Source organism: Oratosquilla oratoria, chromosome 18 (genome assembly GCF_046742065.1).
Source record: "Oratosquilla oratoria isolate Oo_2021 chromosome 18, ASM4674206v1, whole genome shotgun sequence".
In the NCBI taxonomy this organism is placed as follows: Eukaryota; Metazoa; Arthropoda; class Malacostraca; order Stomatopoda; family Squillidae; genus Oratosquilla; species Oratosquilla oratoria.
The window spans coordinates 3541069-3613157 of NC_134794.1; the positions used below are offsets into that span (position 1 = coordinate 3541069).

Sequence of the window (72089 nt, forward strand, 5' to 3'; positions counted from 1 at the left end):
TTACTACTTGACTGCCAATACAATAATGTGAAAATTATCCAAATTCGATCCCTTTTAAAAAGCCAAAAGGGTCAAAGGATAAGTGGTCAATATAATTAATGACCGTAATTAACAATTTTGACGAATGCAATTAGCTAAATTATTATCGAAGTGACAAGTAGTCACTGTAATTACATGTAATTACTAATTTCAACCAGACTAATGAAAAGACACAATTTCCATCAAATAGTTGATTAAAAATATCCTTAAAACTATATAACAACTTAAAATATATAAACTTAATATCATACTGTCCTCAATGAATCATAATTTTCGAATTTTCTTTCAAATTAAATTCGATTTGGATTAGTGTGTAAGCTGGGTAAGGCATTAACTGCTTGTGTTATTCTATTTAAGTACCTTTTTATTAGAAACACATATAGGCTTAAGTAAGCCTTTCTAATCTAAAAATAGTTAAATAGTAAACATGTTATTTGATTCTTTGAAATAAAAAAACAAATACAAATAAAATAAATTTATTGTAAGGTGAATTAATATAAAGGCACTAACTGCTTATGTTATTCTATTTAAGTATATTTTTTGTTAGAAACACATATAGGCCTAAGTAAACCTTTCTAATTTAAAAATAGTTAAATAGTAAACATGTACTTGGGATTCTTTGAAATAAAAAATAAAATTTACAAGTAAAATAAATTTATAAATTCGTTATTCTTCCATTATCCACTCAAAAGTATAAAATTAGTACATGTATTGTGTGTTATTGTATGTTTAGATCCAAAAGAATAATTAAGAAATTATTTTGCACTTTTATCATAAACACTTTGATGTTCACAACAATATATCTTGACCTATGTGCAAGATAATGCACATAGGTAAAAATAACAGTAAGTACGATTACAAGTTATTTGGAAATTCGTTAACAAAAGTGGATAGTGAAAAAGATCTCGGCGTAATTATCAGTACATACATACATACATATACCAAGGCTTTTTCCCCCTTCCAAGGGAGGTAGCCAAAAAGAAGAAGGCATAAAATCATTCCCACCCATTCCATCCTTGAATACACTCCACACCCCTCCACCCTCCCTCTCATCTTAGCACCTCCTGGATGACGGGTCATTCCTGCACCTTCTCCACTGCCCTGGGTCAGAAGCAGTGTCGCCAGACACAGCACATCCATAGCAAGGCCGCTTCATTAAATCGGCGACCCCCCCTCTCTGTCCCCCCATGCATAAAAGGAGAAGACGGGGAGAAATCCCTTCGGGCTGCGTTAAATTTTGCTCAAACATACTACCTCACAACCCATCCCCCCGCCCATTCCATCTCATGCATCACAACATCATCCATATACAACCATTCTCCATTCACCCCTGTCTTCTGTCCTCTCCCATCCTTCCTCAACAGACATTCCCCTCTTACCCAAAGCACCCTTCACCCCATCCATCCACCTCATCCTAGGACGTCCCCACATCTTCACTCCCTCAACATCTGCCTTCCATACCTCCTTTACTAGTCTTTCTTCACTCATTCTTTCCATGTGTCCAAACCATCCCAATACTCTTTCATCAACCCTATCTCCCAACTCTCTTTCCACCCCCGTCCTTCTCCTCACCTCCTCATTACTCACTCTATCTAGCCTAGTAACCCCCATCATACTTCTCAGACACCTCATCTCAAACACATTCAAACTCCTTCTCTCTTCCTCTCTTATGCTCCATGTTTCTGCCCCATACAGTGCTGTTGGCACAATCACTCCTTCATACAGTCTCCTCTTAGCATCCATTCCCAAATGTCTATTCCTCATTACACTCTTCAATCCACAAAGGCATTTACTCGCTTCTCTCAATCTACATTCTACCTCCACCTTCACTCCACCTTTTCCTGCCACATTTGCACCCAAGTATCTAAAACTATCCACTTCCTCCAGTCGCTCTCCCTTAATGCTCATTTCCAGTCTACTGCCACTTTCACCCCTTGTACATCTCATCACCTTACTTTTACCCACATTTATCTTTAGCTTTCTTCTATCACATACTCTCCCAAACTCTGTCACCAACTTCCTCAATCCCTCCTCCGATCCTGCCACAAGAGCAGTGTCGTCCGCAAACAACAGCTGGCTCACCTCCCACTTTTCTCCATTTTCTTTAACCATCTCCAATCCCTGACCCACTACCCTTGCATTTACCTCTTGCACTACCCCATTCAAGTATAAATTGAACAGCCAGGGCGACATAACACATCCTTGACGAAGTCCCACCTTTACCTCGAACCACTCACTCTCTCCATTTCTAATCCTGACACAAGCTCTACTACTCTCATAAAAACTCTTGACAGCTCCTAGAAGCTTTCCTCCTATCCCACATATCTGCATAACCTCTCACAGTGCCTTTCTGTCTACCCTATCGTAAGCCATTTCCAGATCCATAAAAGCTCAAAAAACATCCTTCCCCTTTCCTAGAGCTTTCTCACATATTTGTCTTACCACAAAGATCTGATCTACACAACCTCTACCCGTCCTAAATCCACACTGTTCCTCACCAATTACTCCCTCTCTTCCTCTCCTAATCCTCTCAATCAAGATCCTCCCATAACCCTTCCCAACTACACTTAACAAGCTAATCCCTCTGAAACTACTACATTCACACTTGTCCCCTTTTCCCTTGTAAAGTGGAACTATACAGGCACTCCTCCAGTCCTCCGGCACTCCACCAGTCCTCCGGCACTCTACCCTCTCTCCACCAAACATTAAATAACCTCACCAGCCACTCCACCATCACTGTACCTCCTTTCTTTAGACATTCTGTATGGCATCCATCCAGACCAGGTGCCTTACCTGCTTTCATCATCTTAACAACTGTCTTCACTTCATCCTTCCTTATTTCTCCTCCATTTTCCTCACTCATCAATCTCATTTTCTTAGCATTTCCCACTGCAACTATCTTTCCCTCCCTATCCTCCTTCACATTTAGCAACTCACTAAAATATTCTGCCCATCTTCCCCTTACTGCCTTCTCTTCCATTATCATCTCTCTATCTGCACCTTATACTTTTTCTTCTCTACTTGATTCGCCTCCTATTTCTCTCTTAATTTCTTTCCAAAACATCTTTTTATTACTTTCAAAATTTTCTGTCATACTCTTACCCCACTTCACATCTGCTCTCCTCTTTGCCTCCTTTACCTTTTGCTTTACTTCTCTTTTCTTTTCTTTGTACCTCTCATATGACTCCCTCGTCCTATTTTGTAACCAATCTGGGAAAGCTCGCTTCTTCTCTTCTACAACCTTCTTTGTTTCCTCATCCCACCATTCACTACCCTTCCTTCTATTTCCTCTTGTCCTTCTTGTTCCACACACCATCCTTGCACACTTTGTGACTCCCTCCTTGAACCATCCCCATTCCTCTTCCACACCTAGCTCTACTCTATCCTTCACTCCTCTTTCAGCTTCTTGTACTCCTTTTCCTTTTCATTTAAAGAATTCACTCTAAGCACCTCCCTACCTTTTGTCCCTTTCCTCTTTCTCCATCTATCCTCCACTCTCAACTTACCTTCCACCAAAAAATGATCTGATATTCCCCTACCCTCTCCCCTTAGCACATGTACATCCTTAACTCTTCCTATCATAGTCCTATTTACCACTACATAATCCATCAACGCTCTATCTACCACCCTCTCCCATGTGTACTTATGCTTGACTTTCTTCCGAAACACTATTTGCTATCATCAACTCTTTTTCTAGACACATTTCCACCATCAACTCTCCACTACGATTCTTTCCTGGAACTCCACATTTCCCAACCACCCCATCAAGTGGACCATTTCCTACCCTAGCATTAAGGTCTCCCAGTACTATTACGTTGACATTTCTCCCTAAATCCTCTATGCACTCATTTAAATTTATCCAAAAGACCTCCCTTTCTTCTACACTCTTCTCACTGCCAGGCCCATATGCACTTACAAAGACCCACATCTCCTTTCCCAGTTTCACCTTCATCCACATTATCCTTGAGGAAATCTCCTTCCACTCCACTACACGTTTACCTATCTCTTCACTTACTAGAATAGCCACCTCTCAAATAATCGAAGCAGTGTATTTCAGCCTCTGAGAAAGCAAATAAGATTCTAGGACTGATTGTGCGATCTCTTGATTTCAAAAGTTCATCACTCATTAACAAGCTATGTAAATCGTTAGTTCGTCCACATTTGGAATATGCTGTTTCCGGTCACTGAATCTCATTAAAGACATTGACAGACTGGAAAAAGTACAAAGGCGAGCCACAAAACTGATTCCAAATATCAAAAATAAATCATACGAAAATCGACTAAAACACATGAATCTGTTTCCCCTAAAAATGCGTAGACTCAAAGGTGACTTGATACAGGTCTTTAAAATTCTAAAGGGAATTGACAACATCAAAAGTGACAAAATTTTCAAATTGAATGGGAATCAGACAAGAATGGTCTCAAACTGTCCGGAAATAGATTAAATTTGGAAGTAGGTAGAAACAACTTTGCAAACCGTGTAGTTAATGAATGGAATAAACTTCCTGCACAGGTAGTGCAATGTAGTTCATTTCGAAGCTTTAAGAATCATTTAGATAAACACCTAAGCAAGACGCTGTAATTATTATAATTTATTTTACATTATTTTGTTTTGTTTTGTTATCATTTATGTTTGATTTTCAATTATTATTAGTTATGTCAATTTATTATCTAATATTTACCTGTTTGTTTATTATTTAACTATACCTATGCATTTATTTATGTATTTTATTTGTTATTTGCATCATTATAGTTTTTATTTATTAATTTATTATTATCATTATAGTTTTTATTTATCAATTTATTATTATCATTATGATTTTTTAGCATCCGACTTGGATATGGACCAAAAGGTCTCCTGTCGGCATGCTCCGCCTTTGTAAATCCTTTGTAATTAGGAAATTAGTTTGCCCTCATCATACTTTGATCTCCAGAACAATAATAAATAGTATTGCATCTTTACTTCAGCTCACATTTCTACTATGTATTGTGTGTTTAGATAAAGGATAATTAATCGATAAATTAGTTTGCCCTTACTTTGATGTTCAGAACAATATAAAGTAGTATTGCGTCTTGACTTCAGCTCCATTTCTAGTGTCTAGTATGTATTGTGTGTGTGTGTTTAGATTAATTATCACTCTTGACTATGTATCATATCACACACACCCCCTAGTATCACATCCAGAATATAGAATATCTAATAAATAAATTGATATATTTTTGAGAATCTGGGAAAATATCCTACAAGATGTTGGAAAATGGATGTGGGAAAATGTCATGTTGGAAAATGTCCATGCGGGAAAATGTCCGTATATCCACTGATCGACCACTTAGAAGTACATATGGTATTTTTTCGGAAATGCATACTTACGCGACATAGCATTACAAAATTTAATATTAAATTTGTAAATTATAATACATCAACGTAATGTACGTGTTTCTTGGCGGAAATCAATAAGAACTGCTAAAAGCAAATACACTACCGATCAAAGCTAAACCCATAGGATCGAGACGCCATGTTGTCAGCCCAGTCACGCTAAAAGCAAATATACTAACGAACGAAGCTTTACCCATAGGATCTGGAATACGCCATCAGTACTTCTGTCAGTACCTCGCACGGTACATGTTTTTAATACAAAGTTACGGAGCTGAGATTTATGCATTTCTTAAAAGCTATGCAACTCCTATACACATAGCAGGTTATGTTAGAATAGACGAATTTATCATACTTTAATTCCTTCGACCACCGCATCTATCAAAACAAAGACGGCGTCTCAAGCAGCCCTAGAGGCTGTGTTTCTAAGGTCCAGCGATCGAACACAGGACAGGAATTTCAGACTGAGTGCGGTACGATAGCTACCAGTATGGTGGCCTTATAGTTCTGTTAAATGTAGAATGTGAGGTCTCGACCAATGGTCCATAGCGGGAGCAGAGACGGACATGTTTATCAAACACTTAGTGAACAGTGACAACCTCTGCCTGCCTCCATAGGAAGCCTCGTGTGTCTGGCAACGACGTCACATCGCCGGCCACGGGCAATGTCTGGTGCTTTCGTTAAACAAGCAACACAGGCACTTTGCCCGTGTTTCAGGGGGCACAAGCACCGAACTTGGACAAACTGCTCGCTTGTGCACGTGATATACGCTTGATCGTCCGGACGGGCCAGTGTATCGCTTTTAGTAACCTTTTCTGTTATAAATTTCCGAAAAGAAAAGCGTATATTATGTGGATGTATTGCTGTATAATTTACCAAATAGTGTGCACTTCCGAAAAATTTACCCATATATCTATATAACATACATGTTTATGATAATGTGCATGCATATTTTTATAGAGAACATGGTTCACCTATTGCTAACAAATCATTAAAACATTCTTATGGCAGTCCGTTTGTTTTTGTTTTAATAATTTGCTAAGAGAATTTACATAATATAATTAGATTCCTACATCTTTCTTCCGGCTTGCATTTTCCCATTATCTGAAGCCATTCCTTCTGATACCAAATAATTGGTTTGCCTTACCTTCATGATGATCATGATGCCTTGCAGAAGAAAGAAACTATGTCCTTTTTAGTTATCTTACGTCTTGCACACTTTTGCTGCTATTACTGCGAAAATGTAATTCATTTTCCATTCGTTCACGCGCCATAATCTGATTGAGTTCCACCATTTCCAGATGATTGCTTGTCACTAAGTCATGCACATATACGTAATGAGAGATTTCATTAAATATTCTTAATATTTTCACTTCACCACTCGTTACTTAACACTTGCACCGAATATCAATCAATGATACCACTTAATTAAGTCATTATTGCGAATAAAATTCATACGGTACCGGTAACTCACACCTTCACTTGTCTGACAACACACTTTTAATAATTCACACATCTGGTATACGACTCTCATGCACAAAATGGCCAATATCAACAATGTTTTTGAAGTAACGAGTAATTTACTACGTTCTGATTGGCTATCCTTGCTGTGCCCACATTGTATGTAAAATAACCAGCCTACACTCAATATTGAATAATTGAACCTTCAACTAGGTTCCGTGTATTGAATTTCTATCATTCATTTACGAGTTTATTTATCGATTTTGTTGTTTAATTTATTATTTATCTAATTAATCTATCATTATTTATCATTTTGCAAATGACATTGGCGTTTTCTCTAGGTAAACCATTTGAATATCGATAACAATGTTGGCTGTGCGAGTCACGTAGTTTAAGATTAAGATTTTGGCCGTAGCAATTAGCCATTTTAAGTCCACTGCTAAACAATAGCCTTTCTAAAATACTTTAATTATTGCAATAACCTCTGCCTTATTATTCCTGCAAACTTTTGTTTCTTGTAGGAGGGATGGGTTTGTTGTAGGGATTATGGTGAACTAGAAGGTGAGGGAAGTTGTGGAAGAGGTTTCAGTGTTGCGTCTTGTTCCTTCTGGTGTAATTGGTCAAATGGGGAAATTGGAGGTGGGGGATATTGATGGATCTTAGTTCTTCTGCATGTAATTCCAGGCTCAGTTACCATTGATTTCGCTTATTCTCAAGTGTCTTGGAGGCTGATGTTCTCTATCCTGAATGCAGAGAATTTCTCATTGGGGTAGGGGGGTCTACTCTGTTTACAGAGAAGTGCCTAGTGGCAAGCTGGGAGTGCAAAGGAGGAAGCTTAGTTTAGGGGAAAACATTGCTCCTCCCTGTTGTTATTACTATTTATGCCACATTTAAGTGAAATTCCTGGGGATAGCTCCCTAGCCAGGTTGGGCTTTAGGAAGGCTTATTAGGGGAAAATACCTATTTTTTTTTATCCCCTTTCCCATGTGATGTGAGTAGAGTAGATCCTGAATAGAGCTACCCATTTGTGTAGGATGCACAAAGCTGTGTTGCTCCCTAAATCCTACTACAAGGTTACTAGGCCTACCTAACTGTTTTTGTTGTGACCAAGGTCGTCCAGAGATTTCCTGCCCCTTAGCATTGTCCACCATTACTGGGTGATTTTTGGTTGTTAGTTGAAATCAGGAATACAGTTATTGTTAGTGGTAGAGAAGTTTAACAATGATTATAATATCATTCTCAGTTGCTGCCTCGCTGTATGAGCTCCCAACTGGGAGTCAACCAGGGGCACAAGGTGGCACAAGATCAGTTTTCTTCCAGCCTGCTTAAAAATTTTGCCTCCCTCTACTTAAGCAAGAAATGAAGTGGTGAGGTTTGAAAGGCCTCAAAACTGTATTCATAACAGGTAGGGAAAACCTCACTACCCAGTTCATTTGTGAACTCAAGTATTTATTTATTTATGTATCCCCTGTGGTGGGGGAAAAGAATACTGCCACCAAGTATTTCCACTTGGATCGTAAGAGGTGAGAAGAAAGGGACGGGGAGTGGGACTAGGCATCCTTCTCCTTGTAGCCCCACAGGGGACATTCCTAAACGAAAAAGTAAAGGCATAAGAGGGTCTGGGAGTTTTCGGAACAGCACCCTAAGGTTTGGGTCTTTTAATGTGCGTGGATGTGGTACAGATGAGAGTAAAAGGGAAGAGATAGGTAGTATGTTTGTGAGAAAAAAGATGGATATGTTGGCTTTGAGTAAAACTAAGTTGAAAGGGAAGGGTGAGTGTAAGTTTGGGAGTGTAAGTGGGAGGTTATCAGGAGTGAAGAGAGTGCGAGGGAGAGAAGGGGTGGCTATTCTAGTAAGTGAAGAGATAGGTAAATGTGTAGTGGAGTGGAAGGAGGTTTCCTCAAGGATAATGTGGATGAAGGTGAAACTGGGAAAGGAGATGTGGGTCTTTGTAAGTGCATATGGGCCTGGCAGTGAGAAGAGTGTAGAAGAAAGGGAGGACTTTTGGATAGATTTAAATGAGTGCATAGAGGATTTAGGGAGAAATGTCAACGTAATAGTACTGGAAGACCTTAATGCTAGGGTAGGAAATGGTCCAATTGATGGAGTGGTTGGGAAATGTGGAGTTCCAGGAAAGAATCGTAGTGGAGAGTTGATGGTGGAAATGTGTCTAGAAAGAGAGTTGATGATAGCAAATAGAGTGTTTCGGAAGAAAGTCAAGCATAAGTACACATGGGAGAGGGTGGTGGATGGAAGGGTGGTAGATAGAGCGTTGATGGATTATGTAGTGGTAAATAGGACTATGATAGGAAGAGTTAAGGATGTACATGTGCTAAGGGGAGAGGGTGGGGGGATATCAGATCATTTTTTGGTGGAAAGTATGTTGAGAGTGGATAGATGGAGAAAGAGGAAAGGGACAAAAGATAGGGAGGTGCTTGGAGTGAACTCTTTAAATGAAAATGAAAAGGAGAAGGAGTACAAGAAGAAGCTGAAGGAGGAGTGGGAGGGTGTGAAGGATAGAGTAGAGCTAGGTGTGGAGGAGGAATGGGGATGGTTCAAGGAGGGAGTCACAAAGTGTGCAAGGATGGTGTGTGGAACAAGAAGGACAAGAGGAAATAGAAGGAAGGGTAGTGAATGGTGGGATGAGGAAACAAAGAAGGTTGTAGAAAAGAAGAAGCGAGCTTTCACATATTGGTTATAAAATAGGACGAGGGAGTCATATGAGAGGTACAAAGAAAAGAAAAGAGAAGTAAAGCAAAAGGTAAAGGAGGCAAAGAGGAGAGCAGATGTGAAGTGGGGTAAGAGCATGATAGAAAATTTTGAAAGTAATAAAAAGATGTTTTGGAAAGAAATTAAGAGAGGAAGAGGAGGCGAATCAAGTAGAGAAGAAAAGGTAAAAGGTGCAGATGGAGAGATGATAATGGAAGAGAAGGCAGTAAGGGGAAGATGGGCAGAATATTTTAGGGAGTTGCTAAATGTGAAGGAGGATAGGGAGGGAAAGATAGTTGCAGTGGGAAATGCTAAGAAAATGAGATTGATGAGTGAGGAAAATGGAGGAGAAATAAGGAAGGATGAAGTGAAGACAGTTGTTAAGATGATGAAAGCAGGTAAGGCACCTGGTCTGGATGGATGCCATGCAGAATGTCTAAAGAAAGGAGGTACAGTGATGGTGGACTGGCTGGTGAGGTTATTTAATGTTTGGTGGAGAGAGGGTAGAGTGCTGGAGGACTGCCTGTATAGTTCCACTTTACAAGGGAAAAGGGGACAAATGTGAATGTAAGTTTCAGAGGGATTAGCTTGTTAAGTGTAGTTGGGAAGGGTTATGGGAGGATCTTGATTGAGAGGATTAGGAGAGGAAGAGAGGGAGTAATTGGTGAGGAACAGTGTGGATTTAGGACGGGTAGAGGTTGTGTAGATCAGATCTTTGTGGTAAGACAAACATGTGAGAAAGCTATAGGAAAGGGGAAGGATTTTTTTTGGGCTTTTATGGATCTGGAAAAGGCTTACGATAGGGTAGACAGAAAGGCACTGTGGGAGGTTATGCAGATATGTGGGATAGGAGGAAAGCTTCTAGGAGCTGTCAAGAGTTTTTATGATAGTAGAGCTTCTGTCAGGATTAGAAATGGAGAGTGAGTGGTTCGAGGTAAAGGTGGGACTTCGTCCAGGATGCGTTATGTCGCCCTGGCTGTTCAACTTATACATGGATGGGGTAGTGCGAGAGGTAAATGCAAGGGTAGTGGGTCTGGGATTGGAGATGGTTAAAGAAAATGGAGAAAAGTGGGAGGTGAGCCAGCTGTTGTTTGCTGACGACACTGCGCTTGTGGCAGGATCGGAGGAGGGACTGAGGAAGTTGGTGACAGAGTTTGGGAGAGTATGTGATAGAAGAAAGCTAAAGATAAATGTGGGTAAAAGTAAGGTGATGAGATGTACAAGGGGTGAAAGTGGCAGTAGACTGGAAATGAGCATTAAGGGAGAGCGACTGGAGGAAGTGGATAGTTTTAGATACTTGGGTGCAAATGTGGCAGGAAAAGGTGGAGTGAAGGTGGAGGTAGAATGTAGATTGAGAGAAGCGAGTAAATGCCTTGGTGGATTAAAAAGTGTAATGAGGAATAGACATTTGGGAACGGATACTAAGAGGAGACTGTATGAAGGAGTGATTGTGCCAACAGCACTGTATGGGGCAGAAACATGGAACATAAGAGAAGAAGAGAGAAGGAGTTTGAATGTGTTTGAGATGAGGTGTCTGAGAAGTATGATGGGGGTTACTAGGCTAGATAGAGTGAGAAATGAGGAGGTGAGGAGGAGAACAGGGGTGAAAAGGGAGTTGGGAGATAGGGTTGATGAAAGAGTATTAGGATGGTTTGGACACATGGAAAGAATGAGTGAAGAAAGACTAGTAAAAGAGGTATGGAAGGCAGATGTTGAGGGAGTGAACATGAGGGGACGTCCTAGGATGAGGTGAAGGGGGCTTTGGGTAAGAGGGGAATGTCTGTTGAGGAAGGATGGGAGAGGACAGAAGATAGCGGTGAATGGAGAATGGTTGTATATGGATGATGTGATGCATGAGATGGAATGGGCGGGGGAATGGGTTGTGAGGTAGTATGTGCGAGCAAAATTTAACGCAGCCCGAAGGGATTTCTCCTTTTATGCATGGGGGGGACGCCGATTTAATGAAGCAGCCTTGCTGTGGATGTGCTGTGTCTGGCGACACTGCTTCTGACCCAGGGCAGTGGACAAGGTGCAGGGATGACCCGTCATCCAGGAGGTGCTAAGATAAGAGGGAAGGTGGAGGGGTGTGGAGTGTATTCAAGGATGGAATGGGTGGGAATGATTTTATGCCTTTTCCTTTTTGGCTACCCCCCTTGTAAGAGGGAAAAAGCCTTGGTATATGTGTTATTTACATTATCAGTTTTTATTCATTAAGATTTTTTTTACATCTGACCTGGATATGGACCAAAAGGTCTCCTGTCGGCATGCTCCGCCTTTGTAATCCTTTGTAATAAGTGGGATGGTGACCACTCTTACAGTTTTTTAATGTTGCATTTGGCATTTTTTGAGCCAGAGCATTGTCTATAAAGAAGATACACTGACTAAATAATTTACATTAAAAAGTTCAACACTAAAAGGAGATAAATAAAATCAACCTTAATGGATTCAACATTTATATATAAAATGATTAAATCAAAGCTATACATTATGTACAAAACAATGTCCACACTGCTTCAATAGTTCAAATATGCCAAAGCATAAACAGAAAAAGACAAGTTACGAGCTCTCTGATACACAACCACAGCTTGTGTATGTAGTGACCTAAGTGCCATGGCCTTCATGCAAAAAGAAATCCTGTTATTTATATATGTGGTAATACCACACTTTGTCATCAACCCATTCAGGAGTGTTAGCAAATTTAAGGGTTTCATGTTGGGTAATGCCAGATGATTTCCTGTGGCTCAGAAATACACCCATCAAAAGATCAATGACCATCTCAACCCATCGTGTTGTGGCCTTGGATTTGATTTTGGATTGTGCCAGGTAATCAAGCTAGGAAGAACCTCCATTTCCCACAGGTTTAAAGATTACCTCAATTCATCCACTGGGGAGTCTTGTTATCAAGGATTCCATTCAGCTGAGAGAAGCCTCTACTCCCCAAGGGGTTAAACCGTATCCAATACACTTGACCTAAGCTGGAGTTGCTCACCATGTGCATGAACCAGCCATACTGTTGCTTAATATATATATCAACAGTAGTGCTCATACATAGTACATGTACTACTGATAGCATTACATTATGTATGTTTACACCAAGTACAGTCTATGTGCATATTCTCAGCAGGGTTACACTCAACACTACTAAAAGTGCACAAACATTACTAGTTACCTTTAGTGTAACCTTTATCTCACACTGCAAATAGTATCAATGAAGTCCTGTATGATATCAATTTGTGGTATCATCTTAGGCATGATCTAAGTTATGAACTTAATTTCTGACATAATTACTGTTTCATTCTGCTCGTTTGCACTTGTAATTGTTACATGATTAACCTAGCAATGCTGTCATATGTAGTACATCTACTAACAGATTTGGTCCATTTTGTATACATATAGGTGACCTTCCAAGTAAATGTAATACATGTAGTCCCAAAGATTATGTATACTTAAATGATGTTACAATACATGTTACTACAGCAGTGCTAAATTATATACAAGTTCCTCGAATAGTTTCACAGTAAGTACATGTATTACCAGTAGTGGATAATATATACATGCACTTGCACTAGGATTACAGTACATACATGTACTATCTATAGCACCATGCTTATTATGGCACATAAAATACTGCCACACACACACATATATATATACATATATGTATATACATACACTCTGTAAACCCTCAATATAACAAACCCTGTTAAGAGTGAATTTTGGATATAATAAATGCCATATTCCCTCAGTACCACCCACTGATACATCAAACCTAATTAGTTATACAAGATGGAAGTTCCCAAATAATGATGCAGTCAGCTAGAGTAAAAGTCACATTCCTTCCGAACTGCCCACTGATATTGGTAGTGACAGGACCTAAATAACCTACAATAATTACAGCTTCATTTCCTGGCAATACTATAAAAACATCTTGTGGTATATCATTTTAATTTTCACTTTTGTTTTTATATTTACAACTTGTGTATCAATTGTTTGAAAATGTGATAATGAAAGACACCTTTGGATATATAGAACTTTGAGGTGTAAAGTTAGACCCCCCCCCCCCCTCCCTAAAATGGTTCATTATATTGAGGGGGTTACTGTACATACATGCTACCAACAGTACTAAGGTACATGCACAGGATTAATGCTTTAGTACATGCACAAGCATTAGTGCTAAAGTAAGTGCACGTGCAAATGTACCACTTGTAACACTCCAGTATATCCATGTACTCATAAATGCTACATGCTTGAGAAGCTTTGCCCAAGCAAGCTATACAGTAAACCCCTCAATCTTCTATGCCTTCCAATTTCCTACTACCACTAATCACAATTGGGCTCCTCAATACTGTCAAAGTCCAAGTCATCAGCCATCACCATACAAATCAAGATTAGCTTTAAAAGGCAGTTAAATACCAATTGACAAGAAACTGAGCAAAAAATATGAAGACGACTGTGGTTATGGTTAACAATGGAAGAAAAGAGAGAGAGAGAGAGAGAGAGAAAAAAAAAAAAAAAAAAAAAAAAAAAAAAAAAACATGTAGCTTCATTTGATAGAATCTACTGTCCATGCTGCAATTGGGATGTATAGTATTTATTATACACAGTAAAATCTCAACTATCTAGGTGGTTGGGACCTAAAGTAGTCTGGATTAAGTGACTCTAGTTACTTGATACTTGATTTAATATATGAAAATTTAAATAAATCAAACAAGTTCACAATATAAAGAAATTATATTTGTTCAGGATGGCACAGGGAAAAATACTGTTGAATATTCATAGTAAGAACTGACATTTTATTTTATTTTCTGAGAATTACAACTGTTGTTATAATGAACTATCTGTCCATTTATAATCCAACACAGTTTTTATATATTACACCTGAACTTACCATTTCTTTTAATGGTAAATTGACTTTGTACTGTATCAAACATGAAAAAAATATTGATATAATATTACTTAATAAATAAAATATGGTATGGATTTATAAACAAACTAATGGCACTGGCTATTATCAAAACAAATGCAGCCTGCTGGCCTCCCTTGGACATAAACAAACCAGCGCACAGTTTACATGTAGCAATTGCTTTGCTGGACGGGTCTCCCACCTCTCCCGTGTTAATCCTTGCAAAATAAATTGCCAACAATCCCTTGTCTATTCAAACTAAGGTAATTTATACTTTTATTTTGCCATTTTTAGCATGGGAGAGGTGGAATAGCAATCATGTTGCTGTAATACAATGTATGTTGCTAGCCAAATGCGCACAGAAGCACACCTGGTGTAAACACAGGTTTGCTTGTAAGGTGCTGAGAAAAAAAAAAAAAAAAAAAAATTACTGATATATAAATCTTTTTATCATTCATCCAGTTACTAATTATTTCTCTGCCTGATCAGACTGGTCTGGTTACTTGAGCATTCTGGATAATTGAGATTTTACTGTATTCCTAATTAAATATCTTTGACTAATTTTGTACATGTTAGGTACCGATAATTAAAATATGCTTTAAAGCTAATATTTATCATGAAAAAAATATAACACTAAGGCACTCTTCACACTTTCCAAATAGACAAAAGATATGATGTATAAATATAGATTTCAAAATTTTCATCATTTGCTCTTCAAGAAAATTAATTAAGAGGATACCATCAGCTATTTGTTACAGGTCTCGAACTGATTCTTTTTTCAGATGTAGCCTTTCTTTGATCTTACAAATTCAAGACAAATATGCAACATATATTCAGGAAAATTATGAAACTGTTCAAGGAATGATTTGAAAACCATTGCAATAATAAAGGACTGCTCCACATCCCTTTAGATACAGCCAACAGGTATTTACCCCGCGGAGTTAACAGTTACAAAATTGAAGGAATACTGGTTAATAACAGTTAACTAGTTTTAGTAACTGGAAATCGGGAGCACTACAGTGGCTGGCAACAGTACTCACGTTCTCCAAACCTCTTTGGAAAGAAACACTGAACTTCTGTCAGTACCGTATTTGTGTACGAGTTTTTACGTCACAGACTTAAAAAACAATGAGGGAGCAGTTGCTAATTGTAAGCTCTCCTTATGTGAAAAGGTAGAGGAAATGCGACTATATTTGATATGAGTAATTTTGGGCCTGGAAATAAAGTGTCAGTCCCTCTTGTCAGCACCTCCAGATGAAGGCAAGGGTGTTGATGGTCTTTGAAGACTGGCACACTGAAGATTCTGCCATCAGTCTTTAAGAACCACCATTTACAGGTCCTCATTACTGATCCCATGTATACTAGTTGAATAGTGTAACAGGACCCTTATACACATATGTCATGACAGGAAAAGAACAAAAGGAGCCACCATGAATGCAAACAAGGCTTTCCAAATCCGACAACTGTCGAAAACTAACAAACTAAGTTAAGATGCCTGAAACTGATGCAGCAAGTCGGAGCGTTAGCTTTACAGATGAAGCTACATGATCCATAAACTTGTGGGTAACGAGTCATTACTCTCAGCCACAGACACCCTTCTCTAACAGTGTACGACATACTTCTCCCAGGTTTTCACGGTGACCCTTAACTGAATACATTATAACACCATGGGTGACACCACCACCCATTTTTTGTGATTCAACACATCATAATATCACAATGAAGATCACTAGTACTGTACTTCAATCACTATCACCTGGTGTCACATCATTTCTATGTACCAAAAGCTTTTTTCCCCCTTACCAGGAAGGTAGCCAAGTCAAAAGTCAAGCACCCACTCCCATCCACCACCCTTTCCTCCCTCCACCTTAGCTCCTCGTGGATGACATCCATTTCCCCTTCTGAATATCCTCAGTGGTCCCCCACTGCTTACTCACTTCCTTGGAACACCTTTCCTCCTCAATGCACTTCCACCAAATTATAAACCACACGTTTCAGCAAAATCTCATGAAGATGGTATTTACATTTTGTCAACACATGCAACACAGGTTGTAACAATCCCTCCTGACCTCTATAGTAAATTCTCTGGCCTTCAGGTAACCGACAATAGCCTCGTATCACTAAATTCAGACAATACATAGGTTTTTTCCCCATGTGATTCACAGGTTACCCAGCTGACCATGGCCAATCTGGGGACTTTGGGGTCTCCTATCTGTGAGCTGAGTCTTGCTGCACTGCATCTGAATCAATCTAGTGGCAGTGCAAGGCAACTCTTTATCCATTAAATGTTGAATCAGGAGGATGTATATGTACTTTAATTAGAGCATATAAGCTGCAGGTAAATATATTTTGATGTCAGGTTCTATCTGAATGCTGGCCTTAGTAACGTCATGATGTAAATACCACCATTTCATAACAAATTGCCTGAAAATGTGAGTTTGTCCCACGCACAAGCCTACCTTCCTTAACCTGGCAAGAGCACCCGTGTCTACCCAATACACCAATCCTTGAAAGGAAAAATGGAAAATCTAAATTCAATATTCTTAATTAGCCCAGGTTGAGGAGGAGGTAGGAGAGAGACAGAGAGAAATAGAAAGAAAAGGAGAGAAGAGAGAGGTAATGCACACTGGGGAAAACAAGTTCTTCTTTTACTTTGCACCACTTTCAAAAATTGAATTTTGAACCCTTTATATTTACAACAACACTATTTTCAGCAAAGTTCTTGATTATCTGCAAGCTATCTTCAATATCTACTTCATCTGCCCTGTGACCAATGGGGACACTCAGTAGATACCTTACAAACTCAAATCTACCTTCACACTGTAAGATATGTGTACCTTCAACAAAAATAAACATTCAGGTGTACTAGCTAGACCTGTATATGAAACTAAGGACAACTGAGTAATAAAATAAAGCTTTAATGCCCAATGTGCATACTACAATATTCAGTTTCAGTGTTCAACAAGCAGTTACCCAAATAAATTACCACAGCTTTGTGGACAAATGCTTCTAAATATTTCCCCACAAAACATGGCTGGCTCTCTTCAATCTCCAGATAAAAAGCGTATAACCTTAATAGATACAACTGTTGAGCGTTCCAATCATATCTGCATATCACAGCATCATCATCATCTTCACCCAGGTAGTACACTGGTTACCTTAGTTTAGGGAATTCCATGTAGGTCCAGACCTGGCAGTTGTGTGCAAATTCCTTGCCAATCTTCACCGAACTGGGGGGGACACGGCGAAAACTCAAGGAAATACATTGTCAAATGTGGGACTATCAAAGCAAACTTGGGAGAAGCAGATATGACTAGAGCAATAATCAAGTGTGTCACTCCAAAGAGAGGCATGCATAGTATCAAAATATCTGACAACAAGCATCTAGTGACATACCATCTTGACATTGGCAATACTAAAGGAACCATGTGGTCATTACAAATATCAGGGAATTATTCAAACATCTTTCAGATCAGTTTTTGATTAAACCCATGATCTAGTCTCAAGACTTTGCTCTCTGGAAGAACATCTTGCTGTAATTCCTAAATAGTTTAGTATCCGAGGTCAGAGCCTGACAGTACTCGTTGATCAATTCTGGCGAAAGTTCCATCTTGGGGAGGTACTCGTTACGGAGGTATGAAAGAAGTTCCTCTCCACGTTTCTGGTACACACAATGAAGACACATAGCTGATTCATGAAGAGCAAGGATTGTCTGGGCATCGTTGAGATCAAACGTGGTTTTCAAGGGGGCATGGAAGCAAGCTGGTACCACCTGGAAATGGAACAAATACTATAATAATATGTTTATACACACCCCTCTCCTACCCGGGTATTAATCTACACGATGATGTACTCAGCATTTCTAAAAACTTTTTCTGGGGGTGTAGAAAAGAAGCTTAAATGTGTATGAGATGAAGTGTCTGAAAAACACTGTAAGGGTTACAATATTGGACAGGGTGAGCAATGAGGAGATGAGGTGGAGAATCGGGGTGGAAAGGGAGCTGGCAGATAGGGCCGATGAAAGATTATTGGGATAGTTTGGATACATGGAAAGAAAGAATGAAAAGAGAGAAAGAGAGAGGGTGGGGTGGAAAGCAGAGGTGGTTGGAGTGAACTTGAAGGGATACCAGAAGATGAGATGGATGGATGGGATGAAAGGTGCTCTGAGCAAGAGGGGAATGTCTGTTGAGCAGGGAAGGGAGAGGGCAGGATGATGGTTGAGTATGGATATTTTCACAGTCCAAAGGGTTTTCTCCCAGTCCTCTGCATGGGAGGATGGGGAGGGGGGGGTTACCATATAAATGAAGCAGCCCTGCTGTTGATGTACAGTGTCTTGCTGCATTGCTTCTGACCCTGGCAGGTGGCAGGAGGTAGTCTAAGATAAGAGGGAAACCAGGGCTCTATATGGGAATGGAGCAGGAGGGAGTGTGTGCAGGCCCTGACTAAGGTACCTCCCTTATAAGGGGGGAAGAAGCCTTTGGTACACAGACTACAAGATATTTTAGTTTTGCTAGCCTCACTAGAACAAACACTATAGATTCCACATTATGAATAGTACATTATGTCCCACCCCCATAAAAAACTTTGATTATGTGAATGTCTTACTCAGAATACCACTATCTATCTATGTACCAACAACACATTTCATGGTATCCCACAAGATGGCTAGCCACTTGTTTTCATATGATGGTTTAATGTCACAAACTCCCCTCTATTGGAAGGCTACAGCAGTGCCCCTTACAGAGGACTTTGTAGCGAGGAATTTAATGAACCATGCCCTTGGTTCAACTTTGCTGATGGCAGGATTCAAACCACCATCCCCTCAACCTTCACCACAAGTAATGACACCCATTCAACATATATACCACATGAATTTGAGGTTAGGTACGATAAACTGGGGAGAAGACAGGACCCAATGAGCCCAGCTCCTTTCCTGTATACTACAATTAGGTAAATGCATAAAAAGGTTTCCCCTCATAAATGGGGTAGCCTGTCAAGACACATCCACCCTTCACCCACCCCACATCCATTTCCTGGCACTTGGATATTTCACCTCTGTACACAAATATAATCAACATTCAATCTTTGACTGGACGAAGATGGGAGACTGCTACCAAGATCACTACATAATCATGACCAATCTCTTTGTGGCTTGGGTGCATAAAGCACTAAACTATGTTGAAGTTTTGTCTCAATAAACCCAAGTTGTTTTTCTATGAGTGTACTTTAGACACTTGCATGGAAGGACAAATGCCTTTAGATCTCACTCATGGGGTAACATACACTGCATACACACATAAACCCAGGTCTTTCCCCCTTACAAAGGGCATATATGGGATAGGTGGAAAGCTGTTAAGAGAAATCAAGAGTTTCTACAAGAGTAGTAGAGCCTGTATTAGAATTAGATATGGAGAGAGCAAGTGGTTTGAAGTAAAGGTGGGACTTCGCTAGGGATGTGTCATGTCACCATGGCTTTTCTGTTTATACATGGATGGGGTGGTGCAAAAGGTAATTGTAAGAGTATGCTCCAGGGATTGCAGATGGTTAATGAAAATGGAGAAAAATTGAAGATAAGCCAGTTGTTTGCTGACGACACAGCACTTGTAGCAGGATCAAAGGAGAGATTAAGGAAGTTAAGGACATAGTTTGGGTAGGTGTGTGAAAGAAGGAAGTTGAAGAAAAATGTGGGTAAAAGTAAGATGATGAGATGTACAAGGGAAGAGGATGCCAGCAAACTGGAACTGACTATTAAGGGAGAAAGCCTGGAGGAAGTGGATAGATTTAAATACTTGGGGACGAATGAATACAATAAACTCAAAGTGGAAGATATATATACACCAGAAGACCTTTCCCACCTTACAAGAGTGGAATAAATTGTATACATTCATCTTTCAACCCATCCAAAACCCTTTCATTGCCCCTTCCATCTTAGCTCCTTGTGGACAACAGGCCACCCCTGGCTCCCACTCACTGTTTAGGTCATAAGCAATGCAGTATGTCACAGCACACCCACAGCAATCTAACAACCAAGCTGGTTTACTCCTGGTTGATTACACAACCCTTCCCACCTTATCTCTGAAACTGACATAGCAGATAAGAAATCTCTCTTGGCCACATCACTTCATTATTAATTCACAACCAAGTGGATCAAAGGCTTTAACAAGGGTGATGCAAACAAGGTCATCATATTAAAATAACAGGGCAGGACTCGCAGTAATGGTTATAAACTGGACAAATTTAGATTTAAAAAGGAAATAGTCAAGAATTGGTTTACTAATAGAGTGGTCAACGAATAGAATAAACTTAGTAACCATGTAGTAAGCGCTGAAACTATCAGTTGTTTTAACCTCTTCACTCCAGGGCACATCGCACGTCTGGCAGCATTAGCTGCCCGACGTGCGATGTTGCGTCATAATAATCGCATTATAAAAAATAAAGTCAGTGCTCAATCGTTCGTTCTCTTTCACCCGTGTATTTTGATAACCATAGAAAATTGATGAAGCCAGTTTAGAGAGAATCAAAATTACAAAGGTACGACTACAATAAATATAAACAAGATGGCAATGTCGGCATCATCGAGTACCCACTTGCTCCTCATGCCGCCTACGTAGGCATCACTGTATGGAAGTGGTTAAGAAACGATTAGACAACTTTATGGATGGGGATGACAGGTGGTGATGGATACGGAACTGCCTTGTGTAGGCCTTACAGTCTCTTGCAGTCTCCTTCATTCTTATGTGTTCTTAGGTAACCACTCTCCACTCACACCTTTTTCTTTCTTCTCCCTTCCCTGCTAAACAGAATCAACCCTCGCACTCAACATCCGCTCCACCTGTTCTCAGACCTCTTCACAAGTTCCGGCACAATCACTCCCTCATACAATCTCCTCGTAACATCCATTCCCAGATGTCTATCACTATCTCAATCTACATTCTACCTCCACTCCTCCCTTTCCTGCCACATTCACACCCAAGTATCTAAAACTATTAATTTTCTCCAGCCTCTCTCCCTTAATACTCGCTTCCAATTTGCTGACACATCCTCCCCTTGTACATCTCATCACCTTTACAAATTAATAGCACAATCAAATAACATATGAACACAGCTCTTATCCTGTATAATACAACTAACAAGATATGCACAAACACTTCAATCAAGTGCAATCATATTTTGTCTCCTCCAAACTTTAAGCCCATTTTACATACATACATATACCAAGGCTTTTTCCTCCTTACTAGGGAGATAGCCAAAAAGGAAAAGGCATAAAATCATTCCCACCCACACCCCTCCACCCTCCTTCCCATCTTAGCACCTCCTAGATGATGGGTCATTCCTGCACCCTGTCCACTGTCATGGGTCAGAAGCAGTGTCGCAAGACACAGCACATCCACAGCAAGGCTGCTTCATTAAATCGGCGACCCCCCCTCTCCATCCCCCCATATAAAGGAGAGGACAGGGAGAAATCCCTTCAGGCTGCATCAAAATTTTGCTCACACACACTACCTCAGCCCCCATTCCACCTCATAGATCACATCTTCCATATATAACCATTCTCCATTCACCCGTCTTCTGTCCTCTCCCGTCCTTCCTCAACAGACATTCCCCTCTTCCCCAAGGCCCCCTTCACCCCATCCATCCATCTCATCCTAGGACGTCCCCTCATGTTCACTCCCTCCACATCTGCCTTCCATACCTCCTTTACTAGTCTTTCTTCACTCATTCTTTCCATGTGTCCAAACCATCCTAATACTCTTTCATCAACCCTATCTCCCAACTCCCTTTCCACCCCTGTTCTCCTCCTCACTTCTCACTCTATCTAGCCTAGTAACCCCCATCATACTTCTCAGACACTTCATCTCAAACACATTTAAGCTCCTTCTCTCTTCCTCTCTTATGTTCCATGTTTCTGCTCCATACAGTGCTGTTGGCACAATCACTCCTTCATACAGTCTCCTCTTAGCATCCATTCCCAAATTTCTATTCCTCCCATTTTGATTACCAAAATTTCCCAATAGAAAAGTAATAATTAATATGTACAATCAGAATAACACCTCTATATATTAAAAGGGAGGCAGCAAGCCAAGGGATACACCCATCCTGCATTAATTTGTTTCCTTTTTAACCTCTTCACTCCGGGGCACATCGCACGTCTGGCAGCATTAGCTGCCCGACGTGCAATGTTGCATCATAATAATCTCATTATAAAAAATAAAGTCAGTGCTCAATCATTCGTTCTCTTTCACCCGTGAATTTTGATAACCATAGAAAATATGATGAAGCCAGTTTAGTGAGAATGGAGGTTATGTAAGTATGACTACAATAAATATAATCAAGACGCCGATGTCGGCATCATTGCGTACCCACTTGCTCCTCATGACACCTACGTAGGCGTCACCATATGGAAGAGGTTAAAAAACTGGCATGGAACTTACTTGAGTATAAAGAAATTCAATGAAATGTGGAGGGCCGAGGTCTTTTTCTCCCCAATTTTCTGTAAGTCTCCGGAGAATAACAAAACAGTTCTTCTGAGCTACAGGATCTGGAAACTCCACAGCCCCTTGGACAACAGACATCAAGACCTGAAATAAGGGTAATAACATGTCAAAAGTTTTCTCTTTTTTATCCCACATTCCAATTATCCATTGCCTATAAACCAAGGTAACTTGGCAAGTGTGTGTGTGTGTGTGTGTGTGTGTGTGTGTGTGTGTGTGGTGTCACACACCCCTCACCCTCTTCACACCTACACTGTATCCATTTCCCTTCTCACCAAAGTATATAAACAATTCTTGAGAACTACCCATTCAACACCTTAGAAACCATACAAAATAAAGATTTGAGAATAATAATGGGAGTGTGTGGACTGTAGTGTTATTTTAGTTTCTGGTATTATTGCTGTGTATGTTGTGTTTATATAAGAACTGAAGCAGCTTTATATGTGATATTATTGATGTCTATCTGTAGTATGTTTACAGCATTGTGTTGGAAAGCTTCTAGGCAAATATAAGGGGCACATAAAGAATGGTCACCCCAGAATGCCTACATGAAGAATGGTCACCCCATGAGATCCCACCTGAAGAACTGTCACCCCATGAGATCCCACCTGAAGAACTGTCACCCCATGAGATCCCACCTGAAGAACTGTCACCCCATAAGCCGAATATCAACAGTGGAATAAAGATTAAGTTAGGTTAAGTAGGTTATGTTAGGTTTGGATAGGTTAGGTAAGTTAAGTTTGGTTAGGTTAGAGTGAATGAAGGTTATGATTATTGTCATCAACTTATACAAACAAGGAATTGTAAACCCAGGATGATGGCCCACATGAAGAATTGTCACCCTGGGATAGCCCCCATGAAGAATTGTCACCCTGTTGAAGTCTGGGGTGACAATTCTTCATGTGATCCAAATATACTGTTGTGAATGTGTATGATTTTTTTTTTATAATACTTGTATAAAATTATCAAATGCCTTGTTAACATCTATTGTTACATTGTTACCAAGATTATTCTTTCTGATGGTGTTTTCTTGTGGATGGACAGGGCACTGGATGCAACAGGAATATTTTGCATGATTACCTCTACTAATACTGCATTGTACCTTTGTTGCATAAAGACAATAAGAACGTTAACTTTTGTCTCAATAACCAAAGTTGCTATTCTACGAGGGAGATTTAGACACTTGCAGAGAGAAGCACGTCTTTATATCTCACTCAGGAATGGGAGAGAGAAGAGGTGGGAAGGCTGCAATCACTCCTGATCCTCACCTGATGTAGTACACTGGGCTCCTGAGAAGCGATGACATTGAGCAGATTATTTGACACAATGGTGGTTAGGAAAAGGTAATACGTCCTTTGGAGAAGCTTTCTTGTTCTCTTCTCTTCTTCCTCATTGTCGTCTACTGGCTGCGAGAGCGCAGCGAATATGGCAGACACAAGGGGCACAAAAATGTTCTGAAGGAAGGGGCTTACCTCTTTCTGTGGGTGCACCATCAAAGTACAATTTTAGTAATTAATATTCTTCAATTTATCACAGTAATTTGATATTACATAATCTGAAATACTTTGGTGCATTATTCACAAAAAGTCAATTTAATTTATGTCAAACGGGCCCTACATGATCAATATTATACAATATTATTCAGTGTACAGACGATATTTGATGTCTTCAATACATTGTCATTCTTTGGGGTCTTTAATATATTGTCATTCTTCAATACAATCCCTAGGGATGGTATTTGATGTCTTCAATACATTGTCATTCTTTGAGGTCTTCAATATTTTGTCATTCTTCAATACAATCCCTAACACCATCAATGATATTGTACAATACAGATACTTGCACAATAATATTGATCATGTAGGGCCCACTTTACACAAAATAACTGGAGCTAGTTGTGGTCTAAAGAACCTCTTCAATAAAATGAACACCTAAGGATATCAACAAATCCACTTACCTTGAATTTTGTAATGACTTGGTTTATTAATGGAAGGTACTCTGTGAGTGCATGTATAGAAGGGGTATGAAGAAGAGCTTGTGAAGCAGGAGGAAGTAGAGGAAGGATCTCGCCCTCCAAACACACCACGAGCCTGTGCATAAGCTGTCTAACTCCAGCACCAATGACCTCTCTCTCTACTCCGACCTATGAAAGAAAATATAACTCTTTAATACATTAACCCAATTGCTACTGATAGGGGAGGATGAGAAAAAATAAACATATACATATATATGTTAAGACATTGTGACAAGTTGAAAAAAGTGGAAAAAGAGTGTCAAGGGTCCCGTTCTGAGTTTGTTCCTAACCAGTTTTGCTTGTAGGTTCTTCAGAAGCTACAAGTGAAACTGGTCAGGAATAAACTCGGAACGAGACCCGTGACTCTTTTTCCACCTTTTTGTACATACATATATATATACCAAAGGCTTTTCCCTCCTTAAAAGGGAGGTAGCCAAAACACATACATATATATATACCGTGGCTTTTTCCCCTTTACAAGGAAGATAGCTAAAAAGAAAAAGGCATAAAATCATTCCCACCCATTCCATCCCTGAATACACTCCACACCCCTCTCATCTTAGCATCTCCCGGATGACGGGTCATCCACCTTGTCCACTGCCCTGGGTTCAGAAGCAGTGTCGCAAGACACAGCACATCCACAGCAAGGCCACTTCATTAAATTGGCGACCCCCCCTCTCTGTCCCCCCATGCATAAAAGGAGAAGACTGGGAGAAATCCCTTGGGGCTGTATCAAATTTTGCTCACACACACTACCTCACCACCCATCCCCCCAGCCCATTCCACCTCATGCATCACATCACCCATATACAACCATTCTCCATTCACCCCAATCTTCTGTCCTCTCCCGTCCTTCCTCAACAGACATTCCCGTCTTCCCCAAAGCCCCCTTCACCCCATCCATCCACCTCATCCTAGGACGTCCCCTCATGTTCACTTCCTCATCTGCCTTCCATACCTCTTTTACTAGTCTTTCTTCACTCATTCTTTCCATGTGTCCAAACCATCCTAATACTCTTTCATCAACCCCATCTCCCAACTCCCTTTCCACCCCTGTTCTCCTCCTCAACTCCTCATTTCTCACTCTATTTAGCCTAGTAACCCCCATCATACTTCTCAGACACCTCATCTCTAACACATTCAAACTCCTTCTCTCTTATGTTCCATGTTTCTGCTCCATACAGTGCTGTTGGCACAATCACTCCTTCATACAGTCTCCTCTTAGCATCCATTCCCAAATGTCTATTCCTCATTACACTTTTTAATCCACTAAGGCATTTACTCGCTTCTCTCCATCTACATTCTACCTCCACTCCGCCTTTTCCGGCCACATTTGCAATCAAGTATCTAAAACTATCCACTTCCTCCAGTCGCTCTCCCTTAATGCTCACTTCCAGTCTGCTGCCACTTTCACCCCTTGAACATCTCATCACCTTACTTTCACCCACATTTATCTTCAGCTTTCTTCTATCACACACTCTTCCAAACTCTGTCACCAACTTCCTCAATCCCTCCTCCGATCCTGCCACAAGCAGTATCGTCTGCAAACAACAGCTGGCTCACCTCCCACTTTTCTCCATTTTCTTTAACCAACTCCAATCAATCCCTGACCCACCACCCTTGCATTTGCCTCTTGCACTACCCCATCCATGTACAAGTTGAACAGCCAGGGCGACATAACGCATCCCTGACAAAGTCCCACCTTTACCTCGAACCACTCACTCTCTCCATTTCTAATCCTGACACAAGCTCTACTACTCTCATAAAAAATCTTGACAGCTCCTAGAAGCTTTCCTCCTATCTCGTATATCCGCAAAACCTCTCACAGTGCCTTTCTGTCTACCCTGTCATAAGCCTTTTCCAGATCCATGAAGGCCCAAAAAACATCCTTCCCCATTCCTATAGCTTTCTCACATATCTGTCTTACCACAAAAATCTGATCTACACAACCTCTAACTGTCCTAAATCCACACTGTTTCTCACCAATTACTCCCTCTCCTAATCCTCTCAATCAAGATCCTCCCATAAGCCTTCCCAACTACACTTAACAAGCTTATCCCTCTGAAACTACTACATTCACACTTGTCCCCTTTTCCCTTGTAAAGTGGAACTATACAGGCATTCCTCCAGTCCTCCGGCACTCTACCCTCTCTCCAGCAAACATTAAATAACCTCATCAGCCAGTCCACTATCATGGCACCTCCTTTTTTTAAGACATTCTGCATGGCATCCATCCAAACCAGGTGCCTTACCTGCTTTCATCATAACAACTGCCTTCACTTCATCCTTCCTTATTTCTCCTCCATTTTCCTCACTCATCAATCTCATTTTCTTAGCATTTTCTACTGCAGCTATCTTTCCCTCCCTATCGTCCTTTGCATTTAGCAACTCCCTAAAATATTCTACCCTTCTTCCCCTTGCTGCCTTCTCTTCCATTATCATCTCTCCATCTGCACCTTTTACCTTTTCTTCTCTACTTGATTCGCCTCCTGTTCCTCTCTTAATTTCTTTCCAAAACATCTTTTTATTACTTTCAAAATTTTCTGTCATACTCTTACCCCACTTCACATCTGCTCTCCTCTTTGCTCCTTTACCTTTTGCTTTACTTAACAGTATTTTGATAAATGAAATGCTCAGAGGTGCAATTTTTGCAACATGCACTTACAATGAGGCAATTGATAAAGAGCTGCAGAGCATCTAAGTAGAGTTGAACACAGCCACAAGATGCCATGTTGTTTTGGTTAGAAAATGCTTTTGAAGATCTTGCAGTTACAGATGTTGCATGGCAAATACTGGATGCTACAGCAACCTGTAAAAATAAAGATACTTAATGTAAAATGGGTGGAGGGTGGGATTATACATTGGCTGGCTACCTCCCTTGAGGAGGAAGATGCCTTTTGTGTTTAGACATGTAAATTGCAACATGTGCTATAAATGACTAAAATTTGTCTAACAGCAATATTCCTTAACAAACACATCTCAATTTTTTACTTCTATATACACGAGACCCTATATAACAGGGTTGGCAGTCACAGCCCACATTTACATTATAAACAAATAAAGGATTACCCTGTTCTCTTCCACTAATGCTTGGATCAAGAGCAGTTTCAGTAAGTTAAAACCCTTCCAGAACAGGGCCTAACATATGAAATTGGTTTATTTACACCATTTCATCAAGATCCCCCACCCCTCATCCACTCAAAAGAAACTACATTAAAAATCTACCACATGCACCACGCTATACAACCATACAAAAATGTGTACACATTCTGATCCAAGGCTGACCACCAAAGTTCCCAAAACATTAGTCCTACATCAAAATCCCTCCCATGACAATCAAAAACCACACTACCACAACTGTATTTAGGCCACCATCCAACCTCAAAACTATAGCAACACAGAATGGGGTAGGCACACACACAAACTATCCTAGATCCAATCACCACACAGATGAAAACAAAGGTGCCACCCTACATTGCCTTACTCTAGCATTACCTAAATTACACAATATTTTTAAGGACGGGTGAGGACAGAAGACAGGGGTGAATGGAGAATGGTTGTATATGGATGATGTGATAGCATGAGGTGGAATGGGCAGGTGGATGGGGGGTGAGGTAGTATGTGTGAGCAAAATTTGACGCAGCCCGAAGGGATTTCTCCCCGTCCTCTCATTTTATGCAATGGGGGGACGGAGAGGGGGGGTCGCCGATTTAATGAAGCGGCCTTGCGACACTGCTTCTGACCCAGGGCAGTGGACAAGGTGCAGGGATGACCCGTCATTCAGGAGGTGCTAAGATAAGAGGGAGGGTGAAGGGGTGTGGAATGTATTCAGGGATGTAATGGGTGGGAATGATTTTATGCCTTTTTCTTTTTGGCTACCCCCCTTGTAAGGGGGAAAAAGCCTTGGTATATGTATGTATGTACACAATTGTTTTTCCCAAGTAACTCATGGGACAATCTGGTGGCTATTTCTGGTTACTTGGAAGCTATGGGACAGACAGACAGAGACATACATACAGGGGACTGATCACTCCTGCCTTTTAAACTTTCTATTCTCTCCACGACACTTCATACTTAACTCCTTGTACAGCACAACTTTACATCTAAGCTTACATACATACATACATATACCAAAGGCTTTTTGTCCCCTTATAAGGAAGGTATCACATAAAAATTAATTGAGTCTGTACCTGTCTTCTTGGATCTTGTTCCTGAGCTAATCTTTCAGCTAAACATGTGACTTTGCTAAACACAGGTGCTAACAAATTCCTCATCATTTCACCCTTTCGCTGTTGTTCAAAGTTGCCACAGACAATCAGCATGGCAGCAGCTTCAAATACATATAACTGGTCATCTTTAGAGAGAAGGGGAGGCACTGGAAAAAAAGAAATGTTTACAATGAATTATCAAAAAACTACAGATTATTTTCACCATATAATTTCATCAACAGTGAATTATACCTACGTTGTCCATTCTCCGGAGGGGCAAGAGTTAGAAGGTCGGTCATTTGTGCAAGAATGTCATCGGTGAATTGAGCCAACTGCCCCCTCAGGCATCTAACAACTCGAGAAAATAGATACGAGGTCCTGCTGCGTACCTGAAAAAAAGTCCATAATATAAACACACCATGCACTTCTGTAGGCATCTGAATAAAAAGTGCTGCCACTCTACAAACATGACTTCCTTTATAACCACAAAACAGGAGGGCTTTTTTTTTCTTCTATACCTTTGGGCTTCTATTACGCATGCCCCTCTGGTCCAAGAAAGCTGTGAGCATGCTTGGAATATACTGAGGCTCACAGGAGAAGAATTTTTCATAACGTGCAACACACTCAAAGAATTGCAGAGCTACTGATGGGTGGGAATGGCTTGAAACTCCAGAAATCATAAGGAGTCGCATCATTTCTTGAAGAACTGATGTCTTGACCTGAAACAAAAAGGTACCTGAATTCCTCTGAACTTGTTCTGTACACTGGCAAAGCTTTCCTACTTATATTACATGTCATGCAATATCTTCCAATTTAAGGAATGACCAAATGTACTTAGGTAAATATCAGTAAAATAATACACATGAAATAGCCCTTTCCACCTTACAAGGTGGGTGCCCTAGCAAAGATAGAAACTCTTTACCCATCTTGGAGCCAATGATGGGGACATGCATGTGGTGTTCCTGCAGGACCAACAGCAGAACTGCCTATTTTCAAACCCCATCAACTCCCTCACCTACATCAGGAGGTATATCCCCGAGGGGCTGGCACACTGCCTCTGTACTAGCTCAATGACCTCTCTATCAACTTCAACTGTATTTCTTACACCCTTTTACTCCTCGTGGATATTGGGTCATCATGGTTCCCTGCCCAAGTCGGAAGCAATGCAAGAGAGTAGGGCTCAACAGCTGAAGCTGTTTTACCCCCACCTCTTCATTAATCTGTCCCTCATCCATTCGAGTTTTCAGCACAGACAAGAAATTCCTTCAAGCCGTGTCCATTTTGCCCACCCTCCACCTACATCTATCTTGAGCCCCCTCCCTCCCCAGCTCGACAGATATTTCCCTTCTACCCAATGCCGCCTTCACCCCATCCATATACAGGCATGCATAACACATATGGATCTTCCCCCATAAGAAAGGTGGTCAGCCATGTCATGCACCTACCTTCACCCATGTCTTTTCCTTTTTATCATATCCCCTTTTGGATGAAGATCAGAAGCAGTGCAGCAAGACACAGCTTCTCCACAGTAGAACTTGACAACAAAAGCTGATTTACCCCTACTACTTCATTACATGGTGACCCTATTTAGTCCACTCATGAGAGTACAGGGTAGATATTATCCTTGATAATACTTCCCTCCACTCCATGACACAGCTACCAACTCCCAAATGTGTCACTCCCTCCTGCCCCCTTCCTCTTGCCACTCGTGACACCCTACCCACCATCCTCCTGAACTCCACCTTTCCCTTTCAGTTTGGTTTCATTCTACACTAATACATCCATCTTTCTCATAAACACACAACCAATTCCTATTCTTTTGGGTTCATTTGTACCATATCCATTTAATGACCACAATTACTAGGGTTCTGGTTGGAGTTCTCTTACTGGACCCTCTAATGCTCTGACCTTTTGTAAAATACATAGTGGGGGGGATTCCTAGTCCCCTCATTCCATCCCATTTTGTTGCCTTGTATGACACATGGGAAAATGAATCTATCCATGCCCCACCCTCTCTACACACACTTCCCACAACCACCACCACAGGGAGATCAGAGAAGGAATAGTCATAAAGTACTAAAGAACAGGTTCAAAGGCAAAGGAATAGTACATATGCATCTCTTCATTCCTTTATGAGAAGAGATCTCATTCTAACAGATAAGTGATGTCTGGCCCTGAGCTATAGGGACACCCTAAAACTTTCCTTAAAAACCTGACTGCACGCCACCACACAATCAATACCCGAGTACTTTTAAGTAACTAAATCAACTTCTAAGAAAATATTATCTAAATAGGGCTGCTAAAGATCTATTAACTAAAAATCTTATTAACCAGGAACTAGTGTAAACTTACAACTAGGTTTAGTTGCATCCAAAACAAATACCACGCTGTGGAAGTTTAGAGCCCAGGTAATGAGCCTACTGTTAGTCTGGACACACAGCACCGCTGACAAAAAACTGACCTGTCCATCTAAGTGACCGTTAGACTGGGATGAAGCACCGACCTGGTTGGGCCCAGAGAAGTGGTTGCCGTGTGCTGCCGGCAAGGCTTCTCCTAGGTTGTAGAGCAGTGAAACAGCTGCCTCCACATCTTCATACGGTGAACTCTGCCATCTGTTCAGGGTTGTCACAACATAGTCTTTGCAAACCTGTGGAAATCAATTAGGATCTTTAACATACATATACCAAAGGCTTTCCCCCTTACACAGGAGGTAGCTAAAAAACAAAGGCATAGAAACCACTCCCACCCATTCCATCCCCTACATACTCCACTACCCTCTACCCTCCCTCTTATCTTGACACCCCCTGAATGAAAGATCTTTAACAAAAATATTTATTCAAACACTTATCTTGTGTTCCTATATATCCACAAAAATATAATAATTATTGACTAAGTTTTACTTAGTGGAAAACCTACAGCCCCACAGAGGCTGGCAACGATCCTCAGGCTCTCATCATATCTATAAAGAAACTTTAGACTATTGTCTGTTGTACTGGTGGAGGATTGTTTCTGTCACTGGCTGAAAGTGGTAGGAACAGTTGCCAGTTTTTGGCTCCCCATTTGTGAAAAGGTGGATAGAATATATGGTTTAACGTCACAAACTCCTCCCATCGGAAGGCTAGGACAGTGCCCCTTGCCGAGGACTTTGTAGCATGGAATTTAATAAACCATGCCCTTGATTCAACTTCGCTGGTGGCAGGGTTCGAACCACCATCCCCTCGACCTTAGCCGCAAGTAATGACGCCCTAACCCGCTCAGTCGGTGAGGTTAATAAAGAGAGATCTTGGGCCCAGTCCAAAGACAGGGTCAGTTCCTCAGAGATATATCTCCTGATGGAGGTGAGGGAGTTGATAGATTTTGGAAATGGACAGCTTTGTTGTTCAACTCACAGGACCACAACATTTAGGTATCCATCATTGATCCTTCTATGGGACATATGGGACCAATAACAAGTACGTGCTAGTAGTGGTCCAACAAGATCAATGCTGCCCATCTTTAACACTGTGAACTGACCCCACACTTAAACTGGAGTTGCACCCTCGATGGGCTCACACACAAGTCACGGGATCAATTATATTTCCTCAACCTTTTCAAAGGAGAGCTGACAACTGGTGACGGTTCTCCCCCCCCCTCCTCTTACAACAAACCAGTGATGTAAGTCCCACACTGCAACATACATTTACCAAAGGCTCTTCCCCCCTTACAAGGGAGGTACCCAAAAAACAAGGGCATAGAAACCACTCCCACCCATTCCATCCCTATCACATTCCACTCCCCTTCACCCTCCCTCTCATAAAGTTTAAAATTCCTTCCCAGAAATCCATGAGAGAACCCTGGGACAAATGCCATCCACTGTGGGACCACATGTTTCTGATGAAACTTAAGCTAATAATTATCAATACACTACCCAAGACGTACCTGAAGGACAAGATCTGGGACTATGGCTGCCAAGTTGTCGAAAACCACTTTTAATTTCTTTTTATACTCGTCAAACATCGCTTCATCTTCTCCCTCCTGCTCAAAGTTATAGGATTCATCATACTTAGTCTTGCTAATAACCACATACAGCATATTCTCCATCTGACCCCTTTCTACATCTGTGATGTGTCCATTTTGCTTCACCATCTGTAAAATATATTTAATCACATCACATTATGGGCAAAGAGAAAAATATATATACTCACAATACAAAGTGAGGTGAAACAATTCAAAAAACATTCATTTAACCATAAACGAATAGGGAGATGCAGGTCAACTTGGCCAATGTCAGATAATATTACTCAACTCAGAGAAATCTTTATTGCACCTTCAAGGTTTTAAGCCTGTCTGGGTTTAGGTTACTGACCTGAATGTAATCTCGTGCAAAGTCAAAGACAGCTGCAGACACATCATCATATTCACTAGCCATAAAGGCCAGCAAGAGGGTCACTTTACTCTCCACAGCTCGTCGAATCACTTCCCTCTTCTCCTGATCTTTCTTGTCAAGCCTGGAGTACACAAAAGAGAAAGAAGAGTAATGATGGAGAAGAGAATAATGTTAAGTTGAAGGAAAATAGGAATATATTATGTATCAATCTATTTGTTTCCCCTAGACTCTCTTGTAGAAGACCTGCAGCCTTCAGGTAATTGAGAACAGCCTCCTGGCAGGTCCCCACATCACTCAGGAAAGATGTGTTGTGTTGTCACCTAGATACTGTTAATGTGGGTCATTGCAGTATGAGATGTTGTGTGTCCTGTGTGTGGTGGTTGCACCTGGGGCAGTTATGATTAAATTAAATTTATTAAATGAAATGTATTTGCTGTATTTAATAAGATCACACTTTTCCATAAATACCCATACTTACTTTTGCCATGACAAAATCAGCTGGACTCCAATGCCGTTCACCAACTTGGACAACTTCACAAGGAAATCTGAATCATCATCCTGAAAAGTAATAATTTTTTGGTTACTGCAATCTCAAGTTTTTCCATAAGAACCTTAACATGTCCAGACTGGGGAGAAGGTGAAATTGCTTAAACCCTGACACAGACCTAGACCTAAGATAACTCACCAAGCTCCAGAACTTTCTTTAAAATAGCCTGCCACTTTTATCATCACAAAATATAAGCATACATATATTAAGAGAACTTTTGAGAACCTTGAAAAAAGGACCTCACTGGATACTGAACGAGTGGAGAGAATAATACTGGATAAAATAAATTTACTGAATATTTTCCCTAAAAATATGTGTGCGCGCGCGCGTGCGCAAGTGTGTGATCCAAGACTAAGGTGAATCAAAGACAGACATGAAGTGACAGAAGAGAAGAGATACATATTTCATAGGCCCACTATATTATATATATATGAACTACCCTTCACAAAATATTTGTCTCTTACTCAGGAAAAAAACCAGGACATAAACCATGCAATACTTACATCAATTGGTTTAAGGACTCCTGCCTGATCTAGCACTGTGACAAAGGACTCGATGAGCTGGGTTTTGTACACCGGGTCCATGCCTTTGGTAATGATTTCATGAATGCAATCAGCCGCTGCTTCCCTCAGCAATGGCCTGGACAAGTGCTGAACTAACACACCTACAAATCTGATCACAAGACAAAAACCAGTTTCAATAGCAACAGCTACTTTATTACAAGTGACATGTCACATATAACTTATCAAAAATCTTAATAATGTAAACATAGTCTGTACATATCAGAAGCCCATTCCCTATATCACAAGGGTGGCAAGTCAAAGCCCACATTCCCACAACAAATACAACTCATTCAACCATTCCTGCCTTCTCAACACTTCAGGGAAGGGTTGCCATGTCCCCCAACCATACTACATACATACATACATATACCAAGGCTTTTCCCCCCTTCCAAGGGAGGTAGCCAAAAAGGGAAAGGCATAAAAACACTCCCACCCATTTCATCCCTAAATACACTCCACACCCCTCCCACCCTCCCTCTCATCTGAGCACCTTCTGGATGACGGGTCATCCCTGCACCCTGCCCACCGCCCTGGGTCAGAAGCAGTGTCGCAAGACACAGCACATCCACAGCAAGGCCGCTTCATTTAATCGGCGACCCCCCCTCTCCGTCCCCCCTTGCATATAAGGAGAGGACGGGGAGAAATCCCTTCGGGCTGCATCAAAATTTACTCACACATACTACCCCCCCGCCCATTCCTCCTCATGCAATCACAACATCATCCATATACAACCATTCTCCACCCACCTCTCCCTTCCTTCCTCAACAGACATTCCCCTCTTCCCCAAAGCCCCCTTCACCCCATCCATCCACCTCATCCTAGGACGTCCCCTCATGTTCACTCCCTCCACATCTGCCTTCCATACCTCTTTTACTAGTCTTTCTTCACTCATTCTTTCCATGTGTCCAAACCATCCTAATATTCTTTCATCAACCCTATCTCCCAAATCCTTTTTCACCCCTGTTCTCCTCCTCACCTCCTCATTTCTCACTCTATCCAGCCTAGTAACCCCCACCATACTTCTCAAGACACCTCATCTCAAACACATTCAAACTCCTTCTCTCTTCTTCTCTTATGTTCCACGTTTCTGCCCCATACAGTGCTGTTGGCACAATCACTCCTTCATACAGTCTCCTCTTCGCATCCATTCCCAAATGTCTATTCCTCATTACACTCTTTAATCCACCAAGGCATTTACTCGCTTCTCTCAATCTACATTCTACCTCCACCTTTTCCTGCTACACTTGCACCCAAGTATCTAAAACTATCCACTTCCTCCAGTCGCTCTCCCTTAATGTTCACTTCCAGTCTACTGCCACTTTCACCCCTTGTACATCTCATCACCTTACTTTTACCCACATTTATCTTTAGCTTTCTTCTATCACATACTCTCCCAAACTCTGCCACCAACCATACTACTTGGGTCAAAAACTGTCTATCCATTTATCTATGCACAAAATGGCTTCTTCCCCTTATAAGGGAGGTAGCCCAGTCACAGGCATGCACCCTCTTCCATCCACTACCTACGTTTCCTTCCCATCTTAGCGCCTTGTGACAAAGGCCCATCCCTCCTACAGCCTGGGTCAGAAGCATTCTCATCACTACATTACTTTTGACATGTCATGTCAAAAGAAATGCAGTGATGAAAGTCTTCTACATCAGGACACCAAAGCTGGTGTACTCCTACTATTTCATGCAGCACCACCCTCCCCATCCTTCTTAAAATAACTTATGAATTGATGAGAACATCACTCTGTCCATACATAATCTTCCTCCAATCACTCCTTTTATGTGCCTTTTCCTATTCAATACATTCCACATGCATCCAAAGTCACCCTACTTGAAATATACACAACACTTACCTATCGTTAGCAATCAGATTAATATCAATCCAGGAAATGTAAGCACCAATCACATCGTGACAGTGGCATACCAATTGAGGTTTTGTCTTCTCATACTTTACCTGAAACAAGACCAAAAATACCTGTCTATATACAAATAGAAGCACAGATTGAACAAGAATTCACTGTAATTCTTAGAGCACTTTAACACAACAATTCCAAAACTTTAACCTTACCATTATATCATACCAGGAGTTAGCAAGATCCACCACACACTGTTCTCGCATGGTATCTTTCAATCGAGTATTGCGTTCGGTTTCTGTCTGGCTGTGAAGTACTTCACGGTCAACTACCTGAAGAAGAGGAGCTAAAATAGTGTCTGTAACATGAGATTTTGTAAAATGGATTGAAAGAATTGCTTCCCCATCTCCTTTCCTTCTCCATGTTGAGGACAAGCCACCATCCAGCTTGGAGATGTGATCAAGAAGTGCATTAGAGTAAATCTTCTTCAGAATTAACCTACACATACTGTTGACTTACAATAACAATGTATTCTCGATCTTTCAAAATCTAATACACACCAATGGATATTTGAAGACTAAGCTTTCATTGGTGCAACTTTTTGCAAAACATTGTATTACAAATAGTCTTAATCTCACTTGCAATTTCACCTGCCATATATGCCTGCATGGAATAATTACTACAACACTTTAAGAGGCCTACCTTCCACCCCCTATGGACCAGAGCATATTTGTAAGACTGAAAACTGAACCTCTACTCAAAAAAAGACTGCTATCACTGGGTGGAGGATGAACAGCTCCCACCCTTATGAGTGAGTGAGTGAGTGAGTGGAGAGAGAGGAGAGAGGAGAGAGAAAGAGAAAATTGGTATACAGATAGATCCTTAACCCCTTCCATACGGTACCGCACACGTAGGCGTCATGGACTTAGATCTCAGTGGCAGCAGCCAATGCCAGCCGTACGACGTGTCGTAATAATACTCGCATCATAAAATATAGTCACCGCTTATATCGATCGTTCTCTCTTCACCCGTGAATTTTGATAACCATAGAAAATGCGATTACAAAAGAATTAGAAAGAATGTTATTATGGAGGGGCGACTACAATAAATATAATCAAGACGCCGATATGGCAGCCTCGCGAATACACTCGCTCCCCATGACGCCTACATGTGCGGCACCGTATGGAAGGGGTTAATAAAGCCTCCCTGTAACCACTCCTATAGGAAGGGGAGGGGGAGGGGGGGAAGGAGGGGGAGAGAGAGAGATACTAATTCTTTACTGTTCAAGGACTCCGCCTCTTAGGTACAATCCTCATGGACAAAAGCACCGATTAACAGTGATCAAATATAAATCTGCCACGTCTGTCATGCAACTGCCATTTTCAAACTCAATTCTATTAGTAATACAAAGTGTTTTGAGTTACTTAAAACCAATAACAACAACAATAATAAATCAAATAAACAAGTAGGGAGAATATAAAATTCACCTCTCCATCAATTGCGAGTAGTGTTTTGAGGTACAGATCCACAGCATTAGGTCCAAGTTGGAGAGAAGTAAGCAGATCTGACATGAATGTTGGCCATCTGGTTGGGTAATCCACTACAAACACCAGGGACAGAAGCTGGGCAGTCTTATTTCGGATGAAAACCTAAGGAAATAAAATACAAAACATGCCTTTTTTTCTTTTTCTTTTTTTTTGCTTAATATCAAAGAATAAATCAACCAATCATTGCCTATAGTTTCATACATACATATACCAACAGCTTTTTCCCCATTACAAGGGAAGTAGCCAAAGGCATACATCCAATCCCACCAATTTCATCCCCACACACTCCACTCCCGTCCACCATCCCTCCTTCCCTGGCTCCTCCTGGATGATGGGTCATCCCTGCATCTCCCCAACTGCCCTAGGTCAGAAGCAATGTAGCAAGTCTGCACATCCACAGCAAGGCCACTTCATTTAATTGGTGACCCCCCTTCTCCATCCCCTCATGCAGTTTCACCATAAGGAAAACCTGCAGCCCCACAGTGGTGGGCAGGATTAGATGGGCAGCAGTGATGATCTCTGTCCATCTCATGGATCTCTCCTTCATTCCTTCTTAAAAAGATCTATGGGGCACCTAAATGACACTTGATGGCTGCCTTGGGGAGGCAGGTTGACACTGAAGGCAACAACACAGATTTACTCATTACAAACTGGGATTTACTAATTCCACATACCTTATCTGGCTCATCACGCAGGCACAAGGCAGACATCCATTGTGACAGGTGTTGGCGGAATGTAGCTTGCTCAGGAGGCTGCGCTGCTGTGTATTTAGACCTTACATAGTGCTCCAAAACCTGCATTAAAAAAAATCAAATATCAAAATCAAGAAACCACGATGTTATAAAGGGCTCCTACCTAATCTTTATACAAATGATATAGTTGGTTGTCATATGTCACTATACTGTTGAAAGCCCTCGCCTTGGTAGAAACTTCTTGGGAAACCCTTTGACTGTGCACATTCTCTTGAGCTACATAGGCATGGCCTGTTTTCATCCAGACACAGCCTGATACCCAAAAGGCTTAATGATTGGATATATATATATATATATATATATATGGTATGTATATATATATATATATGGTACAAAGTTATTGGTCTGGCTGTTTGTAATGAAGTTACAGCTTCCTCACTGAATCACTTCACTACAATGACTTGCCTAACAGATTTGATCCTACCTGATACAATTTTTCATTCTCATTTGGAAACTATGCAATAACAAGTTGGTACATATTCTTATGAGCAGTAATCATACTTACCTGAAGAAAAACAAATTTGAGTTTGTCATCCAGGCTGCTCCCTCCAGTGCTCAACATTTCTGCACAAAGCTGCCATCCTTCGCTGCTTTCGCGTAAATGTTCCAGATACTCTAAAGCCTACGTGAGAAATGTAATCATTGTAGATACTCTAAAGCCTAAGAAAGAAATATGTACAAGAACGTGTTCACAGGTAATTCCACCTAAAACATATGCTACCACTACAGATTAACTTTTAACGGATCCTTAACCAGCTAAGTGTTGCAATTAAGAATTTAATTTTGTCATGACAATCTCTCAATTAACCCATCTATGAGTACAGTTACACTTTGGTAGCTTTATTCTGTCCCATGGATCTTTAATGAAGTTGACATAATTTTTCACTCTTCTAAAGTTTAATAATGTGAATCAACGTATTCTAAAACAGTCATCACAAATATTTTACCGAAGTGTGTTGGTGTTGGTTATCTGGGGACCACAGTCCCCGAAGCAGCTGAACGTCCATGTGCTGCACTTGGGGCTCGCTTGGCCCTGAATCAGGCTTCTCCGCAGGCACGCTCCCACAGCTGCCTGGAAGTTAACAAGAGAAAAAATAATGAATAATAAAATTTTAACATCAACATTTGTCATAAACTATCATACCAAGGACTTTTTCCCCATTGTAAGGGAGGTAGCCAAGTCATAATATTAATAATTATAGTACCGGGTAATAGTAATAATGCTTTTTTGAGTTATCCTCGGCAATGGTAATTGTCATTTCAAACTGTTTTCTTTTCATTATCTGCACTTCATGTATATTGATTCAATGCCAAATAAATTTACTTACTTACCTATAATAATAATAATAACAACAACAATGTTTCAAAATTGCAATAAGGCCCACTATTGTAAGAGTATCAAACACAACTCAATCCTTAGTGACATTCTACTTAAATTTACAATGATCTACAATTAATATGTATCAATTTGCTAGCATTGAAAAACTATAAAAGTCTATATTTCAACTCGGATATTTCATATATTAAAAATTTTACCTTCCATATGAAGAGCAGCCATTCTACCCTCTCAAACTTTCCAATCACTTTCCCTTCCCACAAGCAAGAAAATAAAATGTCAGCAAAGTACACAAAATCTATTTTCCAAACACTTAAAAAACAGCATTTAAGCATCTGGGAAGTTCAGTTTGTTCAGATGCTGTTCAACTCAAGTAAACACGAAAGCGCCAACACTGGCCCTGAACTGAGTCCACCAGGAACTTGAATGAAACTACTTCACATGACCTAGTAACTGTGCCCTCCAGGTCATCATTACTGGCACAATGAACCAAGACTTTTTTCCCACGCTTGCTGATGCCATCCAAAGGTCCTTCAATTGTTTAAACTCTCTTTACAATCAACATTTCAAACAATTCCTTTTCAAGATCTTCATTATATCAGTGACTTCTATGGATAGAGGGTTGGAACAATATGTAAGAAAATAATGCCTCTGGAAAATAACCTGTGTAATCAAAAGAAAGCAAGAGAGGAAAATGAGAGAGAGAGAGAGGTGGAGGGAAGGGGGAGGAGGAGGAAAGGGGGGACGAGGAAAGGGGGGACGAGGAATGGGGGGAGGAGGAGGGAAGGGGGAGGAGGAGGGAAGGGGGAGGAGGAGGGAAGGGGGAGGAGGAGGGAAGGGGGAGGAGGAGGGAAGGGGAGGAGGAGGGAAGGGGGAGGAGGAGGGAAGGGGAGGAGGAGGGAAGGGGGAGGAGGGAAGGTGGAGGAGGAGGGAAGGGGGAGGAGGAGGGAAGGGGGAGGAGGAGGGAAGGGGGAGGAGGAGGGAAGGGGGAGGAGGAGGGAAGGGGGAGGAGGAGGGAAGGGGGAGGAGGAGGGAAGGGGGAGGAGGAGGGAAGGGGGAGGAGGAGGGAAGGGGGAGGAGGAGGGAAGGGGGAGGAGGAGTGAAGGGGGAGGAGGAGGGAAGGGGGAGGAGGAGTGAAGGGGGAGGAGGAGGGAAGGGGGAGGGGGAGAGAAGGGGGGGAGGAGGAGGGGAGGGCGAGTAGGGAAAAGAAAAGGGGGTGGGGGAAGATGAGGAAGGGAATAGGAGGGGAGAAAGTTGAGGGGGGGCAGGAGAATGAGGGGGAGATGAAAGAGGGAAGGAGGCAGAGGAGGAGGGGAGATGCAAGAGGGAAGGAGGCAGAGGAGGAGGAGGAGGAGGAGGAGGAGGAGGGGGGGAGATTATGTTTCACTGCTGACAATGTGTCAGCAGTCTACCCTTTTACCCTTGACAACAACATTTCATGCAAGAGAAAAATGTGGGGTGGAGGAAGAGAAAGAGAAAGAGAGAGAGAGTAGGTCGAGGGAAAGTGGAGAGAGAGAACTAGAGAGTGAGAGTGAGAGAGAAGGGATGGAGGAGAAAGGAGAGGAGAGTGAGAGAAAGGAAGAGAGGAGGACGAGGAGGACAAGAAGGGGGGAAGGAGAGAGAAGGGAGAGGGAAAGAGAGGGATGAGAGAGTGGGGAGAGGGTGAGAAAGGAGAGAGAAGAAAGAAGGGTGAGAGGAAAGAGAGAAGGGAGAGAAAGGAAGAGAGGAGGGAGAGAGAAGGGAGAGAGAAGGGAGGGGGAGGGGAGAGAGAGAGAAGGGAGGGGGAGGGGGAGAGAGAGAGAGAGGAGAGAGAGAAGGGAGAAAGAAGAAAAGAGAGAGGGTGAGAGAGAGATAATGGGGAAAGAGGAGGGGAGGTGGGAGAGAATGGGAGAGTAAACTTATCATCAAGACCCTTAAACCATTGCACAGCTGATAATTCATCAGTACTTCCTGACCCTTCAACACTTGAGCAATACCTAACACATACACACACACACATACACACAGATGTTGTTGTTGGGCAACATACATACAAGAACTTATAAATGTGCCATAAGAACTTGTAGTAAATAAAAGTCTCAATGTTGCATCTTGATTCACTCCAAAGCTGGAATGCAGCATCGGAGGCGACAAGAGGCTTTTAATTTTTGCACACAAAACTTCTGGTCATAACCAATAATATGGCACAACCGAGGGTGGTGCAAAGAAAGAAAATATATGTATATATATAATAATAATAATAATAAAAATAATAATAATAAATAAAAAAAAAAAAAAAATAATAATAATAATAAATAAATAAATAAAAATAATAATAACCCCCCAAAAAATTAAAATAAATAAACATATAACCAAAATAAAAAATAAATAAAATTAGAAGCACAAATAGTAACAGAAACGGAGAGAGAGGGAGAGTGTGAGTGTGTGTGTGTGTAACAGAAACACTCACTGGACTCCTCTCATGTCCACACATTATCTCCATCCCACAGGTTTTCCACCTGGAGGTGCACTACCTGGTCTCTGGAACAGGCCCAGAAACTTGCTCTTAATTCATCTTATCACAATATTTCTTAAATTTCTTTATTATATATATATATAAGGTCAGAGATCCAGCACCTGCCCTCCCAAACAACAACCTAGTCAGACAATGAAATCAACCTGGCCCCATTCACAAAACTTGTAATTTCTCTTCAATGCACGATGTGCCACACATCTGATTTGCACCAACACAAACCAACATGTAAAGAATTGGAGCAGCAACTAGCTACACACCCACACAAACATCACTGGTGCCACAAATACAGACCTGCTTCAAATCCTCAACAAACACAGCACTAATAAAGGAAACAAGGCTCACACCACAGTCCACCTGCCCACATTCACAGAATGTACCACAATCAGATAAGACAACATTCAACACAAAGGTGGACTCATGGGATCTCTCCTCAGACAAGTAAAAACCACAGTAAATCATCAACAATGAAAGGCAGCCTTGCCTAGAGAATTGTTGGCCTTTGCTGAATACTCCATCTTTCAAGTAGCTAACCACCTTACTCTTTCCATTGTCTTCATAAGATGGGACATCAACACCTTTGCTATCTATCTGTGGATTGGTGTGATTGTATGTTTTCTGGCATTGTAGTACATAGCTTGAAATAGTAATCTAAGTGCTGGTGGCAAGGTTTGCTCATGTTTGAAGTTGGGTCTGAAAGCCATATTTTACATCACCGTAACAATCCACTGTCCCTGGTCTCGCTTGTAGTGGACTGGTGGCCTTTAGGTATCTTTTATGTTGACCATCTTCATTAGTATTCTCTATCTTCCAGTTTCAATTTTCTTTAGTTCCTATTCTAATGTGATCTGGGTGGTATCTTGCAAGAGAATTTCTAAACACAGAAACCACAAAACATTCCCACAGGGCAGCATATGAAAACTGTGTGCTTTCATCCCCATATCCTCCATTCCTTTTTCGTGAGCAGTCATCTGGGTGGGTGGTTGACACCCCAAGTGGTATGACCTCTGTAGTTGGGCAAATTACATAGGAGTGGCCTTATCCTTCCAGGGTCCGACTCTCTTGTGGTGGTTGGGGACTGATGATTATTCATGTCACATGAAGATTTATCACCCCAGAACACCCACATGAAGAATCGTCACCCCATGCGATCCCACCTGAAGAACTGTCACCCCATAAGCTGAATATCAACAATGGAATAAAGATTAGGTTAGGTTGAATGAAGGTTATGACTATTGTCATCAACTTATACAAACAAAGAATTGTAAACCCAGGATGGCCCACATGAAGAACTGTCACCATGTCAAAGTCTGGGGTGTCAATTCTTCATGTGATTTGATCATTCTTCTCACATACGCTGCAAGTAGCTCCGTTTGAATTAGTTGTATGGGTTAAAGAGATCATTGAGATGCATGTAGTACAGAAGTACACATGTTGAATAATAAAAGTGTGTAAAAGACAACTTAATGGAGGGGGATTAGGAATGGAGGGATGACTTGGCTAGTAATATTCTTCTCATCTACTTCACAATTATATTTTCAGTGGATGATGTGGGGGTCACCTGAAGGTGAACAAGTATGTGGTAGCCCAGCACCATGGTGGAGAGATAGAAAAGGCATTCACTTGTCAATTTTATTGTTTCATTGGGGTTTTCACTTGCCCACCTCCCTTATATGGGGAAATTGACCTCTGGTGTGTGTGTGTGTGTATACACACACATATATACATTTACCTATCACTATAGATTTTGAATTATGATAGTATAATTAAAATTCATGCACGTGTTAATTATAAAATACAAATATGTTAAGAACTTTGCATGTGTTGATGTTAAGGACTGGTTTACTATTGTTTCTATCCTTATGGGAAATTTTGCACTCATTGTACATGATTATCTTATAATCTTAACAGTTGAGGGTGTTTTTACTGTTTATAATTTGGAATCCTTTTTTCTTTTAAGCTATAGAAGAAAGACTGAGGTAATGGCATTTTTGCTTAGGAGTTCTGGCATGCCCTTTACAATTATAAAGCTTATGAGAAAGTATGTACTGTGTATATGAAAAAGCATACCCATAATGGTCTTCAATTTGTAAAAAAAAAAATAATAAAATTAAATAAACAATATAAACAAAACAATAATATTAATAATATGCCCTCCCATAGCCTGTCCATATGCTCCAAGCTTTCCTGTTCTAACATCCCTTATGCTCAATTTGTACAAGTCCATGGCTATTCTAAGCATGACAACAAATACATTTAACATTACAAAGGCAAATGAAGCAAGTCCAAATGTTCTGTAATCTTGATGCTGTTTTCTTGATTTAAGACTCGATCAGTGAACACATTCATGGCTAACTTGGATAATTTGGCCAATACTGTTACCGATAAGCTGTATCCTACTCAATAGAGGTTTGTTAGTCCCCATGAGAAAAAAAAAAACACCATTCCCAGAGCGACCGTTATCGTTACTCAAAATTTTCTCGAAACTACTCTAAATGAATCTGACCAATTTTACTTTATGAAGTAGATCCAAAATCCATGATAGAAAAACCGAGACAAGGCCCGAAATTACCCTAGGAATACGATTCAGCAAAGAATAAAAAAAAAGTCGATGTCCAAAGTCAGCTGTTTACTCGCCAACTGTTTTCCATCATAACCTACAGACCGATTCCTGGAAAACCAACATTGCACTCAACCCAAAGCTCGATTTAAACATTATTCTTATAAACCTACAAAAATTTGGGTTAACCTTTAACCACCTTGCCTTACTTACGTAAGTTATTGGGTTGTTACACAGATATTCCCGTGCTATGATGGCATTTTGAATGGAGCTTCATTTCACACGAGGTCTCCGTTTGTCCATGTTGTCACTTCGATGTTCCAATACGTTTGTGAAATAATAAGTAGGAATATATGGGGGAAATGACACAATAATTTTTATTATATAATTTCTATAAATATATGTATTTATAGAATTATCGATAATTTTTTCTAGATATATTTATTTCAATTAATCTATATTTTAGTAATTAATTATTGCACTACATGTAGGCACACATAACTCCAAAATACTATTGATATGGATATATTAATAACATCATGTTTTTAGAATGCACCTATTTTTAATATTACATGTAATATACATCAAAATCAAAATATTATTTTTCTTTTAAAAGACTTGATCTGAGACGTTGGCTGTGAGCTAGTTGCACATGCGCACAAGTTCCTTCTCTTCTTTCCTCTACTGTGGTACACCTCAAACATGAAGGCGTCTGGAGTGGTAGGTGGTCATTATTTGCTGCACTATTAATTAATACGGCGAACAGCAGTTATTTTTCGTGAACAAAAGTGTGGACCAGAAAGGTTAGAATAGATATATGTGATATATATGCAAGTTTCGAAGTATACAGAGATGTAATTGTATATGTCAATGAAAAGTTCGTGTGGAGTTGTCGTGTGAATTAGCCGATACTTTATTCATTTTACTGTATGTATTTCCCAATATCATGATGTAGAATTCATATTCTGGTGTAGAAGTTTGGAAAATGTTGAAGAAATTTATTTGATGAGCGCAGATGCATTTAATATATAACGATTGAAGTTGGGTTGTTTTGAGTTGTAATTTGTAAACAAACCGACATGAGTGATTGGAATAGACGATGTAACACACTTAACCTGACGAAATCAAAAGAAAGGAAGTCATACAGCTAGTTATCGGTAAGGTACAACGGCAGAGGAATGCGTGAAGTTGATATATAAGAACGTACTTACATTTGTTGGTTTTTATCATAACATCACTACTTCGTGAGAAAAGGTGTAGGTGTCACCAGTTTTACACGAGATTTTCATCATTCACATCTCGAACAGGAATATTTTGATCGTGATAGCAATAATAGGTGAGTGGATGATTTGTGAATGCTTGTGGTAGAGGTAATCCCCATTGAAAACAATATCACATTGTGGAAAGGTACTGTAATGGGAAAATGGTACAGGAGTTTTCCAAAAATTACGGGCCTGGCCATGGAAGCAAACTGCCCAGGGGTTAATCGTACATTTAATTTTGAATTACTCCATGGGGGCAGAGGGGGGGGTCACCATGTTATGAATTTGTGGGGGTGAATCAGCTTCACCAGTTAGGGTCTTGGGGGAGTCATGCTATGGAGGTGCCGTCATGATGCGTTGTTTTGAATCGGGCAAAGGATGGGTGACAGGGATGGTCCCTCGTCCACAATGGGGAAGAGTCCTTTTGTTATGTAAGTACACATTGCGTGTCTTGAGTAGCTTGTCTTATCATTGGCATAAAGCTTTAGGTCGTCTGCAAACTGTCTTGGACTTGGTAGCCACTGCTGTGTGTGTTGTGGCTCCACCCTCCCTCGTATATTAGTATCAGGAGGTGCTAAGATAAGAGGGAGGGTGGAGTGTATTTAGGGATGGAATGGGTGGGAATGATTCCATGCCCTTTCCTTTTTGGCTACCTCCCTTGTAAGGGGGAAAAAGCCTTTGTATATGTATGTACTTAAGTTAGATTTTGTATAGGTTAAAATTAAAAATTTAATGAGATTGTAATGGATCAAAATTGCCTCTGGAATTGAGTTGCATGAATATTTTACATGACTTAAGTTTTTGGAAGTGCATACCTACATGATATAGCAATAAAAATTTAATAATTGTGTAAGTTACAATACATCAACATAATAGGGATTTTTCTTGGAAATTGATAAGAAAAAATTGCTATAAACAGGTTTACTAACGAACAAAGTCATGGCAGGTGAATGATGAGCCATGTTTGTTTTGATAGATTCATGATAAATTAATCTATTTGAACCTACCTTACCTAACCTAAGCTGTATTTAGTGATGGGGTACCTATAATTCTCAATGTCTGGGTCGTCGCATGCTGACGACCTGATTAAGTACTCAAACGAACTTTGTGGTGTAGTTGGTGCAAAGCTCTAGTATCTTTGCAACAGCACTTGTTAACCCCTTCACTATGGGCCAAAATCTTGCGGGAAGCATTAGCTGCCAGACGTGCGATGTTGCGTCATAATACTAGCATATAAAATAGTTAACTCTGTATTGCTCGTTCTTTCACCTATGAATTTTGATAACCATAGAAAATATGATGAACCAGTTTACAGAGTATGGGGGTCACGGAGGTACAACTACAATATATATAATCAAGAAGCTGACATTGGCATGCTTGCTTACCCACTTGCTCCTCATGACGCCCACGTAGGTGTCATTGTATTGAAGGGGTTAATGTCACCTGGAGTTGGAGAACCCCTGATGTACATCGTGAAAGCCATGTGACACTGGCTGGACTGGAAAGATAGGGTCTTGATGCTGTGCTCGTAGCTTTGTTCTGTAGTAGATTTGCTTTTATTTATTTATTTATTTATTTATTTATTTTTTTTTTTCTGCTAAGATAAAGTTTTATAATTTACAAAAAAAAATCTAATACTATATTGCATAAGTATGCAATTCTTCAAAAAAAAAATGACAATGTTCAATGACCTAATGTAACCCTTCCATAGGTAAAAGAAAAGTGAAATATTTGGTACTGGTATAGAACCAGTGATTTACGTGATCTAAAATACTAAAACCTTTGCTATGAACATACAAAAGTGGGGAGTAAATAGTAAGTTTAGAAGTGTGGTAGTTCTCATGAGGGTTGATTGTTGGATATGTTTGATAGATCGGATTGAGGATATACTGGAACACTGATAGCAAGTGGTGTGCGGTAAAAAAAAATGGAAGGTATGCGCAGAGGGAAAGTTACTTTAGGTGTAAGAGGAATGTCAAGCAAGAAAGAGTGCTATAAATAGGAATGAAGGAAGGAGCATGACTGCCTAAAGCAGCATTTCTCAACCTTTGTACCCTTGCGTAACCTTTAAAATAACTTGCATATCTCGAGGAACCCCAATGGGGGAAAAAAAAGCATACCATATCTTTCTCATTTTATTTTCATCATGATTGGTTATAATCTAGGATGTCTATATTACATTATTATAATAACCAAGAATGTCGTGCATGTTTAATTATACTGCGTATGGAAATTGTCAAAAGTGCATTAGCTTATCTCGCTTGTTCTCGCAGAACCTTAGTGTTCTGGGGAACCCTGATTGAGAAATGCTGGCCTGGAGTGACTTGCCTGCTCTAATTTTTTTCACTGGGTGAAGCAGTAGGAGGGGTCTCTGTAAAATACAGTAGTGAGGGGTAAACTATCCCTGGCCCCAGTTATGGAAGTGCTCTCCCCCTGCATTGATCTTCACCCTAGTGTTGTAGATGTCCATGTGTGAGTAGTTCAGATGTGATAAGTGGGTGTTTGATTGGTGTATGCTTTTATTCTACCCTCTCCCCCCATTTAAAGGGTAGAGAGGGGCACTTTCATTAATCTGGTTTTGCCACTTAACCCCTCCCACAAAAGTGATGTCATCATGGTCTGTATTCTTGTCTGTGACGTGTTCATATGTAGACTTGGACTGTGCTTCAGTTGTATCCTCGTCCACGTAATAAGCCACTGTGTTAAACCAGGTGACCGTATCCATACCCAGTATGTTACTTCAGCAAGGGAGATGTGTGCAGTGTGTGCATGCATTCACATTAGCTTGCACCTGCACAGTTTAAACGGTGCAAGATGAGCACAGGAATCTGTTTAGAGCTTTGTCCACTTCATATGTAACAGGATCTGTGTGTGGTTCGACTAACATGCATTAGGTGTGATGTGGCACTGGTCCTTGAAGTAAGTTGATGGTTGGTTACTCAAGGGCGGGGCGGTTAAGATGAAAATGTCTTCAGGCTGAAGTACATTGTAGAATATTGTGAGGGTAAATAAGATGGATTTCAAGCTCTTTAGAATCAGTGGACACCAGTGAATGCTATAGTCACAATGTTGACTTTTGTGGTGGCAAATTGCTGTTAAAAGAGTTTGAATACCTAAGAACATGTTTTATTACAAGGGATATAGCAAAAACATGTTAGTTTGGCACCCAGATGTGGTTTTATATTCCAAAAGAATCCTCCCAAAGTCTTCATGGTTCTCATTTGGCATGACTACATGTAACGTTGTAGGGATGCCTGCATTTAATAACCCATTTAACTTTATAAGAAAAATCTCCATGTCTCTCTTCTCTTCCATGTAGTCAAACCGAGTCTGCTTAACCTATCTGCATAAGGTAGGCTTGCTTATTAAGTATCTAATTAACCTTGTGCACAGTGTTGACTTTAGTAGAGTTAGTCCACGCAAGGTGAGGCCTGGCACAAATTACAGAGGAACGTTGTGGTTCCTTTGTCAGTTTCATATCTGTGCATGCTGTTACACGTGTAGGTTTTTAGACTGGTTTTTTATTTTGGAACTATATACATTTAGCAAGATTTATTTTGCTAATTGCTTTTGGCATGATTTTTATTCTAGCACAGTTATATTCGCTCCAGGAATAGGATTGCATCTGAAAATGTTCTTCATTTCACCGTGAATCCAAGGAAGGAGGAACAGATTGGTTTTTGGGTGGGTGTGTGTTTTGACATAGTGGACCCATTTATAAGGGTTAGGGCATCGTTACTTGTGGTGAAGGTTGAGGAGATCAGTTCGAATCCTGCCACCGGCAAAGTTGAACCAAGGGCATGGATCATTAAATTCCAGGTTACAAAGTCCCGTGGAAGGGGCACCATTCTAGCCTCCCAAAGGGAGGAGTTTGACATTAAATCGTATCAATCAATCACATGGGTAACATTTGTCTGCATTGTAGTGCCTTGGGAGTGTCAACTTGAAATTGTGATTATTTGTCATCTCCCCCTTTTGTTTATTTTTGCAAAAGTACAGGTTCCAAAATTATTCCAGAATATTCACAAAGATAGATACATTATTCATAGTACATGTGACAGTTGCATAGTGTAGCCTACTTTTAATTATTATTGAGCCAAACTTGCTGTGAAACTTAGCGGAACGTTTTATTATCAATGATGAAAGACCTAGTTCCATTTCATCTCCTCCAGACCACTGACTTAGTTATCTGATTCACTAGTTGATAATGATATGTTTGGGTGAAAAGTACACAAGAAATGCGATGCAAAGCAGGAGGGAATCATCTTGTGGGTTTTCTGGTCCAAATAGAAAATGCTGGTGAATCCAGTGAACAGATTGAATTCTGGGCATTTGAGTGGGCATCATTTTCAGTGGCAAACGAGCAAGGGGTTGGGCTAATGAACAAACAAGCTTCTTACATTATTCCACCTATTTAGTAATCATCCCTATATCAACATAGCTATATTTATTCCACAACACAAAAGAACAGTAATGACAGTGCAGTACATGGGTGGTTGGTAACTGATGTTTGTTTGAAATTACTAGCATTTGATTTCTTCATTGAATTGTGCTTTGGCACACCTAGAGAGTAGGAACCAGAGGTGTCGGATGTACTTTGGGAGTGGATTTCAGGTGGGCACTTGGGAGTGCAAACACCTAAATATTTGTCCGTAGGATGTTTTGCCAATTATGTGAAATTCAATTGTGGAGAATAGGTTTAGTATTCACTTCTTTCTTGTACAGTTCACATTTACCTCTGCTTTTAACTTCATTAATATTGTTTATTCATTTCTCGTTCTTTCCGTTCATAGTTGTACTTGTCATTCTTGAAAATTTAATGTGCCAATATTATACAGGTAATGCCCATATATTAAGGTTTAATGATCAATTATATGCTTTTCAGTGTGTGAATATAGGAATAATTGTGGTGAGGCATATTTTATATTGCATACATTTCTAAGATGTGTGTGTGTATGTATATATATATATATATATGTATATATATATATATGTGTATATATATGTATGTATATATATATATATATGTATGGTTAAACTTAATGGCAAGATTATTATTGCAGAGTTTTTTATCTGCCTTTTCTCTTTCTCTGAGAATCTTTTTCCCTTCCACGGGAAGTTGTCTTATAATGTCACCATATGACATTATTTTGTCAGTTACTTTGGGCATGGCTTTACCAAAGTGAAAAAAATTGGCCAGAACGCGTTTTCACACTGCTTAGTGCTTCATCAGTGGCTAGACTGTGAATATCTGATTGAATTATTGTGTTTATATATTGTTGGTGGTGGTCTGATATTACATTTTGAGGCTTCTGATTGGCTAGTGGGCTGGGCTGGGACTCCCAAGCTATTCTACTTCCTCATTGGTCGGCTGTTGTGTGACGTCATCAGTATTGTGCCTTCTTTCAGTGGGCTTAGATCTCCTTACGCTAGGGAGGGCTTCTAAATCCCTAGTTTGTATATTGAGATTGGGAGATGTTTCTTTAATAAAGAGAGCTTCGAGGATAGGTAGCCTTCTATGGTCTTGATTTGTTGCCAGCACTTCTGTGTTTTCTATTAGAGTTTCTTTATTCAAATTTATTTTGTGAGCAGAGTGATGGTGGTTTCTGGGAGCTCCTGAAGAGAGGTGGTATGATAACCGGCGTGAGAGCTTCATTGTTGTCATGCCAATATAGTTTGAAGGTTGGGATGCACAGTTCCCAAGTTTACACGTGTACCTATATATGACGTGAGTTCTCTGAAGGTCACTTTTACTTTCTCTTATATTATTCGGTTAAAGGAGGCATAAAGCTTCCTAAACCTACAGGCGACTACGAACTAGGGTACTGCTATGGCAATGTTAAAACCCATAAACCCGGCAACAAGCTACGTCCAATTATCTCACAGATACCATTACCTACTTACAAAATTGCCAAAAAACTGGCTGAAATCCTCACACCTTACACTCCCGCTGACTACAATGTCAAATCCGCCACTGATTTTCTAGATCTTTTAGCAAACAATAACTCAAAAGGTATTATCGCTTCGTTAGATGCGGAGTCCCTCTATACTAACATCCAAGTTGACCGCACTATTCAATATATAATAGACAGAGTTTATCACAATGATACCACTCCTAACTGTGATATCCCAGAGAAAGTAATGAAAGACCTTTTGGAATGTTGCACCAAAGAAGCCCCCTTTATGTGCCCTAGAGGAAATAAATATTGCCAAACCGATGGTGTTGCAATGGGATCGCCACTTGGAGTACTTTTTGCTAACTTTTTTATGGGTAGCATCGAAAATGAAATTTTCGCAAATCTGCAAAAACCTCACATTTACTGCAGATATATAGACGATATTTTCGTCAAAGCTGAAAATTGCCAACAAATAGACGATCTAAAAGAACGATTAATAGAGACATCTGGCATCAATTTTACAATTGAGCACAGCACAAATGGGTCCCTTCCCTTTTTAGACACATTAGTAAAACAGAGAGATGAAGGCACATATGACACATCTGTGTACATAAAAGCATCTAATTCAGGACATTGCCTAAATGGGACTAGCGAATGTCCCCAAAGATACAAAGATTCTACCATCAGCGCTTATATTAGAAGAGCTCTTAGTCACTGTAATAATTGGGAAACAGTACATAATGAGTTAGAAAGAGCTTCTCAGACCCTTATGAATAATGGATTCGCCAATAAGGATATAGAGCGAATCACAAAAAGAACTTTAGACAAATGGTACCAGGACAAAAGCCACCCAGACAAAATCCCACAGGACAAAAGCCACCCAGACAAAATCCCACAGGACATTAACGCCAAAAACCTGATTAAAATTTACTATAAGTCCTTCTTCTCCACAGCCTACAAAGAAGATGAAAGGGTTATGCAACAAATTATTAAAAGAAATATTAAACCTAAAGAAGAAAACTCTAAAGTACAACTGATTATATATTATCAAAATAAAAAGACATCTCAACTGCTACTAAAGAATAATATAAGAGAAAGTAAAAGTGACCTTCAGAGAACTCACGTCATATATAGGTACACGTGTAAACTTGGGAACTGTGCATCCCAACCTTCAAACTATATTGGCATGACAACAATGAAGCTCTCACGCCGGTTATCATACCACCTCTCTTCAGGAGCTCCCAGAAACCACCATCACTCTGCTCACAAAATAAATTTGAATAAAGAAACTCTAATAGAAAACACAGAAGTGCTGGCAACAAATCAAGACCATAGAAGGCTACCTATCCTCGAAGCTCTCTTTATTAAAGAAACATCTCCCAATCTCAATATACAAACTAGGGATTTAGAAGCCCTCCCTAGCGTAAGGAGATCTAAGCCCACTGAAAGAAGGCACAATACTGATGACGTCACACAACAGCCGACCAATGAGGAAGTAGAATAGCTTGGGAGTCCCAGCCCAGCCCACTAGCCAATCAGAAGCCTCAAAATGTAATATCAGACCACCACCAACAATATATAAACACAATAATTCAATCAGATATTCACAGTCTAGCCACTGATGAAGCACTAAGCAGTGTGAAAACGCGTTCTGGCCAATTTTTTCACTTTGGTAAAGCCATGCCCAAAGTAACTGACAAAATAATGTCATATGGTGACATTATAAGACAACTTCCCGTGGAAGGGAAAAAGATTCTCAGAGAAAGAGAAAAGGCAGATAAAAAACTCTGCAATAATAATCTTGCCATTAAGTTTAACCATACATGCTTGAGAGAAAATCTCCTGCCCATATATACAATGAGTATATATATGTGTGTATATATATGTATATATATGTGTGTATATATATATGGGTATATATATGTATATATGTGTGTATATATATGTATATATATATATATATGTGTATATATATATGTATATATATATATATATATATATTCCTTTCTTTTCTTTCAACAAACCTTATCTGCAACAGCAAGGGAGAAATGGGAATGTTGATGAAGTGGTTGCACCTTAGCAGTGTTCAGCTTTGTGTAACCTTCTTTCTAAAGCACATCTACACATGCCAGTGTCATGGAAAGAAAAGGAGCAGCATACATGCATCAAATTTAAAAGTTTAAAAATTTTTGTTTGCTGGTGCTAGCTAGAATTATGATGGATGGCCCCCTCAAAAAATATCTAATATTTGGGCCATTTTTGTCATCAAGGTTTGAAAGCAAAAACAAAGTGTTGGCACAGTTTTGTTTGGGATGTCAGTATTTCACATGTAATGTGTATTTGTTGTTAATGGAATTGCGTAGTAATAATGACAATAATTCTGTAGAATGGTATTGGTTAGGTGGTAAGAATTGCTACATTGTTTAATAAATCGAAAACCTTTGCTCTCGTATAAGTGACCATATTGTCAGAGTAAATCGGAAAAAGCACTTGTTGTTACCATCATGCCTTGTTTTGAAATGTAAAAATAGACGGTTTGTTCATATCTACAGTAAGAAATCTTGGAAATGTAGAAAGATTAATAATGTAACAATCACATTAAAACTAATATCAGATGTACATTGGATATTAAATATTGATACATGGAATAATTTTTAAGAAATGTAATTTCAATTTCTGGCTATTGGCAGCATTCATGTTTACAGCTGTGATTTTTAATTAAGACAGATTTTCAACTTTTCGAACCAATTAATGATGTATATGAGTGTTAAGATTTCATTCTACTTTGTGCTGTAAACAATATTGTTACTCTCGAAAGTGAAATGCTTTGATTACACTGCCGGTCAGAAGGCCTTTTGTGTGACACTAGTCTGTCAAGTGGGGTAGATAAAGCAGGGGTTGATAATGTAGGGCAAATGTGTGTCTTATGCTGTCAATTTTCAAATATAAACTTAATCTGTTTCTTGAACATTTATGGGGAGCTAGCTGCTAGCATCACTGTAGCTGGTGAAGTAGGAAGTATCACAGTAATACAGCACAATAAAATCCATTGTTTTTTGCCCACAGATCTTGGGGAGCCCAATCTAGATTAGAATAGTATATTCTTTGGGGCCAAACATGGTAGGGCTGGAATACAGTTGCTTAATGTTTCAGTGTTGTATTTTGAAGAAAATGTACCAACAACACGCTGTGTAATTAGTAATAATGTATTGTTACAATTATATGTGCTACAGGAACAAATTGTGATCTTTGTGTTTCAATTGATTGCTTGTGCTAGTGCTGTACTTTTTACTGTACTGTGATATAATGTACTGTAGTTTGAGCCATCATGAAGATTGTAAAAATTGTATAGACACGGTAAAGGAAACATGGAATGGATGTGAAGCTTTTTTTTTTTTTTTTTTTTTTTTTTCCATCCAGTCCATGTTTCCTTTACCGTGTCTATACAACTTGTTCACATGGATTTTCAATTGTAAAAATTCTCATTACAAGACCAGATCACTACAGACTATATTCAAAATATGGTTAAATTATGCAAATATTTCATTCGTATATCCTGTGGGCTTTTCCCCCACATAAAGGGGGTGGGAGCCATTGGTATATAGATTTTAAATTAAATATTTGTATAATTTTGCCACATTTTGAAAGTAATCTGTAGTGATCCTGTCCTGTAAAGAGAAGAATTCTTACAATCTCAGAATGCAACAGTTTCGAGTTTCAAGGAAAGATTGTTTGCAAAGAAGTGCTAGTGTGTGCACTTGGCCAAACAAATGGAAACAAGTTTTGGTCTCGTGCACAGACCAAAGTTCAAAGCCCATGACGGCTGGACTTGATTGGTTGAATTGGATTTTCATTTGTATTTTTTCATGTAATGTAAGATATTAGTTAAGGTCCAATTTGGTGACCAAAATGTCTAGTGGCGGTGGAAATTGGAACTAGTGAATGGCCAAACTTGAAAGCATGTTTTCTTCTATGGAAGCGTGTTGCATAATTGGCCAATAGAGAAATCTCTGAAGGTCTTCTTGTATTACATAATTTAATTGATACACTTGACTGGTGAGAGACATGGCTTCAGAAGTTTGTATCGATATGATTTTATACGAATGTCAATAACTGATACAAATTAATTTTTCACAGTTAAAAGAGTACAAGGTGATCGGGCGGAAGCTTCCCTCGGAATCTGAGCCCACACCTCAGCTGTACCAGATGCGCATCTTTGCTCCAGACAAGGTGACTGCCAAGTCGCGCTTCTGGTATTTCTTGTCCAAACTAAAGAAGATGAAAAAGGCTAGTGGTGAGATAGTCTCCCTTGAGGAGGTGAGTAATTTTGTGCTATGTTTTTTACAAAAAAAAAATTGTGCAAAATAAAACTGCCTCCAATGCTGTATTCCAGTTTTGAGGTGAATCAGAATGTAATATAGATCACTCTGTGGTATAATTTCATGCTGATGGGGACTTTCTCCTCCAGACTTCTTAATTACTTACGATTGTTTGCAGGTTGTAGAGCGCAAGCCAGGTATTATCAAGAACTTTGGCATCTGGCTGCGTTATGATTCTCGTTCAGGCAGCCATAACATGTATCGCGAGTACCGTGACCTTACTGTGTCTGGTGCTGTTACACAATGCTACCGTGACATGGGTGCCCGCCACAGAGCGAGGGCACATTCTATTCAGGTATGTTTTTGAGTGAAAACAGGTACGAGGGTGTGGGACATGCATAATAATTTTATATATACCACAGGATGCACGTTCATTCTGATATCAGTAGTTATGTGTGGACTTTAATTTCATATTTATGCTGTATACTAAAGGTCCTACCCCCCCCCCCCCCCCCCCTCCTATAACATCTTGGAGGAGCTCTGCCTTGTCCCCAATATTATTGCTTTGGTCTGTGGCAATGTCACAAGAACATGCTTCTTCCATAGCAGTGCCTGACAATAACGGTTCATTTACCCTCAACCCCTGCTCCTGGCCCACTTAAAAAAAATTTACATACAGATGTTCCTTTAGGCCACACTATTAGCCTACAAGCTTTCATATGCATCCAATCTACTCAAACCTAGCCAGACTATTGCCAAGTTCTTTGATCCACACTGCTAAACTTCATATATATTTTGCATCAATGTAACATTTAGAAACTGCACTAGTGCACCAAAGAACAAGACTTCCCGTCTCGCACATAACCACCTCGTTACAGGAAACGACTCTCCCCTTTGCCCAATTTACACATTTCACAGCAACTATCTACAGTCTGCCCTTGCAAATAGCACTGGTTCTGCACTAGATCCAAGTTAACAATGTCAATGCCTTTAGTCCCCACATTTTACTCGACAAAACTAGTTTACTGCATTTATGTTAACTAAGCCAATACATTAAATATTAGACTAAATGACAGTGGCTTGATGTCCACAAGGATGAAGGCACTGGGTAAATGAAGTCCATAATGACCCCCAACCTGTCCTTTCGTGTTATCTCCATCCACTTCTGCCTTTTCAATTCCCCCTGGCACTTTTTCATAAATTGTCCATATGACCAAACCCCCACCTGATGCACCCTCACCCAAATATAATGAGTGGATAGGGAATGTAAATGAATGAACAGGCACTGCCTGAAAGGTTCTGATATGCTATGTAGAATTTGAGTGGATGAAGAAGGGTCAGGAGTTACCAGAAAATGCAGTAGTGGGCGTATATCATCTTCAGGTGTTGGACCTGATTGTGGAGGCTTCTTGCTGTCAACCTAAACAGTGTATGGATATCACATTGAGAAGGGACATCAATTATCAGTCATCATCAAATGGGCTCTTCCATTCCTACTTCTAATTCAGTTATTTCTTTTAACTGTTTAATTTTTTCCTGGATCAATTTGCACCACCCTCGGTTGTGCTATATTATTGGTTATGACCAGAAGTTTTGTGTGCAAAAATTAAAAGCCTCTTGTCGCCTCCGATGCTGTATTCCAGCTTTGGAGTGAATCAAGATGCAACATTGAGAAACTTGTTTATTACCATTTCATACCTCTTGGCTCATGCACAAGTTGTATCTTCATCAATAGATAATATCCAAGTGTGTGGATTGCTCAAAGGTTCTCTTGTATTTTCCAGGTGATGCGTGTGGAGGTTGTTGAAAATAGCAAGTGCCGACGTCCCCTGGTGACCCAGTTCCACAATGCCGCCATCAAGTTCCCCCTCCCATGCCGTGTGAAGAGGGGTGTTGGTAGCCCACGCTTCACTACCAGGAGGCCTACAACTAAGTTCTTGTAAATGAACAATTAAGAAAAAAATGTTGATCAATATTTATTATTTTATTTCCTAACCTAAATGAAGTGTACTGGTGGATTGAAGGAGTGCAGAGGGAGGGGCCAATGAGTATACAAGGAAGATTGTGTTCTGTTCAAATCCCAAGCTTGCTGGCATCCATGCAGTCTCCATGAACTTGAAACGCAAGGAGAGCTGACCGTATCGTCTGAAAGAAACTAAAGTATTGAAAGACCTTGGTTGGGTGGTGGTTCTGCATGCTGTGACAGTGTAGAGTGGTTGTAGTGGATTGGCTGATGAGATTGTCAAAGGAGTACAAGGGTAGGAAATGTACCAATACATACATACATATACCAAGGCTTTTTCCCCCTTACAAGGGGGGTAGCCAAAAAAGAATACCAATGGGTTGGATAAATGCATTATAGTTTTGCTATACAAGGATGTATAAATGTAGATGATTTAGGGTGGCTCTTTGTAGTTGCTGTGTAGCATGTTAATTGAGGTGAATAAGGGAATAAAGATTTGAAGTTCAAGTATTTGTAATGTATATTTTTCATGAGCTGGGTTTTTGGATATAGGAGTATGGGTGACAGGTGTGGAACAGGCTGTGAATGCATGGGATGAGGAATACGTTAAAGGTGGTCAACATCTTGCACAAGCTGCTTATTAATTTGGTGACATGTAGGGTGTTTGCAAGTGATGGTAGCAAGCTTTCCCTTGCGATACCACATGCAGTATCAGTGACCGGGTGTTCTGAACATGATGGATGATGAAGTCTTCCATTGGAGAGGATGCGTACACTATGACATGCGGTGCTGTAGGTGGTAGCAGAGATTTGACCTTGCAAAATCTAACTCCCTTGGGGGCGTGCACACTGAGAGGGGTGGAGTGAGGTCATTGTGATGAGTCACCCCTGTAGGTTACTGAAGTTGGGTAACGGCACCCTTGTTTCAATTTGTATTATCTCCGGCGCTTGGCCTTCGAGCCAAAAACTCCATAAATCAATCGATTTGTATTACTAGTTGTTCCATAGACTCTGTCCGAGCAGTCCCGTCTCCCCAAGGAATGCCACGGCCGAATCGGGGTTTTCCCACAGATCCTTTGTGGAGTGTATGTTTGCGTGCGTGATTGTGTATAATGCATTCTTCCATGATGTGGTGAATTGTTACATCCTGGGCAGTTGTCCACAATGCAGTCATCCAGTCTTCTGGTAGCTTATAAGCAGTAACGTGCACAGACATTGCAAAGGGGCAGGAAATTGGGCACTATTTTGTATTATTCGTATTTGGCAACTATCCGGTAGGGTGCAACATCACTTTCCACAATGTAATTTCTGAATGGTAAGGAAATGGAAAAAACCCGTGAGAAATCATTTTTCATTCATTTTTATACATTTTTGTGAAGGGCACTTTTGGGACACAGGGCAAAGGGGCAGGTGCTCGGGCAACCCCCCTCTGCACGGGCCTGCTTATAAGGGCTGGGTGGTGGTCGCATCGCAACCTGGCCAGGTGGACTCTGTCCTTTCGTGAGAGAGAGGAATGTATATTACTGGGTTGTTGCAGTGGAGGGCTGCATATCATATCACTTCACTGACAGTAGATTCCCGAAGTCTAATGGGCGCGAGGTCAACATCCTGACCTTAGGCTGCAGCAAAGGGGGCCATTGTTACCCCCGACAGGCAGGAGGTCATAGACATCTGCCCCACACGGTTGCATATCTTCTGACCTGGACAGTGGGCAGGAGACAGGGATGTCCCTTCATCCAAGAGGAGCTAATATGAGAGGGAAACCCCTTGGTATAAAGATATAGATAATATACACCTTTCCAACGATAGGGCGCTTTACAGTGGTGAGATGTGGAACTAACAGGTAGTGACACCATACAGTGATCACTGATGGAAACAAACGTGGTTGAACTATAATCATCAGGTTCCTTTCAATTTCCAAAGCTATTTTAGCGATGTATATGGGAAGTTACAATTGAAAATGAGGTGTCGGGTATCTGTCTTGGAAAGGTTTATAGCTTGTGTGACAGAAGGGGATGGCGAGGGATATAAATGGTCCAAGGTGAAGGTGGTGTTGCTCCAGGGTTGTGTAATGCCACGTCCACACGGTCGAGCACTGTCCGCCGGGCTCGACAACGGGCAATTTCAGCGGGCAAACCATCAAACTATCCGTTCCCGGCGCCATTTGCGGGCAGTGGATGGAGGGCTGATATCGCTGCCAAACGCACGAGGTGAGGTGCGAGCAAAGTTAGCAAACCCGCTCAGTACAGACAGAAGTCACCTTACCACCATGTCCGTACCTAACACTAGTGTATACTGGCACCAGACATGTCTCCGTGATTTCTTGCTTTTCTTTTTAATGCAGGCAGCAATTATAATGCTGTAAAGTGCTACCAAAGACTATATAGGAAAGACGGGAAAGCTCACGGAGAGCCGCATCGTCCACATACATTTTACTGTGCGGCTCTCTCACTAGATGGCGTGTACGCCAATCACCAGTTTTAACTGCATCGTCTGTTTGTTTACAATTAAGCGGGACATTCAATCATAGAGTGTGGGCGGAACTATCACCCATGTGTGGTGTGCAAAAAGAAAAAAATGCCTTTCCCCATCTAATACTTCAAGTTTTTCCTAAAGATAGAGAAAGGTAAGAGATTCAACATACACAATACATGGAAACTTTAACAGAAAATGGAGGAATAAAATAGAACATAGTTAAAATCTTCTTTATCTTTATGTCAGACTCAGTTAGGTAGGTCAAACACCACCAGAGGCGCCACCGTCGATGACGAGCACAATAGCGCGTCATTTTATGCGCACGCCATTCAAACGGCCAAATTTATATACCGCGGGAAAGTTAATTAATAAAAATGTTGTGTGAGTGTATTTACTACGATCGTAGTAAATTTCAAACATTCACATCATCAGTTACATGTCGGTCAATAAAAACATAAGATAAACATGGCGGCCTGCATTCAGCAGTAAATCGAAAATTGGCATATGTTTCAACGTAAAAGATGAGCTAACATATTTACGGTTGTGGCAATTGACTATAATAATGAAAAACTACTAGTATCGTGGATTATTCTAATACCAAAATAAAGGCAGCGTGTTACGGTAGAGCTGAGAAATCGGAGGTATTAATTAGTTTTTTTTTTCTATCGGGTCGGATTATCGGATAACAACATCAACATCAACCCGCCATCTTATCAAACTTCACTCTATTAAGTTTCTTACTATTATGTTATTAGCGTAATAGACTTATAGTTGAATTATTTGAACTATTTTCTTTAAAATGTGTGATTTTCATGTAATTTGATCAAAGAGAAGTTACGTTTTTATCCTCCGTAATATTACGGACCACAGCTACGATTCGTCCTGCCCGCTATCTATGATCACTGGTGGTATGGATCAAACTACACTATTAAGTTTGTTACTATTGTGTTATTAGTGTAATAGCTTGCATATAGTTGAATTATTCAAACTATTTTCTTTAAAATGTGTGATTTTCATGTAATTTGAAGGTATTCGTAGCTGTGGTGGGTAATTTTGCAGAGGATAAAAACGTAATTCTATGATCAAGTTACATGGAAATCACACATCTTAAAGAAAATATGTCAAATAATGCAACCATATGCTAAATTTTTATATAAAATTGTGCCTGTCAACAAAAACCGTCATTGTTTACGTTCGATCGGCGATTCGTCAGACCGCACGTTTCGGCCCGATTTCCGGGGAGAAAATAGGCCCGATTTAATTCCATTCAAAATGCAATATCTCGAGAACAAGGACAGCTAGATGGATAATTCAAATTGCATTATACTCATAGCGACTTTTTGCATCCCATGAGAACTACTTCAGCTCAAATATCATGAATTCCATTTTCATGTTGACCTAGCTAACTCAGTGCAGTGTCACTTAGCTTGGAAATGAAAATTATAGATGAATACCTTACAAATATCTAGAAATATGAATTGATCATGTCAAATTCATACCATATCTTTATGGCAGTCCCAGGCAGGCACAGCAACTTTGATATAGTTATGTCATGTTCTTAGCTTATGTGGTAAAGTTATAAACTTTTACCTTAATTTTGAATAAATGGCCAAATACACAGCAAAAAAAAAGTTGAATCGCATGTATGTTTTTTTTTTTTTTTTTGGTAGGTTGTGACTGCTTCTTAAAGTTCTTTGGTAGTTTTAAAATTTAACGGTTTTTGTTGAATGAATTCTCTGTGTTATGCTTGTTCTTTTACGGTCTCAATAAACGTCGACCAACGCTGACCAAAGCCGACCAAACCCAAATAATGACGGCTTTTGCTCAAATGCATAATTTTATATAGAAATTAGCATGTGGTTGCATTATTTGACCAATTTTCTTTTTAAATGTGTGATTATCATGTAATTTGATCAAAGAGAAGTTACGTTTTTATCGTCTGCAAAATTACCTAAGTCGACCAACGCCGACCAAACCCAAACAATGACGGCTTTTGCTCAAATGCATAATTTTATATAAAAATTAGCATATGGTTACATTATTTGACCTATTTTCTTTAAAATGTGTGATTTTCATGCAATTTGATCAAAGAAAATTTACGCATTTATCCTCTGCAAAATTACCAACCACAGCTACGAATGCCGTCCGACTCACTAATAGCCGACCAACGCCGAACAAGGACGGTTTATACTCAAATGCATGATTTTGTATATATAAAAAAAAAACGAACATATGGTTGCATTATTTTACTTATTTTCTTTAAAATGTGTGATTTCCATGTCATTTGATCAAAGAAATTACGTTTTTATCCTCTGCAAAATTACCAACCGCAGCTACGAATGCCGTCAGACTCACTCATAGGCGACCAAATCTCAAACAAGGACGGTTTTTGCTCAAATGCATAATTTCATATAAAAAACTAGCATATGGTTACATTATTTTACCTATTTTCTCTAAAATGTGTGATTTCCATGTAATTTGATCAAAGAAGTTATGTTTTTATCCTCTGCAAAATTATCTTATGTATGATTGCAAATCTTGTTTGTTTGATTTTGTGACTTATTTCTTGCATGTTCATCCTTTTATTTTTGTCTATGTTTTTTACAATACAGTACCTGTCTTGCTACATATGTATATATTTTTGTTTGTTTGCTTTTGGGGTTTTCCTTTGTTCTGTTAACATTTTTTGCTTTATTTTTGCTTAATATGCATGTTATGTCGGCTTCTTTGTTTATTTTTTGTTTCATATTATTGTTTTTGATTACTGATTTTCCAATGTTTTGTTTGGTATTTAATATCTGATTGCATGTTTTGGTTGCCTGATGTATGGTTCATTTTTGAAGTTGAATAATGTTATTTCTTTTAGTTTGTTTGGTATATGTTCTTTACAAGACAGTATTGCTTTGTTGCAAATAAAAGAATCTCATGTATACCAAACTTTTACTATCCTTGTTTGTATAATTTGTGTACAGATACTTGAATAAGTATACAAAGTTCAAACATAAGCACAAGCACAAACAAGAAAAACATGATATTACAGAAATAATAAGATAAATATAACTAAAATAACCTTTTAAATTTTAACTGTTTACTCAATTTCAAATATTTAGTAATGAATGATGCATTGTGCAGAAGTATTTTACCAACTTTTGATTTTATAAATGTGATCATGTGTGTAAAGCATATATTAAATAGTCTTGTTTGCATGCAAAAGTCATAAAATTACTACTCATTATTTTATAAAGAGAAAGTAAAACTTTTTCGAGATGTTGATTATTTTAGCGAAAGGATCAGATTTAAAATTTCCATAAACACTATATATAATACAAGTTAAGTATGATTTGAAAGCCGCGCTACGCCACTTCCGATTTATAGTTTGCGGCTCTGTCGATAGATGGCGCGCATTCCCGCTGGATGGATGACGTTTTCTTATTAGTAAAAGATAGAAGCTTTCCCATCTTTCCTATATAGTCTTTGGTGCTACCTTCTTTCCAAGTATCGTGGGAACCATGGTTATCGTACCGCACTGAACCACTCACTCCCAACCTCTGCTTGCGGCCAACTAACCTCCAAGGCTCCAACCACCATCGTCAGCTGTGTGGACACCTTCGCGGGCAGAGTCTGCGGACTTTGCCCGATAAAGCCACGTCCACACGGTCGAGCTGTGCCTGGCAGGGCAAAGTCTGCAGTCTATGCCCGCGTAAGATGTCCACACAGCTGTCTGTGGTGGTTGGAGGGCAGTCGGACGCCAGCAGTTGTTGTGAGCGAGTGGTTCATTACGGTAAGATCACCATGGTGCGCTCCATACTTCGAAAGAAGATAGCACTATATTCTATCACAATTGGTGCCTGCATTAAAAAGAAAAACAAGAGACCACAGAGACGTGTCTGGTGCCGGGAGTGGTTGCAGAGACGTGTCTGGTGCCGGGAGTGGTTGCAGAGACGTGAAAGAATGGGTAGCTCTGTGACAATCCTACGTGAATTGCATGAGGAAAATGAAACTTTGTTCCGCAATTACGTGCGGATGGACATAAACAGTTTTTATATTCTTGTATCGAAAGTGGAGAGCTATATTCAGAGGCAAGAGACAAATATGAGGCAAAGCATTACACCAGCAGCACGTTTGTCTCTATTTCTGTAATCAAAACACCTTACATTCCACAGACATTCATGTGATTTATATATATCAATCGAAGTTATAGTGTCTTGTCGTGACCAATATGCACTAGCACTCGGTGTGGACATGGTGTACTAATAACGTGGTAGTCAGTGGATCTGCCTACACCTTACCTCGTGCGTTTGGCAGTGACGGAAGACCTCCATCCACTGCCCTCTATTGGCGCCGGGAGCGGACAGTTTGATGGTTTGCCCGCTGAAACTGCTCGTACAAGGGCAAAGCCTTCGTGCTCGACCGTGTGGACGTGGCTTAAGGAAATAAAAAGATAGTAGTGTATAAAAGAGGGCTTTTGCCATTGGGCGATTGAGCGAGCGATTAATTGGCGGTCTGTACTGAGCGGGTTTGCTAACTTTGCTCGCACCTCACCTCGTGCGTTTGGCAGCAATACCAGCCCTCCATCCATCCACTGCCCGCAAATGGTGCCGGGAACGGACAGTTTGATGGTTTGCCCGACAGTGTTGCCGCAAATCCGGAATTCGTCTGCTAGCTGCATGGCGGGAACACCAGTCGGACGTGATTACGTCAAACATCCGGCGATGCTCTTTTGAATCGGAAATTCCGGATAAATTAGTTTCTCGTCAATTTCTAAAAAAGTAAAGCTTGAATAAATATAAAGAGAATATATACGTGTATTTTTAATATATCCACACCATTACCATTGCATTTTGTGTTTATTTATGTTGTCAGTAAAGTTTACAGAGGTGTAATGCTTGAGCCACTCGCACAGGAAGACCACTTTCGGGCCAGATTTTATGCGAACTCGAGCTTTCCAAAGGAACTCACTACATTCTTTGATGAATCTGATGACACAGAAAGTGATGATGTACACAACAGTGACGATGACAGCGAAGTAAGTGATGAAAATGATTCAGAACATGATGAAGGAAATGAAGAATCTAATACATATGTGGAAAGCGAGGATTTGTTCATAAGTAACGACGGCAGTGATGAAAATCACGCTTAAGTTTAACCATACAGTGCCAGACAATATTATTATCATTTTTCATTACGTTAGAGAGAAAAGTGATGAAGAAAATGAAGATAATAAGATATAATATCTAAGTCTGTGAGCACAAACTGATTTATACCGACTTCTAACTGTTTATATGCTCATAAGTGACGATTGCAGGGCAAGGCAAGGGGAAAGCATGCATGCATATGCTGTTGCCTAATTCCTAAGAACAGATAGTCTGATAATAGAGTTAAAAATATATATCAAAGCTACATCTCGACGAAGAGGAATGTTTAAGGCTGTTACATTACAGGCTTATACGTACTGTTCACTACGTAACTTTGACAAGCGCTATGGTTTTTTCTCAAAATCATTATTGAAGAGAGAAACATATGCCACTAAAACAAATAAGTTATCCATTTGAAATGTCGTTTTCTATTATGATCTACTCTATGGCTAAGAAAACTGTATGAGACATTATTAGTGTTTCTTTTCTGTGTTTAATCAAAGAGTGTTCGTGAGACACTGGGTTATTTTGTTCAAGAAATACTGTGACACTGGTTAGAAGAGAATTGTGAGGACAGATGTATTACAAAAGACAAAGTCACTCCCAGGCAAGCCCTTATTATCGACATTCTATTGGCTAAGGTTTACCCAATCATAATAAACGGAGGATGAATTTTGCTATCTGGCAATCCTAAAGTTGCCATGTAGTCCATTCCGGATATGCTCACCCGGATTTGCGGCAACACTGTTGCCCGATGAAATTGCCTGTTGTCGAGCAAAGCCCTCGTGCCCGGCGGGCAGTGCTCGACCGTGTGGACGTGGCTTAAGGGCAAAGTCTGCCAGGCACAGTTCGACCGTGTGGACGCGGCATAATGTCGCTATGGTTGTTCAGTGGGTGGTGAATGCGAGGGTGCAAAGTAGGAAGTGATTTGGTGAATGAGTGGAGAGAAAAAAGCAAATGGTGGCATCCTATTCCATCATTTAAATCTTATATATTTATGTCATCCTACGCATGATATTTTTATTCTAGCGCTTGATATGAATACGGCCTGCCTTTGGCAACATGACAAGAGCGTTTGAAATTCATGTAATTTCATCCTACTCTTGTTTTGATCCAGTCGTTTGAATTTTTATCCAACTCCAGCACTTGAATTTCGTATATTGATATCATTCTACAAAATGTGTTTAATTTTTTGTGTTTGATTTATGTATACAGTGCATTTGGCAATTTTACTAGAGCGTTTGAAATTTGTTATTTTCCTCCTACTCTTGTTTTGATCCCATCGTTTGAATTTTGTCTATAAAATTGAGAGGAATAGGTGAGATAGTTGTTGCTTGTGGCCAAATCTGAGGATAGGCTAAAGCAGATGATGGCAGAGTCTGGTAGTGTGTGTGTGAGAGAGAGCAGAAACTAAATCTGGATAGAAGTAAGATGAGAGGACTGATGGTTGTAGAGAGTTGAGACATTGGAAGGCTGGAGGAAGTGGAGACCTTTGAACATTTGGGGTGGCATGTAGAAGGGAATGGAGTCGAGGTGAATTATAGAATAAAGAAAGTAACTGGCGGGGGAAGGAGAAATGTAGTGAGGAATTATCTTGGTATAAGTACAAATAGAAAACTACGATGGAGTAATTGTGCCCATGGCACTGTGAGGAGTGGACACAGAGTTTGAAGAAGAATCTGAAAGTGTCTAAGAAGTATAGGTGGGGATAAGAGATTTGTAGAACAAATGTGGAGGTGGAGTAGAAAAGAGGCAAAGAGAGAATTAACATGACAGGATTGACCAAAGAATACAGAGACAGTTTTGGGCACGTGGAGAGCAACGGTCTAAAAGAAAAACTGCCAAAAAGTCGTCGTCGGGATGAAAATTGTTAAATAAATAAGAATTGAAGAACACAATTGAGTACGATTAATCAAAATATAAGAAAATACTCCCGAAGAAGAGTGATTGGGGGTCATCAACTATTTCAGTTTCCCAGTTCCAAATTCACCTGTCCAGGTGGCTGACCATGTAATTGAAGGAATCAGCTACATCGAAAACATTTATTTTCAGAATGAATTATTATTTAAACAAGCCATCTTGAAAGGCATTACATTCTGAATCTAACTCAGTCCTGCAGGACTCCACTAGATTAACATGTATTATATATATATATATATATATATATATATATATATATATATATATATATATATATATATATATATATATATATATATATATACATACATACATATATGTATATATGGCAATTGTGAGTTTGGGAGTGTAATTGGGAGGTTTTCAGGAGTGAAGAGAGGGACAGAAGGAGTGGCTATACTGTACTAGTAAGTGAAGAGATAGGTAAACGTGTGGTGGAGTGGAAGGAGGTTTCCTCAAGGATAATTTGGATGAAGGTGAAACTGGGAAAGGAGATGAGGGTTTTTGTAAGTGCATATGGGCATGGTAGTGAGAAGAGTGTAGAAGAAAGGGAGGCGTTTTGGATAGATTTGAATAAGTGCATAGAGGGATTAGGGAGGAACGTCAATGTACAGTAGTAGTATTAGAAGACCTTAATGGATTGTATACATAACGAACTATGGGTAATGCTCACACACACACACACACACACACACACACACATTCACATACCATCGCCTTTGCCTAAGGGGTACAGTAACAGCTTTTAAGAGTTTAAAAAAGACCTGAGTGGTCAACCGTGAAAGCTAACCACTATACCTTGTGTATGTGTGTGTGTGTGCGTTTCTTGTTTCCCTTGGTGGGTTGGTTACTTGTCCTTGGAATCGACACACACACACACACACAGTATATATACGTTTTGTATGTATGTATGTGTCTTGCATGTATGTGTAAGAAAGCTTTACATTATACGTATGTAAAGTTTTCTTCTGTGTGCATTTTCATGTGTATGTGTATTCATTGTGTATGTATGTATGTATGCAGAAAGTGCACATTTGTGTCATGTAATTCTTATGCACATACACACTTGCTCACTGTGTGTATGTGTGACTCACAATGGTCTTGAATAACGTGTTGGACTCGTGATCGACAGCTACTACCCTTCCAGAAGAGAGCTCAGAGCTCGTATGACCGATCTATGGGTAATGCTGTGACCTTACACACACACACACACACACACACACACACACACACACACAAAACTCCCCTCCCACGAGAGTTGGAGTAACGACTCGCAGCGCAGCGTTACTAAAATTATTTCAGCCCTGGGCGGGATTCGAACCCGGACCACCGTAGTGGCAGCCGAGAACTCTAGCACTGCGCCATCGTGTGTGTATGTGTGTACGTATGTAAGTGTGTGCAACTGTGTGTATTCTTAAGCTGATGTGTACAATCATGTACACACATGAGAAGTGCGACAGAATCCTTAAAGAGGAAGAAGAGGAAGACGAGGATAAGGAAGTAGAGGAGAAAGAGGAGGACGAGGAAGAGAAGGAGAAGGAAGAGGGTGATGAGGAGGAGAAGGAGGAAGATGAGGAGGACGAGGGAGAGGAGGAGAGGGAAGAGGGGGAGGAGGAGGAAGATGATGAGGAGGAGGAGGGGGAGAAAGGGGAAGAGGAGAAGGAGGAGGAAGAAGAAGAGGAGGAAGAAGCAAGCTTATGACCACTTGTTATTGTTGTAAAGAGTTGGGAGGGAGTGGGGGGAGGATGATGATGATGAGGAGGAGGAAGGGAGTGGGAGGGAGGAGGAGGAGGAATTGCGTCGGGAGGGAGTGGGAAGAAGAAGAAAAAGAAGGATGATGTGACACACACACACAAACACACACACACACACACACACACACACAAACTTCTTAGCTTCTTTTGTCCCACAAAAAAATAAATCATAATTATGTTATTATATCACCTCTTTCTCTTGTTATTTATTTATTTGTCTGTGTTTTGTGTATCAAAGTGCGAACCATTTTTTCTCTAGATTAATTTCCACTCTAGGTTCGATTCCTATATTCTACCTAGAGTCTAGATTGTAGACCTTAGAAATTAAGAAAATATATATCACAACAATTGAAAAAAAAATTGTGTGTGTGTGTGTACGTGTGTACGCGTGTGCGTGAGAAACTGTCCTCAAGTACTGGCGGGTAGTATAACACACATAGCGTTTGTGTACATCTCATGACGTCACCACGTGACTCGCCAATGAGAGTGACTCACTAACCATGAATAACGTTATGGCAACATCGTCGTGTTGCCATATGACAAAAAGATAACAATTTAAGTAATTGTTCGAGAACCCTTTATAATTAAAGGATCGACCTTTTTATACCCATTACAAGACTTTGTGGACCTTATTTGATTATTTATTTATTCATTATATGTATTTATTTTTATTTAATAATTTATTTTTATTCATTTATTCTTATTTATCTATTATTGGTCACTTTTGTGCTGTTGTCATTATGTTGTTATTAATGATATCGTTATTGATATTAATGTATAATTATCTAATTATTATTGTCTATTATTGATTACGTTACAGTTATTACTATTGTTATTATTATTATCATTATTATTGTTGTTGCTGTTGTTGTTATTACTATTATTATTATCATTATTATAATTATTGTTATTACTATTGCTATTATCATTATTGTCATTATCACTGTTTTTATCATTATTATTACAATCGTTCTAAATTACCTCTAACCTGAACCATGTGCCAGGAGACGGGGATGACCTAAGAAAGGAAGGGACAACGAATGTTTGTATATATGCAGTGACACGGCTGCCCCCTTGATAAGGGGGAAAGAGGCAATTTAGTACATACTGTTATTCATGTATTTATCTCTTTATTTTCTATTATTTGGTTGTTCATTTATTTATATGTTTATAATTTATCTATTCTTATTTATTTATTTTTCTACCTATAATTCATTTATCTATTATTTGTTTATCTATTTATTTTATCTATTTATATGTTTATAATCTATTTCTAATTGTCTATTTATCTATAATTTATTTATATACTATTTGTTTATCTATTTCATTTATTTATTTATCTAATTATCTTTATTTATTAATCTATCTATTTATCAAATGATTTACTCATTTATTTAGATAAAAAGGTCGAAGTAGATTCTCCACTCTACCCAGTTCCTCATTGGTCTCCTAGAATTAATAAATGAAATAATAACTGATAAATAATAAATAATAACGTAAAGTTTCTATGTACTTTTTTGTTAGTAATATCTATCTATATTAATCTATATTAATTTCGATCTATATTCTATATATTTTTGTTTTTGATTGATGTACATATACTGTATATCTTATGAATGCAATTTGTTTAAGTTTACTTCATTTAATCATTTCATTTATTCATTTACTTATTTAAATATAGTTTTTATGTGTTTTAATCTTTATTAATTCCTTTATTTTGTCTTTATTAATTATATTTGTATTTTCATGTTTTTTTTTTATTATTATTTATATTCTCAAGGGACAAAAACACCTTTACGGGTTTTTGGGGAAAAAATGTCGACTGTATTTAAATCGATATGAGGAAATTACTACAGTATTTCTGTTCCGTTAAAGGAACTCAATGTGGGATTTTTTTCAATTGGACGCGAATAGAACAAAAAATTAACTATTTTTCTGCCAAATGTGAAGGAAAACATCGACATATAAAACCAAAATCGACGGCATTTTGACTAGTATGAAGATGGAAATCAACGGCATTTTTGCCGTCGATTTACATGAAAATCGACGGTAATTTTGCTTAGTGTGTAGATGGAAATCGAAGGAGGAAAACGACGGCTTTTTGCCCAGTGTGAAGGAGG

The 72089-nt window shown here is 39.8% G+C and overlaps 2 protein-coding genes across 6 annotated transcripts; one reads left to right on the plus strand and one right to left on the minus strand.

Annotated features, from left to right (window-relative positions):
• Window positions 1-12019: 12019 nt before the first annotated feature.
• Window positions 12020-45578, minus strand: LOC143034987 (exportin-T-like). Of its 3 annotated transcripts, none has more exons than XM_076201364.1 (20): window positions 45459-45578; window positions 39785-39909; window positions 39343-39459; window positions 38760-38879; window positions 38026-38187; window positions 36754-36870; window positions 36539-36639; window positions 34617-34785; window positions 34045-34124; window positions 33546-33687; window positions 33119-33325; window positions 31704-31847; window positions 29719-29919; window positions 29457-29589; window positions 29183-29367; window positions 27658-27801; window positions 24936-25121; window positions 24247-24456; window positions 22919-23065; window positions 12020-18258 (listed from the first exon to the last, which is right to left on the minus strand). In XM_076201364.1, the coding sequence occupies exons 2-20, from the start codon at window positions 39842-39844 to the stop codon at window positions 17989-17991; spliced, it is 2895 nt and encodes a 964-aa protein (XP_076057479.1). In that variant the 5' UTR covers window positions 39845-39909; window positions 45459-45578; the 3' UTR covers window positions 12020-17988. The 3 variants fall into 3 exon arrangements, with proteins under 3 accessions (XP_076057479.1, XP_076057478.1, XP_076057480.1); XM_076201363.1 differs by having other exon boundaries at window positions 31662-31847; XM_076201365.1 differs by lacking the exons at window positions 38760-38879; window positions 39343-39459; window positions 39785-39909; window positions 45459-45578 and having other exon boundaries at window positions 31662-31847; window positions 36754-36884; window positions 38026-38134.
• Window positions 45579-45855: 277 nt separating this feature from the next.
• Window positions 45856-58698, plus strand: RpL18A (ribosomal protein L18A). 3 transcript variants are annotated; one of them, XM_076201366.1, is made up of 5 exons: window positions 45933-45965; window positions 49827-49859; window positions 56542-56721; window positions 56902-57078; window positions 58508-58698. In XM_076201366.1, exons 1-5 carry the CDS (start codon window positions 45948-45950, stop codon window positions 58664-58666), a joined length of 567 nt encoding a protein of 188 aa, XP_076057481.1. In that variant the 5' UTR covers window positions 45933-45947; the 3' UTR covers window positions 58667-58698. The 3 variants fall into 3 exon arrangements, with proteins under 3 accessions (XP_076057482.1, XP_076057481.1, XP_076057483.1); XM_076201367.1 differs by lacking the exon at window positions 49827-49859 and having other exon boundaries at window positions 45856-45965; XM_076201368.1 differs by lacking the exons at window positions 45933-45965; window positions 49827-49859 and adding an exon at window positions 55506-55524.
• Window positions 58699-72089: the final 13391 nt, after the last annotated feature.

Bases quoted from the DNA above. Each gene is read 5' to 3' on its own strand.
- RpL18A (XM_076201366.1), top strand. The intron at 49,860-56,541 runs GTAGGCTTGCTT...AATTTTTCACAG, and splicing joins GCTTAACCTATCTGCATAAG to TTAAAAGAGTACAAGGTGAT. The intron at 57,079-58,507 runs GTATGTTTTTGA...TGTATTTTCCAG, and splicing joins CGAGGGCACATTCTATTCAG to GTGATGCGTGTGGAGGTTGT.
- LOC143034987 (XM_076201363.1), bottom strand. From the start codon at position 39,844: ATGGACGTTCAGCTGCTTCGGGGACTGTGGTCCCCAGATAACCAACAC. The intron at 31,848-33,118 runs GTACGTCTTGGG...TGATTTCCACAG, and splicing joins TCCCAGATCTTGTCCTTCAG to GTTTGCAAAGACTATGTTGT. The intron at 29,920-31,661 runs GTCAGTTTTTTG...TTTTTGTTTCAG, and splicing joins ACGGTCACTTAGATGGACAG to GTCAAGACATCAGTTCTTCA.